General features: G+C 39.6%; 2 protein-coding genes across 2 annotated transcripts in view; both read left to right on the top strand.

The window, feature by feature from the left end:
- LOC138868786 (uncharacterized) overlaps positions 1–195 on the top strand; it is a 2166-nt gene extending 1971 nt beyond the window's left edge. The window contains exon 2 of the mRNA XM_070146357.1: positions 1–195. This exon is cut by the window's left edge and continues 562 nt beyond it. Within this exon, the coding sequence (XP_070002458.1) occupies positions 1–195 (195 nt within the window).
- Positions 196–25265: 25070 nt separating this feature from the next.
- On the top strand, positions 25266–27067 carry LOC104234084 (E3 ubiquitin-protein ligase ATL42). The gene has a single exon (XM_009787581.2). The coding sequence runs from the start codon at positions 25465–25467 to the stop codon at positions 26734–26736; it is 1272 nt and encodes a 423-aa protein (XP_009785883.1). The 5' UTR covers positions 25266–25464; the 3' UTR covers positions 26737–27067.
- Positions 27068–72089: the final 45022 nt, after the last annotated feature.

The following is a 72089-nucleotide window of genomic DNA, read 5'->3' as shown; positions in this document are numbered from 1 at the left end:
ATCCCTCGTTGCCATAATGAACTGGCCTATGCGCTTGCTACTTTGGCCTCGATGCTGCCATACCCAGGCAATGCCCATATTGATCCCTTGGAAATCCAAATCAGGGAAAGGCATGGCTACTGTAATACAGTTGAGGCAGAGCCAAATGTTCAGCCATGGTATCATGACATCAAAAGATTTTTGAAAACCAAATAATACCCCGAGCAAGCCAGTGGGGACCAAAAGAGAGCCATTAGACGACATACAAGTGGTTTCTTTTTGAGTGGTGATGTCTTGTACAAAAGGACCCCGGACCTCAACTTGTTAAGATGTGTTGACGCCGAAGAGGCTGGAAGAATCATGTATGAAGTACACACAGGAGTGTGTGGACCCCACATGAACGGGTATGTTTTGGCAAAGAAAATCCTCCGAGTGGGCTATTATTCGATGACCATGGAAAAAGACTGTTTTAGTTTTGTTCGGAAGTATCATCAGTGTCAGGTGCATGGGGACTTGATTCATGCACCACCCACAAAACTGCATCCCATGTCAGCACCTTGGCCATTCGTTGCCTGGGCATGGACGTCATTGGGCCAATCGAGCCAAAAGCCTCAAATTATTTTTTATGTGAAAAAAAAATTAAAAAAAACTGGGTGCGGCGCCAAAAATTTGTTGCGACCTAAACACTCACGCAAGTGTACGCGATCGACAAGTAATATAGTAATAAGTAAAGTATCGTTCCCACGAGGACTTGTGATTAACTTATCAACTGATGCAAACTCAACAATTATCGATTTAAGCTAATTCATTACAAAATACATAAATATCCAACTTAAAGCTTGGCTGGTAATTTAACAATAATACTACACAGAATTACTATACCACTTATACAATATGTTTATAACAATTTGGATAAATATATTCCCGGGTCATGGACTTGCTAGAAATTATGCTACTATTTTAGCTTAAAATGGATTTATTGAATTATCCGGGTTATTGATTATAGGGTTAATAATATTCATAAGAATCTTTCGAGTTCTTATGCATCTATTCAAGTTAAACTAATACCTATATGTCTATGGTATTAATATTAGCAAGAATGCATTTACAACTCCTATTTTTCAACCAAACAAGGCAATTAAGTATATGTCTATCTTAATTGCGAATTCTTCACCCGATGCCCGAGATTCAAAACTTGTTCTATTTGATTCTATATGCAACCAAGAATTTTCTTTGTCAAGTTTAATTCAAGATTCGTAAATAATATTTCACTGTTAGCTACGCAGTAAAATAATTAGAAGCAGAATCAAATAAACAACCCATAACAATAAATTCAATATCTTCAATCTAAGCTTCAAATAACATAATTATCTAACATCCATGACCCAAGAATACTAGAGTTTTTAGCTACTCATAATCATACAAAAATCAACAATAAAAGTTTTAAACATAATATAAGTAAATACAAGAAGAAAGTTTAGAAAAACTCTTTTAGTTCTTGCTTCAAGATTGTAATCCTCTTTTTTTCTTCACTTCAAGATTGAGTCTTCTCTTCACTTTCTCTCTCTAAAATTATTTCTTCCTCTAAAATATGATCCATCTAATAATGGAGCTTTTGCTTTATGGTAGTTTAGTGGATTACTCCAAAATTGACCAATTTACCCCTCAATAATTGCTTTTCCGGACAGGACTAGCGCGGGAGCGCATGACCAGCGCACATCCCGCGCATATCGGGTTTCTTTCTGTCCAAATCACTGAACTAGCGCGGGAGCGCACGACCAGCGCCTGACCCGCGCTAGTGGGGTTTTCTCTTGTTAAGATGTTGCTGCTCAACTTTTCGTCATTTGACTCCATTTTTCACTTGATTACCATCATAAATCCTCATTTGTTTATTGAACTCCTGTGAGACATTAAAGTCATGATTAGAGCCAATTTTTTGCATTATTTGAACATTTACAATAGTAAACCATCCTTAAGTTGAGCTAAAACATAGGCTATATTAAACAATTTAGCCTATTATCAACACCCCACACTTAGCTTATTGCTAGTCCTCGAGCAATCAACTATATTCTCTAGAGAATCCTTCGCTTAACCATTTCCCTTAACGCATTACACCTAGAACAATGTACATGTATTACGCCTAGCAGTGATCAATCCTAGCCTCAAAGCCAACTCTCAAGTGCCATGCAATATTCGCACTTCCTCAAAGTACTCTACACAGAAATCAAGACTTGCTTCTCCGTCATGATTCATATGCCCTCACAATTACATCAACAAAAACTGAGTTCACTCCACCGCATTCAATTCATATATTCACATATATCAAGGAAATCACTCACTCTCACAAAAGAGGTCACATGCATGCAATTGGTACCATAAGATTGCCCTTAATGTAAATCTCTACTAAGGTAGGCTAGCTCGATCCAAAATCAATTAGGATTTTTTCATGGTTGTAATGTGGGCTAAGGGACGGGTAGGATGTATTTAGGAATAGTGACTCGACCCCTAAGCACTTTAACACATCACACGAGCAATTTTCAGCGTAAATTCTTCAACCCACTTCTCATTCATACACAATATCATCCCACAAATACGCCCTTCTTCTTTAAGCACTCTATTAATTCATTCCCACTAGCTAGAGCAAAACACAATGTAATCATCTCTTTTTTTTCTTTCCTTTTCATATTTCAATTTTTTTTTAATTATATTTTTTTTTCACTCAATTTCTGCTAGTGGTGTATTCGTTTACAACATAAGTGCATCTTTCATCCTTTTATTGGTTCCACTCAAAAGTCACCCCACACTTATTTCCTTCTTACTTCTTTTAGCGCTCTTCTCACAATTAAAGTGCTTTAAGAGGTAAAAGGATCAAAACAATGTCAATTAAGAACAAAAGGGTATAGGCTTGTAATGCGGGTGCCAAACAAAAAGTCTGAAGGCTCAAAAGGGTTAACTAGGGACAAATTTTATTTGTAATAAGCAATTGAGCTCAAAAAGGTCAAAGAAAGCCTAACATCATTTTTCAAACCGAGCATCACCTCAAATTTCGCTTCAACTCACATACCGGGCAAGTTCTAGACACAAGTATAATACATGGACTAAACAAATACTCTCCACACATGGCATATGACTCATTCCAGATCAGCTCATCAAGACACTCCATTACGAGCATTCAATTCAGTACAAACATTCAAATTAAGGCACTTTCAGTGAGATTCAACCATTAGGACTAAGCGTTACACTCTAGGGTCTATTGTGTTCAGGTGTGTCAACGCTATGGGTTCACTTTTCTATAGCTTATAACTCCTTATTTTAGTCTACAAAATAAAAAAATATAAAAACAAAAATTAAAAACTACCTATGCCCGGTTCAAGATAAACCCTTGAAAAAGAACCACGGCTTAAAGAAAAACCAAGGGGAAATTGCTACACTTCCTAAGAAAAAATATAAAATTATTATTTTTTATTTTTTATTTTTTTTATTTTTTTAAAAATAATCTCCTAAAATACTACACAACTACGAAGAAAAGAGATAAGAAGCTAAAATACTAAAAAGCTAATTATCCAAAGGAATTCTCACACCCCACACTTAAAAAAGTGCAATGTCCCCAATGCACAAATAAAGCAAAAATAACAAGGGTGGAGAAGAAACTCCCTGAAAGGCCAAAGATCGAAGCACTGGCAGCTCACGGGGTACTCAGACTTCTCCCAAGGATGGTCCTTTGTGCGGGTACCTCACACTAGTTCCAACCAGCTGGCTCGCATTTGCACACTTTCAGTGGCTTTTCTTCTATGCTCATAATCCTACAGCAAATGCTACAAAGGTAGAAAACTAAAATAAACAAAAATAAGTAAAAATAAAAGAAAGCAGTAAAGCTGGGTTGCCTCCCAACAAACGCCTAATTTAACATCGCGGCACGACGTGAACCACTTTTTGCCTCCACCTTGAACTTATAAATTGAACCCCCAATTTGGCTTCAAGCTTTTTGCTATGCTCTAGGGGTGGTGAGACAAATTTAACATGGTCGAGCAACCAATATCGTGTTCTACACTTTTTGGCTTTCAAATGAGGTATGTAATTATGTCTCTCTGGCATGATAAATTCCAGAATATAAGCACCCAGGTCCTCGTACATTGGTTCCCCCAAAGGCTCAGATGACTCGATTTTCATGTCATCATCCAAACACAATGTCGAAAAATGTATGGAATGAGGAGCAGTACACCCTAACACTAGAATTGTATCACTAGTTACATCCTCATATGTACACACACTAGAGTCTTCAAATATAACATTATCTACTTCTTCACATGGCTCTAGAGTGCTTTCCTCAACATGGACATCATTAATAAAAGTACGCTCGAATGATTGACTCTCCAATTTTAGCTCCTCGAATTGGCGTATAAGCTCCTTTTCAGTTTCACACAACTCAGAACTATTTTGTTGGGCATTAGACGCATCAACCTTTGCAATTAATTGAGCTCCCAAGTCATGAATAACAGTGCCAAATTTTTCGATCTCTTGTCCTATTTTAGCTCTTCCTTCTATTAGGCCTTGTATCCCATCCGTAATTTTCTCACGTTGAGCCTCATATATCTCCAATCTTTCAACTTGTTCCACCAGCCAGGTTTGACTCAAAATCTCCTCTTTTTCAAAATTTTCCTCTTGCTGGTGCTCACTATCTTCATTCAATTCTTCTATATTGACCTTCATTCTTGTGATTGTTGCCCTCATTCTTTTCATATCTTTTTTGAATTCATCCTGTTGCTCTGCTACTTGCTTTAAAATGTCCCCAATATATGCATCAGGTTCCATATCTTGTACTTCATTGCCCCTATCAAACTCACAAATATTATTAGAATGATCATAATAAGGGCTCAGCGAAGGATGAAAAGAATTAGGACAACCATCCCAGTGGCCATCTTGACCACCACACATATTACAAATATTCCACTCAAAGGGTTGAGATTGTGCGCACAACTCATTTCCGGGAACATTCTGACAATTTTTCCACCAGTGCGGTCCTCTACAATATGGACAAGGATCATCAAAATAAGAATAACCATCATTCGAATAACTTTCATTCCAATATTCCATGTTAAAATAAATAAAAAATATTAACTAAACTAAAAAAAAAAGAATAAATAAAAACAATTCAATGTCTAATCTAGAAGAATAGTTAATTTTCAAGTCCCCGGCAACGGCGCCAAAAACTTGTTGCGACCTAAACACTCACGCAAGTGTACGCGATCGACAAGTAATATAGTAATAAGTAAAGTATCGTTCCCACGAGGACTTGTGATTAACATAGCAACTGATGCAAACTCAATAATTATCGATTTAAGCTAATTCATTACAAAATACATAAATATCCAACTTAAAGCTTGACTGGTAATTTAACAATAATACTACACAGAATTACTACACCACTTATACAATATGTTTATAACAATTTGGATAAATATATTTCCGGGTCATGGACTTGCTAGAAATTATGCTACTATTTTAGCTTAAAATGGATTTATTGAATTATCCGAGTTATTGATTATAAGGTTAATAATATTCATAAGAATCTTTCGAGTTCTTATGCATCTATTCAAGTTAAACTAATACCTATATGTCTATGGTATTAATATTAGCAAGAATGCATTTACAACTCCTATTTTTCAACCAAACAAGGCAATTAAGTATATGTCTATCTTAATTGCGAATTCTTCACCCGATGCCCGAGATTCAAAACTTGTTCTATTTGATTCTATATGCAACCAAGAATTTTCTTTGTCAAGTTTAATTCAAGATTCGTAAATAATATTTCACTGTTAGCTACGCAGTAAAATAATTAGAAGAAGAATCAAATAAACAACCCATAACAATAAATTCAATATCTTCAATCTATGCTTCTAATAACATAATTATCTAACATCCATGACCCAAGAATACTAGAGTTTTTAGCTACTCATAATCATACAAAAATCAACAATAAAAGTTTTAAACATAATATAAGTAAATACAAGAAGAAAGTTTAGAAAAACTCTTTTAGTTCTTGCTTCAAGATTGTAATCCTCTTTTTTTCTTCACTTCAAGATTGAGTCTTCTCTTCACTTTCTCTCTCTAAAATTATTTCTTCCTCTAAAATCTGATCCATCTAATAATGGAGCTTTTGCTTTATGGTAGTTTAGTGGATTACTCTAAAATTGACCAATTTACCCCTCAATAATTGCTTTTCCGGACAGGACTAGTGCGGGAGCACATGACCAGCGCACATCCCGCGCATATCGAGTTTCTTTTTGTCCAAATCACTGAACTAGTGCGGGAGCGCACGACCAGCGCCTGACCCGCGCTAGTGGGGTTTTCTCTTGTTAAGATGTTGCTGCTCAACTTTTCGTCATTTGACTCCATTTTTCACTTGATTACCATCATAAATACTCATTTGTTTATTGAACTCCTGTGAGACATTAAAGTCATGATTAGAGCCAATTTTTTGCATTATTTGAACATTTACAATAGTAAACCATTCTTAAGTTGAGCTAAAACATAGGCTATATTAAACAATTTAGCCTATTATCATGGGCATAGATATATATTGGTCGCCATCGACTATTTTACTAAATGGGTTGAAGCAATCACTCTCAAATCTGTCACCAAGAAAGATGTGTAAGACTTCGTACACTCTAACCTCATCTGCCGTTTTGGTATTCCTGCAACTATCATTACGGATAATGCTGCAAATTTGACTAGACATTTGATGAGAGAGATATGCGAACAGTTCAAGATAACACATCAGAACTCTACTCCTTATCGTCCCAAAGCCAACGGTGCCGTTGAAGCAACAAATAAGAACATCAAAAAGATTTTGAGAAAGATGGTTCAAAGTTCCAGACAGTGGCATGAAAAGTTTCCTTTTGCATTGTTGGGGTATTGCACTACTGTGCGCACGTCGGTCAGAGCAACCACGTACCTTTTGGTTTATGGCACTGAAGCCATAATACCCGCGGAAGCTGAAATCCTTCTCTCCGATCATTGTGGAAGCTAAAATTAAAGACAGTGAGTGGGTCAAAGCCCGCCTGGAGCAGTTAACCCTGAGTGATGAGAAGCAAATGGACGCAGTGTGCAACGGGCAGTTGTACCAACAAAGAATGGCCCGTGCTTACAACAAGAAAGTGCGGCCTAGAAATTTTGAAGTAGGGCAACTCGGTCTAAGGCGTATTCTTCCCCATCATCAGGAAGAAAAAGGGTTTGCTCCCAATTGGAAAGGCCCATACATCATCAGAAAGATATTGCCCAGAGGAGCATTGTACTTGGGAGATATCGAAGGAAATGATCCCGAGGCAGCTGTGAACGTAGACGCGGTAAAAAGGTACTATGTCTAGCCCTTCTGCAGCAATAGCACTACCCAGTTGGGATGACGAAGGCTTTCATTCTCACTACCCCAAACACTCCAATCTTTTTGCTAACCCTTTGAGCCGGTTACTTTTCTTTCATTACCCTCTTTGGAACTCGAAAAGAAATAATAATAACAACAACAACAACAACAACAACAACAAAAGCAAAATGTTTTCCTGAACTATGTTCGACTTGATTCCGAAAGGATACGTAGGCAACCTCTCTCTAGGGTTCAGTCACACCAAAACAAAAATCCAATTTTCCCCAAAAGTGAAACAGGGGCAGATGATGTAATGGTGTGGCGATGATCCCGCCCGAACGGTTCCAAAGTTGTAATGCGATCCAATTCTCTTTTACCCGAACCTTGTCCAAGTCCTTCTGATTAATCGGCAAAGGCGTCGGAATTAGAAAACACAGTTGCTTGGATCTATACAATCAAAATGAGAGAAATAAAATGAGAGTTTTATCGGTGAAAACCTACAGTCACCATAAGGCGACGGTGAGGAGAGAAATTGGAAATGAAAGAGCATGGTTAGTGAAAACTCATAAAGAGGACTATCAGGCAACGGTGAAAAGAGAAATGAGAGAGGTCGATTGGCGAAAACCTGCAAAGGGTGCCGTCGATCAAAAAGAAGAAATCCCTTACCACCATTGGCACTGAAAGAGTCCTGGCAAGGTTTCTCAGTTTTAAAACACAGGTCATAATGGGCTTATGAGAATTTGGATAGTTGTGCAGATCGGGCATCCAGTCTAAGAAGCATGTCATGTTTATTGAAGTCTGCATGCACCCCAGATAAGTCCTTCGTTCCTCCCCGAAAGGGACACTTCTCCTCAAATTCATTTTTCTTGTCCTTTGTTTACTTTTCCTTGAATCCCTTTCGGTCTAACTCTGTTTCTGAAACTAATACAAAGAAAATGTGGCAAGATTGGCTTTACAGGGTTCTGCCTAAAGCTAAAGAAAAGTACCCAGCCTCAGCGGGTGCATCGAGTCGATCCCGACTGGCCATGATGGCTGATGTTCTGAAATCAAAGTTATTGAAAAGAAAACAAAACCAAAGGCAAAAGCCTAAAGGCAGAATAAAGTGAAAGGGTCGAAGCCCCCACATGGGTAAGCCTTCATGAAATCTTAAAATTTGAGTCCCTCGGTTTGAAAGATAGATCAATCTTCAAAAACCACCAAGCAGCGGAGGTTCTCAAAAAAGGTTCGGGCCGAGATCGAGTGATCGAGACAATCAAGGCCACAAAACCAACCACCATTTCAAACTAACAATTGTTCTTTGTTTAAAATTGAAATAGGTATGGCCCAAGGCAACCGCGCAAAAGCAGGTGTAGCCAAAAGAAAAGCTATGCAAAAGCTAGAAAAAGCTTCGCAGTAACAATCAACCCGAAAGGGAAGTTTTCCTTCAAAATTATTTCCCGCATTTTATTGGAACAAAATGAAATGAAAAAATAAAGTAAAAAAAATAATAAATAAAAATAATAAGAAAATTAAAAAAAAATGATGGTAGCTTAGCATTCCCAACCTCAATCTTCGACGCTTTTACCAATATTAGGGCTCCAATCCCTGAGTTGATGCTTTTTAGACATAGGGTCTCCATTCCCTAGTCGCCTTTTTACTAACATTCTCCAATCCCTGAGTTGAGCCTTTTAGACATAGGGCATCCATTCCCTAGTCGCCTTTTGCCAACATTAGGGCTCCAATCCCTAAGTTGAGCCTTTTAGACATAGGGCCTCCATTCCCTAGTCGCCTTTTGCCAACATTAGGGCTTCAATCCCTGAGTTGATGCTTTTTAGACATAGGGCCTCCATTCCCTAGTCGCCTTTTGCCAACATTAGGTCTCCAATCCCAGAGTTGAGCCTTTTAGACATATGGCCTCCATTCCCTAGTCGCCTTTTGCCAACATTAGAGCTTCAATCCCTGAGTTGAGCCTTTTAGACATAGGGCCTCCATTCCCTAGTCGCCTTTTGCCAACATTAGGGCTCTAATCCCTGGGTTGATGCTAGACATAGGGCCACCATTCCCTAGTCACCTTTTGCCAACATTAGCGCTCCAATCCCTGAGTTGAACATTTTAGACATAGGGCCTCCATTCCCTTGTCGCCTTTTGCCAACATTAGGGCTCCAATCCCCGAGTTGATGCTTTTTAGACATAGGGCCTCCATTCCCTAGTCGCCTTTTGCCAACATTAGGACTCCAATCCCAGAGTTGAGCCTTTTAGACATAGGGCCTCCATTCTCTAGTCGCCGTTTGCCAACATTAGGGATCCAATCCCTGAGTTGATGCTTTTAGATATAGGGCCTCCATTCCCTAGTTTCCTTTTGCCAACATTAGGGCTTCAATCCCTGAGTTGATGCTTTTTATACATAGGGCCTCTATTCCCTAGTCGGTTATGCCAACATTAGGGCTCCAATCCCTAAGTTGAGATTTTTAGACATAGGGTCTCCATTCCCTAGTCGCCTTTTTACCAATATTAGGGCTTCAATCCCTGAGTTGATGCTTTTTAGATATAGGGCCTCCATTTCCTAATCGCCTTTTACCAACATTAGGGCTCCAATCCCTGAGTTGATGCTTTTTAGATATAGGGCCCCCATTCTCTAGTCGCCTTTTTAACCAACATTAGGGCTCCAATCCCTGAGTTTAGCCTTTTAGACGTAGGGCTTCCATTCCCTAGTCGCCTTTTGCCAACATTAGGGCTCCAATCCCTGAGTTGATACTTTTTAGACATAGGGCCTCCATTCCCTAGTCGCCTTTTGCCAACATTAGGGCTCCAATCCCTGAATTGATGCTTATTAGACATAGGGTCTCCATTCCCTAGTCGCCTTTGCCAACATTAGGGCTCCAATCCCTGAGTTGATGCTTTTAGACATAGGGCCTCCATTCCTTAGTCGCCTTTTGCCGACATTAGGGCTCCAATCCCTGAGTTGATGTTTTTAGACAGAGGGCCTCCATTCTCTAGTCACCTTTTTACCAACATTAGGGCTCCAATCTCTGAGTTGATGCTTTTTAGATATTGGGCCTCCATTTCCTAGTCGTCTTTTGCCAACATTAGGGCTCCAATCCCTGAGTTGATGCTTTGTAAACATAGGGCCCCCATTCCCTAGTCGCCTTTTTTACCAACATTAGGGCTCCAATCCCTGAGTTGAGCCTTTTAGACGTAGGGGCTCCATTCCCTAGTCGCCTTTTGCCAACATTAGGGCTCCAATCCCTGAGTTGATGCTTTTTATACATAGGGCCTCCATTCCCTAGTCGCCTTTTGCCAATATTAGGGCTTCAATCCCTGAGTTGATGGCTCCAATCCCTGAGTTGATGCTTTTTAGACATAGGGCCTCCATTCCCTAGTCGTCTTTTGCCAACATTAGGGCTCCAATCTCTGAGTTGATACTTTTTAGACATAGGGCCTCCATTCCTTAGTCGCCTTTTGCTGACATTAGGGCTCCAATCCCTAAGTTGATGTTTTTAGACATAGGGCCTCCATTACCTAGTTGTTTTTTACCAACATTAGGGCTCCAATCCCTGAGTTGAGCTTTTTAAACATAGGACCTCCATTCCCTAGTCGTTTTTGCCAATATTGGGGCTCCAATCCCTAAGTTGAGATTTTTAGATATAGAGCTCCATTCCCTAATCTTTCCTCCTAATGACACACGATCCTTACTTTATTGTTTTCAATACAGAAATAATGTATGTTTTGTTACAAATAACTCATGAAATTTTCCAAGTGAAAACTAGGGCAGAAAATTTCGTTCGTTTGTCTATTTGGTGTCTGAGCAGGTTTGACCTCGAGGCACAGGATTCGAGATGACCAAAAGAATGAGTCTCAATCCAAAACAAAGAAAGGAAGAAAAAGAACAAAAAATAAAGAAGTGAACTCAAAGGTTGAAACGGAGAAGGAGGCAGACTGCTCAAGATATGATTGAAGTCGCAAGCTTCGCATGTCCTGCCTTGATCTAAAGCTGAAGAATGAACTAGTAGTTACAGCTGACGAGCATCAAGATTCATATCGAAGTCTGCAGCAAGGCCTAACCAAGACTCAAGATCAAGCTTCAAGAGATTTATAGATAGGAATATTGTAACTCGTAGTTGATAGGTTTAGCTAGCTTAACTTTTATTTTTTCATTTTGGTGTAATAAGGAGTTCAGCAAGCAGTAGCAGCAGCAATAGTAAAATGACAACTTCCCGGTAGTCCGAGCTACCAAAACATCCAGAAGTACACTGACCTGATTCCTTTGTAGCCAAGGATATGTAGGCAACCTTTGAAGCAAGGTTTGGTCAGACTCTTTTCAAAAATGCTTCTCATGGAGTGTCAAACGGGCAAAAATCCTCGTGATTGCTCATTTTATCTTTGCTCGAAAACCCTACATTTCTCGAATCAAAGCGGGGCAGTTGTGAGCACGTGATTTTTTCCCTATATGAAATACTCCTATAAAAATCCCAAGAAAATAGATTTTGTTAATTATTTACCATTTTAGGAATTTTGTAGAATTTTATTTAATTGTTTGCAATTTTGTGCATGTTTAAGTTTTATTTAAATCATGAAAAACACCAAAATATCACACATTGCATTTAGGATTTAATTTTACATTTTTATATTAATTGGTAAATTAGTGTTTTACAAAAATGAAAAAATCACGAAAAATAACTAATTTTGCATTTTTAATTTTGAGTTTCGAATTTTTGTAGTTTTCCTTTTAGTTTGGTATTTAATTATTTGTGGTAATTGTTATTTAGAGTTAACTAATTTAATTTAGTAGGATAATTTGTATTAGGAGTTAAATTAGGTTTTATTTTTAATTTTGAAAAAAAAGAGGGAGAAAAAGTGTTTTGAAATAAATAAAAGGAAAAAGAAGTGAAAAGAATTGAATTTTGGGCCAAAATTTTAAATTCCCCAAGCCCAAATTTATTAACCAGTCCAAGTAGCCCCAAAATTCGGCCCAGTTCTGCCTTTACCCGACCCCATCGCCTCACTCAAACCAAATGATGTCGTTTCACGCCTTTAAATCAGGTCCGTCGATCTCACTTGATCGGACGGTCCGAAACTGAGCTCCCTATGATATATAACTGTCCAAACGCTCACCCCCTACCCCCTCGTCTCTCATCTCGCTCACCCCATCCTAACAAAACCCTAAAGCCGCCCTTATCTCCAGCTGCCACCAGTGGCGGCGCTACCGCAAATCACCACCAAAAATACACCCCTGAATCCTCTCCGCCACCCAACCCCGAATCTCCAATCACCTTCCCTCAAAACTCCTTGGAACGTCTCGAATCTTGATTCAAAGGAGAAACCCTAGCGCCGCCCTTATTTTCTCCGGTGGCGGTACCACCTCTGACCGACCCCAAATCAACACTCCAAAGGCCTCACATCCTCCTCTTTCCGAACCCTCACTCCTTTTCCCTAGAATCTTGCCAGAACCTCTCGAATCTTAAATCTAAGTTCAAATCCTAAAAGTTCAAAATCAATTTCCGTTGAACCCGGTGGCATGCATCAACTCAGGCCTTTGTTTTTCACGATTAGAAGGTTGATTCACTACAAAACTGATGCTTTTCGTTTGTTCTTGACAAAGAACAAGCGATTAGCATCAGTTTCGTGTAAGTCAGGATATCAAGTGTGATTTCAAGTTTAGGCGGTGAGTTCTTTCCATCTTTCTGTCCATTTTGCTTTATTTTTACCTCTTATTCCTCTTCTTTTCTTCTCCCTTCCTTCGGTTAAGTTTTCACCTTAATTGAAACTCGACTAAGTTTCTGGGCCAAGATTGATTTGTGTTCGTTTGTTCCACGTGTTCCCTTTTCACATCTTTAAAGCTTTCTTTGATTCCTGGTCTGCTTAGTGTTATTAGTGGCACGTTTAAACCTCTGATTTTCCCCTTTGATTTTAGTCTCATTAGTTTAATTTAATTAGGTTTATTTTAATTTAATAACCTAGTTTATTCTATGCCCATTTGTGTTCATTAATCAGTCAGTTTTCAGATTTTAATTGTTGAAATCATTTCAGTATTTTTGTTTTTCTGTTTCTTACAGAATGTAGTTGGATTAGCTTCTTGTTTGGGCTCTAGGTCGTTTCTGATCCATTTGCAAAAAGAAAGGCAGCCCGTTCATTTTTTGTTTAAGTTGTTGGGTCAATTTGACCCATTTGGGTCCCTGAAGTAAAAAGCAGGGGTTCAAGGGGTAGTCTAGGATTTCTAGGTAAGGGAATCTTTAATAACTGAATGGGAAGCTGCCTAGAAGGTGGGGGTTAGGACTATTTTGAAAACTGATTTTTAAAGCTAAGGGTATTTGAGCAAAAATGGAAATATCAAAAGGTTTAAAGTGCAATAACTGAATTTATTATGCTGCCCAAAAAGCTTGCCTATAAAGGCATCCCTTTCTTCAAGCTCAAGGCAGAAAGAAGAGAGAAGAAAAATCTTGAAAAAAAGCTGAAACAACTAAGTCTTGAGAATTCTGAAATAATACTAACTTTTCCTGCAATTCTTAGTTGAAAATTGCTCAAAATTCTACTTGGTTTTTGGTTTTCTGATCCTCATTGTTTAGTTTAAAACAACTGAAAACATCAAAGTCTTCATCTGAGTAAAATGGCTCGAATTTGGGTTTAAGAGTTTGGGTTTGAATCATTTGGATTCTAGTTTTTGAAGTCTGGATTTTGGTTTGCCGTGTATCACTGTTCCATTGCTTGCTTTGAGCTGGTTTTGTTTTATTTGATTTCCTGTTGCTGGGTTACTGCTGTTTGCTGCTCTCTCACACTCTTAGATTTTCTTTGGCATTTTCCAGGTATATTTTGGAACCATGGACTTCACTTAATTGTAATATGAAGTTGGGACTTGGAAATATGAAAAGCTGATGTTATTTGTTGTTTAACCTTATTTCTTCTCCCTTCAATCTCATGTATAGCTGTAATATTTAGCCCTAGAAATGTTTTGATTAGTACATTGATCATGAAAAGATTTCATAGCATGAGAATGAAGCTTTAAACATTTAGATTCTTCTATTTAAGTTATCAGTTTTGTTTGAAAGTGGCTATAAGTGAAAGAAATGTTCAGGGTTGTATTTGCAGTAACATCTTGGCCATTGTTAAATTATTTGTTGTTGTTTGACTGTTATGTGGTTAGGCTGATGTGTTAAAATTATGGTTATTTAATGTCAATCCTACATGTTCTGTTAATATGAGATTTAGTTGAGGTTTAAATTCCCATGTCATTACCTCAAGTTAGCTTGGGGGCTTTGAAAGCTAAAGTTGCATACAGTATAGTTCTCAAAATTGGACTTTCAATTGTTTTCAAAATCATGTCATTGCTAAAATCTTATATAATTGTCCATTGAGTAGTTAGAGGTTGATTTAAAAGTTGATTGTATATACACTGGTTCCACTGATAACCATTTGGATTTACGTTGATCCCCTGCGACTTCAGTCATTGCTTGTGCGCTATGGGGACTCGATGTTGAGTCCTGCACTCGTTAACTTCAGGGTCCCAAAAATGGGGCTCACTCTTGGACCCAAACCTGAAGGCGCCTGCGAATGGGACTTGGACCCATTTCGCCTTAGTTGAGCCCTGTCTTCCCGCTAATTGTTTGGTTGGCCCAAAACCCCTTGTTTAAATAATTAACCTTTCTTTTATGCAAGCCATTTAGCTAGTTTTGAGTAAAACCCCGAATTTATTTAGCGTTTAATTAATTAGGTCTTCAATTAATTGAGGTAGCCATATTATATAATGCAAATAGTCTATGACCCCTCAAAAACTAAGTTTAGAAATACATTGATAGTATAATTTGAGGTGTGCCGTGCCAAATAAAAGCCTAAAATGCATGACCCTCATTTAATTAATTTTAACCCTTTAGAAATCGAGGTGTGCCATTTAGTCGAATTTTCCGTGGCCCATCACAAATTTGAAAGTGCGTAGTTGCTTTAGGCGCATAATTTAAATTAATTTCCTTAAACTCGGGTGTGCATTTCATGTGACCCAAATCCAAATCTCAACAACGTTCAGTAAAATGTGTCGTGGACCGTAGGTGCATTTCATATGGCATGGTTCAAGACGTGTTTTAAATAACGTTGAATTTTCCTAAAATTAATTAAAAGCGGTTAATAAGTTTAATAATGTACCATAGGCTAAAACATGTATTAAAATCAGATAATAGGACAATTGTAATAGGTTAGGCGACCGTGCTAGAACCACGGAATTCGGGGGTGCCTAACACCTTCCCTCGGGTTTACAGAATTCCTTACTTAGAATATTTGGTTCGCAGACTTCAAAATTGGGATTTAAAATAAATCGGTGTCTTGGGACACCAAAAACAAACCATCCCAAGTGGCGACTCTGAACGAAAAATAAATAAATAATCTCATTTCGAATAATGTCACTTAAATTGGAAAAACTCCCTTATATCCCTCTCGGGGATGTAAAAAGGAGGTGAGACAAACCTAAGCTCATCCCATAATTTCTTAAGTTTATTGAAATAGGAGGCTATGTCTAGAGACCCTCGATGAGTCGAGGCCAACTCAAGTTTAATTTCAAGGACCTTAATTTTGTTAATTGTACCATATCTCTTATTGAGTTCTTAGCTTAGGAATACAGAGATTCTTTAATTAGTCACTCTTGGTAACTATTTTTACTAAATCCGCATTCCCTTAGGAGGCCTGGTCAATCAGATGATTTTTTCTGGTTGAAAGTAGTTAACCAGTTTCTTTACTCAAGCATCACTCAAAGGAAAGAATAAGCAAGAGGAAGGAGGTGTCCATAGGATGGACAACGATGTATATCGATCCTACCCGGCCTCTTCTCTTTTTAGTGGATGATGAGCTCTATAGTCCAGGTGCATTTTTTCGTAGAATTCCAGTATCTCTTGGCGTATCACCAGTATTTTCTTGTGATTCATCAATTGTATCTCTGTGTCCTATCGCCTTCACTCTTTGCTATATCAGGTGATAAAGAGTTGTTCAACCAGTATATGATCATATTGTTACATCGATCCCACTATTTAACTTGGGAGAAACCTCTGCAAGTCTAGGGCAACTCCCATCGATGTAAGATATTTTGTTTCTAGCTGATATTGATACTATAATATGACACCTCCAACCCCCAAACCCAATCCCAGATAAAGGCACAATGACAAGTGACACTCCGAGAATATCAAAAGAAAGAGAGAACAAAGGACTATATGGTTTAGGGGTAACAACAGAAGATCAGGGGAAAATAGAAGTAACCATATCAATCAAGCAAAAATAACCAAGTAGAATAGTATGACAGTATGAATCAAATGACAACTAAGAAGATCCACGCATATAGTAATCAAGAAGAACTTATCAAGTTTCCTCGCAGCTAAATGAAAATAACAGCTTTAGACTCAGGAAATAAGAATTCCATATGAGAAGTTCCCAAATCAAGATGTGTAGAAACCCTCAACCGCAAAAAAAATAAAGAAAAAAGAAAAGAGAATACTCCAAGAAAATAGAAGTAGAGATTAAAGATAACCAACAAGGTGAACAAATGCCAAAAAAATTCTCCAAAGCCCTAAGTATTTGGCCCGAAATTAACAACTCGCTGGAAGCCACGAACTTTCGACAAAATCCAGCAAAATGTCAACTGGAAAAGATGCGGCTAACACCGCACGAAAGGAACTGATGAGAATTAGTGGATCTCCTACTTTGATACCATGTTAAAACTCAAATTGAACCTCAATCTCAGAGAGCATTAACTAGGGTTCTAATGAACAAAGAGAGGGAGAGAGAGTTGAAATGTTGTTTTTATGTTTTGAAAGAAAAATCTCGTTACTTCATATTCTAGAAGTTGTTACAAGTCGTTTAATATAATGGGCCTAATAAATAATCTACTCTATTACATAAGAGGGGTTTTGACATAGTACAAAATATTACAAAGTCGAAATACATAAACAACCCTTTTAAGTTGTCCTTAACGATAAGATATGCACCTCAACTAACCGCTTTACCATTTAGACACTTTAAGTGGCTCTTAAGTATATAAAATAAACACTTGAGTGCAACATACCATATGAGAGAGTTACACTTGACAATGACGTGTCAAATGAATCAATCAAAAAATGACACGTATAATTTATAATAGAAAAAATTTACATCTGTAATTAACAACAAAAAACATTGAAAGAAAAGACTTCTTCCTTAGTTTCAACTAAACCAGTGCTCTGCCCTACCCCCACCACCTTACTCTTCTTTCTTCCTTTCACTTATGTTTTCCCCAAAAACAGAACCCTTAATCCATCTTCTTCAGTCAGTCTTCCCAAATAACAGAACCCTAAACCCTCATTTCACTTATGTCTTCCATCTAATTGTCGTACCTTTCTCTAATCGAAGATCACCAGACCGAACCTCGATTTGAATATTTCAAATCTTCTCGATTGAAAGGTATACCTGGTCACGGGGTAAAGTCCCGAGCTTTGGATAAAACTCGTTAAATTCCTTATATCTAACATAGATTATTTCGCTTGGTCCCACCTTGATATGACAGGCATCCCCCCAGAACTAACCACTCACAAGCTGAGCCTGGACCCGAAGTTTCATCCAGTCAAATAGAAAAGGAGACCTCAGTCCGAAATCAAGCATGCATTTGTCAAAGATGAGGTATCTAAACTCTTTAAAATATGGTCGATTCGGGAAATTAAATATCCAAATTGGTTAGCAAACGTAGTGGTAGTCCCTAATAAAGAGAATAAATTAAGAATGTGTGTAGACTATAAAGAATTTTAATAAGGCATGACCCAAGGAATCTTCCCCTTTGCCCAACATCGATCGAATGATCGATGCGACGATCGGCCACAAGATCATCAGTTTTCTCGATGCTTATTCCGGGTACAACCAAAAACGTCCTTCATCACTAAGTAGGGTACCTACTGCTATAACGTAATGCCATTCAGACTAAAAAATGCCGCTTCACTTACAAGCCCTTAGTAAATCGGACATTCGAAGAATAAATAGGAATATCAATGGAGGTTTACATTGATGACATGTTAGTTAAGTACCTGCGAATAGAAGACCATTTAAAACATTTGCAGGAAACCTTCAACATATTGATGAAGTACAATATGAAGCTGAATCGGAAGAAATGCGCATCCGAAGTCGGGTCCGAGAAATTCCTCGGATTCATGGTGTCCAACTGGGTGATCGAGATTAATCCTGATAAGATTAAGGCCATTGAATATATCACTATTGTGGTCAACGCCAAGGTCATTTAAAGGTTAACTGGATGTATAGCTGCCTTGGGGCAATTCATTTTGAGGTCCTTCGACAAGAGCCACTGTTTCTTCAACAACAATGTTTTATGGACCCCAGAGTGCCAACAAACCTTGGAGAAACTCAAGCGGTGTGTCTCGAGCCCACCTACGCTTCATACTCTAAAGACAAATGAACATTTATACCTGTACTTAGTAGTATGCGAAGTAGCGGTAAGTGGAGTCCTGGTCCGGGAAAAGGAAGGTACACAATTTCCAATCTATTATGTTAGTAGGACTCTAGGAGAGGCCGAAACTAGGTATCCTCACCTAGAAAATTGGCGCTCGCTTTGCTAAGCGCCTCTAGAAAATTGAAACCATACTTTTAATGCCACCCCATATATGTTGTAACTACTTACCCATTGAGGAACATAATGCATAAACCCGAGCTCTCAGGACGACTGGCCAAATGGGCCGTGGAAATCAGCAGGTACGATATCAAATATCGACCCCAGACTGCCATCAAATCTCAAATTTTGGTAGACTTCGTGGCCGATTTCACGCCGACCCTAATCCCCTAGATCAAAAGAGAGTTGTTATTGAACTCGTGGACTTTTTCGGGAATCTGGACCCTCTTTACGGACGGTGCCTCGAAGGCAAAGGGGTCCGGACATGGCATTGTGTTGAAGCCACCAATAGATAATGTCGTTAGATAATCCATTAGGACTATAAAATTGACTAACAACGAGGACGCGTATGATTCCATAATTGTAGGTCTCGAATTGGCCAAAAGCTTAGGGGTAGAGGTGATCGAAGATAAGTGTAACTCCCTCCTTGCGGTGAACCAAGTTAATGGGACATTCGAAGTCAGAGAGGAGCGGATGCAAAGATACATGGACAAAATGTAGGTAACGTTACATCGGTTCAAGTAATGGACTCTACAACATGTACCTCGGGATCAAAATAGTAAGGTCGATGCTCTTGCTAACTTGGGAACGTCGGTCGATGATGATGAGATCAACTCGGGGGGGGGGGGGGGGTCATATAACTCATGAGATCGGTGGTGGAATAAGGTCACACCGAGATAAACTCAACAAGCCTAACTTGGGACTGGAGAAACAAGTATATAGAGTATTTGAAGACCGAAAAACTACCCTCGGATCCTAAGGAATCAAGGGCTCTACGTACGAAGGCGGCCCCTCAGCCTGTCCGAAGATGGAACCTTGTTCAGGACATCATTCGATGGCCCACTTGCAATATGTCTAGGACCAGGAGATACCGAGTATGCTATGAGGGAAGTCCACGATGGTACCTGCGGAAATCATTCAGGAGCCGAATCATTAGTTCAAAAAATAATTAGAGCTGGATACTACTAGATCGACATAGAAAAGGACGCAAAGGAGTTTGTACGGAAAATTCGACGAATGTCGAAGGCATGCTCTGGTGATTCATCTACCCCGAGAGCTGCTGCATTCGGTCTTGTCACCCTGGCCGTTCATGAAATGAGGGATGGATATCGTTGGCCCCCTTCTATGGGCACCCGATATATTTTTATGACTGACTATTTTTCTAAATGGGTGGAAGCCCACACGTTTGAGAAAGTCAGGGAGAAGGAATACATTGATTTCATCTGGGACCACATAACATGTCGGTTCGAAATGCCAGCCGAGATCGTGTGCCACAATAAGAAGTAGTTCGACGGCAGCAAAGTAAGCACATTTTTGGAAGATCATAAGATCAAAAGGATCCTATCGAAACCCTATCACCCTAGTGGAAACAGGCAATCAGAGTTCACGAACAAAATCATACTCCAAAACCTCAAAAGGAGGTTGACCGATGCCAAAGGAAAATGGAAGGAAATCTTGCCCGAAGTCCTATGGGCATATCGTACAACCTCAAAATCTAGTACCGGGGCCACCCTATTCTCGTTGGTTTAAGGCGTTGAAGCTCTAATACCAATCAAAGTAGGAGAACTAAGTCTTAGGTTCCAATATGCGATCGAAGAGTCAAACGACGAGGCCATAAATATGAGCTTGGAACTGTTAGACGAAAGGCACGAGGCCGCTCCAAATCCGGTTGGCCGCCCAAAAGCAACATATCTAAAGGTATTACAATCGGAGAGCCAACCTTTGATACTCCAATATCGGGTACTTGGTACTAAGAAAGGTGACATTGAGTACCCAAAATCCAAACAAAGGAAAGCTGGGACCAAATTGGGAAGGTCCATATCGAATTATCAAGATCACCGGCAAAGGATCATAAAAACTTGAAGCGATGAAAGACGAACAACTACCAAACAACTGGAACGTAACTCACTTAAAACAATACTATTGCTGAGGTATGACCCCATTCATTTCTTTTCTTTACATATTGAACTAACATTTGCAGGTAATATTCAAGAAATGATGCAACTTTTAGGCTTGAAAGCACGCGTTGCACTCCTTTTATCTTGAACTAGTTTTATTCCAAATGGGTTTTCCGGCAAGGTTTTTAAGGAGGCAACATCGGATCGTGCTAACTATGTTTTGAAAAGTAAAAATTTGAGATTTGAGAGTCGAATTAGATCTACATTTAAAAATCAATCACATATTTTGACTCATAGGATTATGGGTAGTCAAGATCTACCCTTCGACAGGCAAGTCCGAGATTAACTTTTGTTGACTTTAGGAAAATGTATGAAAATCTTATTTTTATTAATTGACACAGGTTTCTATGCACTGCGTGTTTTTGCTTGGGTTGTTTACTTGAGTTTATGTTCCATGATAGATATTATGTTTAGGATTGTAATTCCTTAATTGGCCAAATTGGGCATCTTTGAGATTGTTGCTAATGTGAGTTAGTTGAATTCATGCTCATATGTTGAACACCCATCTACATTTCCTTTATTGGTTTGTCCTTATGCACTGCTTTGGCAAATTGTGAGTTTATGTATTGATGACACTTGTTGGTATGTTGTATTGTTATGATTATGGCATATGTGTACTTGTTGGGTGCATTATTCGGGTGTTTGCAGGAGGTTTCATCGTGCTATTATTATTATTATTATTGATATTGCACATGCGGCGAGATAAGACGGGTTATATCGAGTTTTCGCATGTGGCGAGATAAGGTTGGATGATTATTAAAATGTGTGTGGCGAGACAAGGCGGACATTTATTTTACTGTTATGCACGCGGTGAGATAAAGGTGGCTATATGGGGATAATACGTGATGGCCTAGGGGAGTTTACAGATGATGTTTGTGTGGTGGTAAAAAAGGATATTCTTGTGTATGCTTACGACTTCTTTGTGTGTGTCATGCATTTACACATAATTTGCTGTGTGATTTCTAATATGTCAAACTATATCTCTGCCATTACTTGATGTTTCGGTTGTCAAGATGGATTCACCTACGTGGAGTTATCCGTAATTTATTTGATTCTTGAAAGGTTTGCTTGAACGAGTTATTAGAAAATTGATACAGAATCTGATTATATAAGTGTGACTTATATTGTGGCACGATATCTTTGTCCTGCAAGTGTGACTTATATTGTGGCACGAGATCTTTGTCGTGCAAGTGTAACTAATATTGTGGCACGAGGTCTTTACCGTGCGAGGATGATTGGTAATGTGGAAACGAGGTGCCATATGCGTGCGATTTATTTGATGACTCATTGTTGATACTTACTGGGTACCGACTATGGCGTACTTATATTATGTTTCTGCACATTTTTTTGTGCAGATCCAGGTACCTCAGAGCGTGTCGGTCATTAGTGAGCTGATTTTGAGTTGCGGGGGAGACTTCAAGGTATACATGTGTCACCTCCTATTATTTCCTTTCTACAATTTATAGTACTTCAAACAATTCTATATTTTGAGACTCATTATGCACCTCTTATAGAGCTTATGGCTCAGTATTATAGGGTTTGGGATTGTGATTGTTGTATTATCATATTGGCTATGTTTTGGGCCACTTTCTCAGTTTGAAAATTAAGTTGTTATATTCTTTTTGGTATTGTTATGTGATAATCTTACCTAGTCTTAGGGATTAAGTGCCATCACGATCCTTAAGGTGGGATTTTGGGTCGTGACATTGAGCCACATGAGGAATTGGTTAAGTTTGTGTTCCTCATCCTCCTTTTGAAGACCAGCCTTAGCAGCACATGTGCAATGATTGATACACATAAACCTAACCTCATCCTATATTTTTTAAGTTTATTGAAGTATGAGGTTATGTCTAGAGACCCCCGATGAGTCGAAGCCAACTCATGTTTAAGTTCAAAGACCTTAATTTTGCTAATTGTACCATATCTCTTATTGTGTTCTCAACTTAAGGAATATAGAGATTCTTTAATTAGTCAATCTTGGTGCCATTTTTACTGAATCCGAATTCCCTAAGGAGGCCTGGTCAATCAGATGATTTTGTCTGAAAGAAAGTAGTCAACCAGCTTCTTCACTCAAGCATCACTCAAATGAAAGAATAAGCAAGAGGAGGGAGTTGTCCATAGGATGGTCAACGAAGTATATCGATCCTACCCGGCGTCTTCTCTTTTTAGTGGGTAATGAGCTCTATAGTCCAGGTGCACTTCTTCATAGAATTTCCACTATCTCTTGGCGTATCACCAGTATTTCCTTGTGATTCATCAATTGTATCTCTGAGGCCTATCACCTTCACTCTCTGCTATATCAGGTGATAAAGAGTTGTTCAACCAGGATATGATCATATTCTACATCGATCCCATTGTTTAAGCTTGGGAGAGACCTCTACAAGTCTAGGGCAACTCCCATCGATGAAAGATATTTTGTTTCTAGTAGATAATGATACTATCATATTGCAATTCCAACCCCCAAACCTAATCCCAGACAAGTGACACACCGAGAACATCAAAAGAAAGCGAGAACAAAGGACTAAATGGTTTGGGGGGGGGGTAACTATAGAAGATGAGGGGACAACAGAATTACCCATACCGATCAAGCAAAAATAGCCAAATAGAATAATATCATAGTATGAATCATATGACAACTAAGAACATCCACGCATGCAGTAATCGAGAAGAACTTACCAAGTCCCTCGCAGCTGAAGGAAAACAACAGCTTCAGACTCATTAAATCAGAATTCCAAATGAAAAGTTCCCAAATCGAGATGTGTAGAAACCCTCAATCGCAACCAAAAAAAAAGAAGAAGAGAATACTCCAAGAAAATTGAAGCAAAGATTAAAGACAACCAACAAGGTACAAAATTCTCCAAAGCCCTAAGTATTCAGCCCGAAATTGAACAACTCGTTGGAAACCACGAACTTTCGACAAAATCCAGCAAATTGTCAACTGGAAAAGATGCGGCTAGCACCACACAAAAGAAATTGATTAGAATTAGCGGATCTCCCGCTTTGATACCATGTTATAACTCAAATTGAACCTCAATCTCAAAGAGCATTAACTAGGGTTCTAATGAACAAAGAGAAAGCTGAAATGTTGTTTCTGTATTTTGAAAGAAAAAATCTCATTACTTCATATTCTAGAAGTTGTTACAAGTCGTTTAATATAATGGGCCTAATAAATAATCTAATCTATTACATAAGAGGGCTTTTGAAGTCATAACAGTAAAAGAAAAGATTTTTATTTCTTATCGAAGAAGCACAGATACATTCATTATCTGTCATTTCTGTTGACTACCCAACAAGTTTCTTGTGTCCATTACGCTTGAGGCTTTATGCATGTGCTTTTGCCAAAAACCATGCGGATTTCCTGTGTATTTTTGTTTATTCTATACAGCATTTTTTTTGGTTTCCTAAAAGAACGAAGCCGCATATGTCCAACCACATTCTGTTTGTGTATAAATAAAGCTCTTTTTGTTTGTTTTGTTTCTTTTTCTTCGACAGATTTTGAACCATTTATCGACTTTATAACGACTTCTCTTTTCCAATGAGAAAACGTCACTTCTCACTCCTTCAAATACAACTTTGCAAATGATAATGTAAAGCAATATTCAAACATATTATTTCCTTTTTACCCCCCCCCCTCCCCTCCTCTTGGTTACATAATCCTTCTTCAATGCATGCAGGCTCTAACTCATATGACAATTCATGTATACCAGGCTTTAAGACTTATCTTAAAAGTACCACTTCTTGTTACAGTATCTGATTGACATTGTGATATTACTTGTGCATTTCTGCTAAGTTTCTAATTTATAGAGATGGCCGTTGCCGCATGTAATATTATCCAAATTTCTTTCGGAATGAAGAATTTCGTGATAAAGATTGTTTTATCTCCTTAGCGGTTGTTTGGTTGGAAACAAGTTATCACAGGATTAGTTATTCCATCCTCCCATAGAGATTAAAAAACACTACAATCTCGAGATAACTGACTCCATAATTAGTTATACATTAATTTTATGTCAATCAAACATGAAATAAACTCATCCCGAATTTAATCCCGAGATTAATTATCCATTATCCCTTATACCAAATGCGCCCTCAATAGTTTACCTAGCGCAACACCGGATTAGTAGGACCAATAAGTTTCTGATACCAAATACCTTTAAAAAACAATATTGTGAGAAGATATGCTCTGGCTATGACTGAGACGAAATGCTTGCGTCAGAGGCTGTACAACCTTTCAAAATTGAGTAGGTAAAAGATAATGATATTACTCTATTTTACTCATCCCATAAGTCAGAAGATATGTGTTCATGTTTAAGCCATCCCACATCTCCATCACTTAAACATAATTCCCAATTTTAAAACATCCAGTATACCTCACCACATCCCACCTCCACCCACCCCCAACCCCTTTCCCTACAAATAAAGAGATGCACATGAAAAATCCATGAAGATACCAAGAAGACAGATAAACCAAAACAATCCACTTACCAAAAATATAAAAACATTCAGACGCAACCAAACCAATGTCAAACTACCCTTTATAATTACATAGCCTTGTACACACAAAACAAAAGCAGATGCAGATGTATTCTTGGATTCTCATGAAGTTTCAATCAAGTATGCTATTCATAGCAATCCTTTCATTTGGATTATTTAGAGTTAAAGCTCAGGTCCCTCCATCTGAAGATGAAGATGTAGTTAGCAGTTTCCAGCCAAGCCTTGCTGTGGTTATTGGTGTCCTCTCAATCATGTTTTCACTAACTTTTCTTCTTCTCCTCTATGCCAAGTTCTGTCATATGGCATCTTCTTCTGTTCGTAACAGCACCAATATTATGCATATTCAAGATGGACTTGTTCGATCAGTACTGTCATGTTCCTCAGGTATCGATAAAACTGTGGTGGAATCACTTCCTTTTTTCAGATTCTCTTTTATCAGAGGGTCCAAACAAGGGCTTGAATGTGTTGTTTGCTTATCAAAATTTGAAGATATTGAAATCCTTAGATTGCTGCCAAAGTGCAAACATGCTTTTCATATTGACTGTATTGATAAGTGGCTGGAAAAACATTCAACCTGTCCACTTTGCAGGCATAAGGTCAGTGCTCAAGACCTGTCATTACTTACTTATTCGGACAGTTTGAGATTCTTGTGGAACCAACCTGAGCTAAGAGAGGAATCAAATTTGGAACTATATATTCAAAGAGGGGAAAATGGATCCTCAAGATTTAGTATTGGAAGCAGCTTTAAGAAGGAAGAAGAATTGCCAATACAAGAAAACAATATTGATAATCAACAAACAGATTATCAAAATCAGAAAGCACTACACAGGTTCAATCATAGGATTATAGTCTCAGATGTTGTCTTCAAGAATCGATGGAGTACTGTGACTTCTTCCGACCTTATATTCTTGAATTCAGAAATGCTCAATAGCATGGCAAGCAACAGATTCTCATCAATGGACAGAATCAGTGAGCAATCCACGGCGAAAAGAGTGATAGAAGAAGATCAAAGAGTGAATATCAAGGATGAAATGGAAAGGAAAAGATTGTTTGAGAGCAAAATCCAGCAAAATGATTTATCTCAATTTCCAGAAGCCTCAGAATCAAGAACCAATTCATCAAAATCACTAAGTCAAAATGAGAAAAAATGCATGTCAGAAATTATAGTGCATCCAAGATTCATAGATTTCAACAACAAGAACATTGGTAATAGAAAGCTTTTGGTTCCACAAAACAATGTGAATGAGGAAAGGAGGAGGAAGCTTTGGCTTCCAATTGCAAGGAGAACAGTCAAGTGGTTTGCTAATAGGGAAAGAAGGCCCGAAAACAGAAGACAAACACTAAATGTATAGACTTTTCATAAGTAAGACAATCTTTTTTTCTTCTTTTCTTCAAGCCATGGAAACAACCTCTCGAAATAGTCTCTTGCAGAAATGTAGGGTAAGGCTGCGTACGATAGACCCTTGTGGTCCGGCCCTTCCCCGAACCCCGCGCATAGCGGAAGCTTAGTGCACCGAGCTGCCCTTTTTTAAGCAAGATTTTCAGTGATAAGCAAGTTGAGAGATTATATATTGTAAAAATGAAAGGCTGTACTGATTCAATTTCCAAAGAAAAATCAAGCATTTAGTAATTTTAATTGCATAAACGGCTGTTAGGATGATGGGAACGATTGAGAGTCCTCTAGTCCGGTCCATTCCTTGTACCTTAGTATTCAAATATTGTTCTTATCTAGTTAATAAATCTTTTCACGATTCTTGGTCGTTCTTTTTAGTGGGGGAATAGTAGTACATGGGTTTAGAGGGAATCATTCCTCTATTGATGTAAAAAGAAAAGCTAGAATCTTTGGGTTAGCTCTTCAATTTGCTACCCAGACCCAAACTTTACCCCCTTGACTCGTCCCAAACCCGGCCCAGTTCTGCCCTTACCCGACCCAATCCCCTCACTCAACCCAAACGACCACGTTTTAAGTTAAATTAGATCTGAGCCGTCGAGGTTCCATGATCCGACGGTCGCGTAGGGGGGTGGGGTGGGTATATAACCGTCCTAATCTCACTACCCACCCAAACCCTGTCTTTTATCTCTTTCATCTCCCTTTCAGAGAACCCCTACGAAACCCTAACCCGCCGCCCCTTTTCTACACCACTTAGAAGCCTGGCGGCGCAGCCCTAACCATCTCCGTTCACCACCAAAACAACACCCCATGACCCACTCACTACCCTCTTTCTAAATCTCGGACCAGTTTCTCTCGAACATGCCCCGAGCTCGTCGAATCTTAAGTTGAAAGTGAGACCTAACTATGTCAAACTCCAGAATCGGCAGATTTGGTGTTGATTAAGACCAAAACGGACTTTGGTCATGTGTTTTCATCTGAGAACACGTGATTGAAGCCCTTTTCGGTCAAAATCGAGGGTTTGAGGAAGAGCTGTAAGGCTTGACCAGTCCGTTAGGTATCTTTACATTTTTGTTGGCTCTTCTCTTGTATTTTTCTGTTTTAAAGCCATCCTGCTTCATCTCATTTTTGTGTTTGTGTTTTTGCTTCTTCATAGCATGTTTGTTGTTATTCATGCATGACCAATTTGTTAGTCAACATAATTATCTGGTTGTTTGTTTAGAATTAGGTGAATCATTCTCTTTTTCTCTTTTAGGTTTTGGGCTTTGGTATAAAAGTTCTCGTGTTTCTTTCTCTTGGTTAATTTTAGGTCAGATTTTTTTTAGAATGTTGAGTCTTTGACTGATTTCAATTGATACCTAAAAAATTAACTCCAAAAGGAACTGAATTGTGTTTATTTGGACCCATTAACTTGGGTCAATTGGACCCAGGATCTGTTAGGTTAGAAGGGTAATAACAGGGTCATATGGGGGGTAATTTGGGTAGTCTGCTTAGGGAAATCTTTGTCTAACTAACTAGGAAGCTTCCTAGAAGCTGGGGTGGGGACTTAATAGGAAAATTTGATAGTTGAAGAGGGATATCTAAGCTATATTAAAAATTAAAAGAGGGGCAGAATGCAAAAATTAAAGTCGTAGGGGTTGCCCTAATGCCTTGCCTATAAAGGCATCCTTTCTTGGCATTTAGGGTAGAGATTGGAGAGGAAAAATTTCAGAAAATCAAAACGGCTGAAAGAGAAAGTTCAAAAAAATTCATTGTTCCATTGGCTTTCTGATTTGATTCTTGAAGTGGTTTTTCCTTTTTCTGAAGTTATCTCTGGTTTACATGGTATTAAAGATGGTTTAATTTGGGTTTGAAAAGTTGGTTTCAAACTGAGCATGTGTTTGAGACCCTATTTCAATTCAATTTTGATTTTGGGGTCTGCTGTGCATCAACACTGATTTTGCTGAGTTCTTTTGACATTATTCCATTGCTGGAGTTCAAGCTATTTTTGCTACTGACCATTCACTGATCCTCTCTGCTTTCTTTTCATTCCCAGGTACATTTTCCTGAACTCTACCCAATGTAAGGTCAAATTCGAAGACTGAAATGAAAACAAAGTTGAAATAATGATAATAGTCTCGTTTGTAATATTTTTACATAGCTGATTGTCTCAGATACTAGATTTATCATGTATGCTAGTTGGATTCTATCCTGAACAGATGAAATCTTTGAGTAGTACTTAGTTTGGGACTGATGAAATGTCGTGAAAGAGACTTATTTACATTAATATGTCTCAAATGTGTTTTAATTTTGGTCAAAATCAGTAGATGTGCTTGGTAATATATGCATGTTTGAATTGTTGTTAACAAGGGTACAAGGGAGCAAGTTTAATGTTTGATATGTTGTTAGAAGTTTCTGTGGGGTGTGGGAGCATAATGTTTTTGTTGGAAGGAAGGTTGATCAAATCTGCTTGTGGCCTTTGTTGCTTTTGATTCTGCGTATAATGTATTTTGGGAATGACCTTTAGATCTTGCAAGAGTTTATGTTTGGGTCTCTCTTTTGGCAAATGGCAAGTTATTGGTATGCTTATGCAAAACATGCTCTGTTAGCATTTTATTTCAAGTCCTTTGAAGATTTAAAAGTTGGAGTTGCCTTCTATTTAGTTGCTAATACTATTTTTTTGCTTTATTGCTTTCAAAATCAATTCTTTTGTCAAAATTTCGTGTAAATGTCCATAAGATCAGTGATTAAGCCCAAACTCGTTTGTGTGTCATGTTATACCACTACAGGGATTCGATCCTGAGTCCGCGTTTCCCAGTTGCAACACGTTTTTTGAATTGGGCCTTGTATTGAGGCTTGGCTTAAATTGTTTTAAAATCAATGGTTTGCTAGCATGTGACATTTCAGTAAGATATTGGGCTCAGATGTCAAAAGGGAATGTGCATTAGTTCACTTATTCCATTTTCTTAAGTCGAACTTTAACACAAAAACCTCTTTCGAATTCCTTGAGGCTTTTTCTTTAATTAACTTTGACTCTCTTAAAAGTAGATTGGAGGTCTGCCATATTAGACAATAAAAATAGTTTATGGCCCTCCAAAGCTTAGTTTGAATTCCCTTATTTTAAAAATTTGGGGTGTACCGTATTAAGCCAAATGTACAATTTATGGCTCTCAAAGTTTAGTTTCAAATTTCCTTTAAATTGTATTGAGGTGCGCCGTGCCATATAAAACCTCAAAAATGCATGGCCCTCGCTTAATATTTAGCTTGAACCCTTAGAAATCTAGGTGTTCCATTAGTGAATTTTCCATGGCCCTCGTAAAACTTGAAAGTGCATAATTGCTTTAGGCGCGATACTTAAAATTAGCTTCCTAAACTTGGGTGCGCATTTATGTGACCCAAATTCAAATCTCAACAATGATAGATAAAATATGTTGAGGACCGCGGGTGCATTTATGTGACGTGGTTCAAGATGTATTTTAATTGACATTGCAATCTTCCTTAAAAATGATTAAATAAAGCGGTTATAAAGTTAAAATTGAACCATAGGCTAAAACATGTATTAAAATCAAGTATATAGGCCAAATATAACAGTTGAGCGACCGTGCTAGAACCACGAAATTTGGGAATGCCTAACACCTTCTCCCGGGTTAACAGAATTCCTTACCCGGATTTATGTGTTCGCAGACTGTAATACAGAGTCAATCTTTCCTCGATTTGGGATTTGAAACCGGTGATATGGGACACCATAAATCATCCCAAGTGGCGACTCTGAATTTTAAATTAAATAATCCCGTTTCGATTGTCACTTAAAATTGGAAAAAACTCCCTTATACACCCCTCCTCTCGGGGGTGTAGGTGAAAAGGGAGGTGTGACAAGCACGTAGTCATCATATCCCATATCTACCCTTCCCATCCCCTTAGTGGTCATTTAAAGCTAGTGTTTGGTCTGCGTTCTCTATTGCGTGCTATTACCCATCCCTTCTTAATGGTCTTGGAGGGATATAGGACCTCTACCTATAAGTGGTTCTAGACAGACCCTAAGGTTTTAAAGGTGACGATACTAAGGCGACAGACAAGAACAATTAGGAATCTTAGCAAATAAGAACAAAAGAGAGCAATTAGAGGCTCAAAGTTTCCTCCTCAAACAAGGCACATGAACAACACGACTCAAACACAAATAAGTACCTTTTGTTTAAACAGTATCCTAAGGCATGATATCTAAGTGAACATACAGAAACCAGGCAATTTATTTTATAAACTTGGAGGTAATGACCCTATCAGTGGCCTACTGATTTTAAAGCTTGTTTGAACAACATTAAGTCACAGAAACAGTTTCAGAATCACAAGTTTTGAAAACGCCCTATAGGCTTGCCTATACGCGGAACATTGATGACTACATTTTATATAGTGAAACAAGGCAGGTTTTGAATCGGACTCTTTAATCCCTATAGGCATGCTGTCTAATAATAGATTAAGGCAGTTTTAAAGAATTCATTTTAAGGAAATGCATACTTAGAAGTGAACTAAAATGCGGATTGGGTTGATTTATTTAAACTAGTTTAGATCTATAGATAGAATTCTGGTGTTGTCCCTATAGATATGATATCTAATTGTTTAACACTGATTTTAGAAGCTTGCAGGCATGAACACATGTAAACACTTGTTATAACAAAATTTGGATTGCATTATATCCTATAGGCATGGCATCTACTTGTGAAGTTGATTTTAAGACTTGTAAACACGATTTCTATTATGGCATCAATTAAGACCAATAGGCATGATTTCTAACATGACAAGATACAAAAGTCCTATAGGCATGATTTTTACTTATAAAGGCAAACACAACAAAATGTAAAGTCCTATAGGCATGGTTTCTACCAATAAAGGCAAACACATCAAATTGTAAAGTCCTATAGGCATGGTTTCTACCCTTATTACCCCACAAACATGTAGCTACCCACCCTTTTTACTAATTACCACAATATTTGTTTACAAGTTATTACAAACCATATGAATGAATTACATAAGTAAATAAGAAAATAAGAAGTTATTATATAGAGAGCCTACGGATAGGCCCAGATTCCCAAAGCCTCTAGTAGCCTGAAGTGCCTCAATTCCATAGACAATGTCATAGTCTAGGTGCATCAAAGTTCCCTAAGGATCTCCAGGATCCTGGGCAGTGCTTACACCTAGACTTGGTAACTAACACTGAATAAGTGCAGTGTGGAAGGGCCAGTCTCAGTATGACAGAGTTCAGACATTGTCTCAGTGTAAGATATAACCGATCAGACATAGTCACTGTACCAGCAATTCTTAAGGGGGTTCAGTATAGGATCCACATGATTCAATCCCATAACAATACAAGTTAGGAGTGTAGACTACTTAGAGGGGGAGGGGGGTAACATGCTCATACTGATTCTAAGGAAGGGGAGTTCATAACATGCTAATCATGCAAGCATATTAACTGTAGGTTTCACAGCAAAACCATAAGTAAAAGCAAACTAGAAACAGGATGAATTGAAGCAATAAAAGAACAATATTGTTGTTGGAACTTAAATTAAAACTAGATCATACCAGTAGAGAAGACAATAAAAAAAGTGAAGGAGTAGGAGAACACAATAGTTAGCCTTGGCTTACAGCCGGCTAACTCAGAATAGTAGCAAGTAGCACAAAAGAGAGAGAGAGCAAAAAGTTTAAGTGTGTGAGAGAGAGCTTTTGAACCAAAGTGTTCGTGCGTTTGTGCTAATAAGAGAGTGTGTATCTATAGTTTGAAAGCAGGTAGCAAATAAGGTAAAAATCAAAGTTCATCAGTAACTATGGGGACTTAGAATCAATCAGTCACAAAATCAAGGTTAGTACTCCCTTTAATTGAGGAGTCAACTTCAAACGGTAATAAACATGTGGCAAATAAGGAAGGAAATCGTATAAGGCTGAGCATAACAAATAAGGAAATATTTTCTGCATAGTACAAGTACACAACATGTAATAGAGGCTAGGTTCAACATATTTCCATCAAGGAAAAGGCTTAAGAAATCAATTAATAGCATAATTGACTATAGAATAAGGTCAGAAAATATTTTACAAGGTTAAAAATCAGTATAGATATCATGTGAAATCAGTGAAAGATCAATCACAAAGACTCAAGGATTCAAAAGTAGAAAATAGCACTGATTTAGCACAACTTTATAAAGACAAGCACATAGTAAGCAAAAACCAGAACTCTAAGAGGCCGAGTAGGAAAAAATCATATATAAATTAGGGGTTCATGAAGAGCATAATCTGAATTAGTAGAATAAGCATGATACAGGTAGGAGAAGTGAAGAATCAGAAACATTGGTGAAAAATAGGGTAAAATCATACAATAGCCAGGGATGACCATAATTAGGAACCTTAACAAGCATTCATAGGGTAAAATCACAAAATTACAGAAACATATAGATTAACTGAACACGTTATCAAAACAAAACACAGAAACCCAAGATTAGAACTAAGAAATTAGGGTTTTAAACATATGCAAGTTGAAGAGGTAGTAAAATCATAGAATCAGTCGAAATATGCAAGAGATATACGTTTAAACATAAAGAATCAGTTTAAACAAGGTTCTAGAAGAAGTTCTGAAAACCCTAATTTTAGAAGAAGGTGAAAACACTTTGAAATCGATGATTCTTGTAAAGAGTTACAAGGATAGTGTAAAACATCAAAGAAATAGACTCAAATCGTTTAAAAATCATACAGATCTAGGATATGTAAGCAAAAATTAGGGTTTCAGAAGAAACCCAAGTAGAGATGAAAGAACCTGTCTAAAATCTCAAGGATCGTAACAAGTACAACATGATTTCGTTTGAAATCATACTGAATTAGCCAAGAACAGACCAGATGGAAAACCCTAGATGCAAGTCAGCGTGGCCCAGGGCCCTTGAAGGCCTCAGAGAAGGCGAGCATGGCAATAGAGGAGCCATTGGAGGCTTAGGAGTTGAAGGGAGATTATCGGAGAAGACCGGAGAAGGGAGTCGGCGGTTGAAGGAGATAGGGTTAGTTTGAGGGGTTGAGAGAGGAGAGGAGATGAGAGAATACAGAGGCGGCGGATTTGGGAAATGAGATAGGGTTAGGGGGTCGTTGGAATTAAAAATGGTAAGAACGGATGAGGAAAAGATCAATGGCCAGGATTTGACGGGTCTTGGGTTGGGTAGGCGGGTTTAGGGTTTGGATTGGGTGGGGTGTTTTTAATCTAAAATTGGGCTGGGGTTGGGTTTAAATTGGGCTACAATTGAAATGTAAATCTGGCTATATTTTAAATAGCCAATTTTCCCTATATAATTTATAATAAATGATAAATAATTTCTAAAAACAATCTCACATGCTAAAATGATTTAAAATAGATTTTCAACATTTTAAAAATATAGAAGGTCAATTTATGCAAGTAAATATAATTATATATTAATGGGGCTAATATTGCAATTATATGCAATTTAGCTTTAAAATACAAAAATGCAATTATAAAAATACATAAAAAATATTTTAACCATATTTTGGCATAAATATAGAAATCAAATGACTAAATCACCACAACAATAATTTGGGGGAAAATTATTGGGGATTTTAGGAATACAAGGGAAGGAAATAAATCAATTTAAATCCTTAAAATTATGGGAAAATTATAAAATCCTTGTGCATGCTTATATATGCATGTATATGCTATTTTGAAGGTATCTATGCATATAAAAAATATAGATGTTGTTACAGGTATCAACATTGTCTGTGTTTTCTTATGATGTATATGCGTTGATTGATCCGGGATCTACATTATCATATGTTACACCCTTTGTGGCTAATAAGTTTGGCATTGAACCTGAATTGATAAGTAAACCCCTCGCGGTATCTACTCCGATAGGAGATTCTGTGATTGCTAGAAGGGTATATAGAGGTTGCACTGTGATGATTTGTAGTCGTCAAACCTCGGCAAATTTATTTGAGTTAGAAATGGTTGATTTTGATGTGATAATGGGAATGGACTGGTTGGCCTCATGCTATGCAAATGTTGACTGTCGTACGAAGATGGTTAGGTTCCAATTTCCGGGTGAACCCGTCATTGAATGGAAAGGGAACATTGCTACACCGAAAGGTAGGTTTATTTCCTATCTTAAGGCAAGGAAAATGATCTCAAAAGGTTACATTTATCATCTCGTTCGCGTTAGGGATGCGGAGGCGAAACCGCCTACTTTACAATCAATCCCTGTGGTCAACGAATTCCCAGATGTTTTCCCAGATGAACTCCCAGGCCTTCCTCCTGAAAGGGAGATTGAGTTTAGCATTGATGTGTTGCCTGACACTCAACCGATCTCTATTCCTCCATACAGAATGGCCCCGGCAGAGTTGCGAGAGTTGAAGGTGCAGTTGAAGGACTTGCTGGATAAGGGCTTTATTAGGCCTAGCACTTCACCTTGGGGTGCACCAGTCCTATTCGTGCGGAAGAAAGACGGGTCGTTACGGATGTGTATCGACTATCGACAGTTGAATAAGTCTACTATAAAGAACAAGTATCCACTTCCAAGAATTGATGACCTGTTTGACCAACTCCAGGGTGCCAAGTATTTCTCCAAGATTGATTTACGTCATGGTATCATCAGGTGAGGGTTAAGGAGAAGGATATCCCAAAGACGGCCTTCTGGACAAGATATGGGCACTTTGAGTTCTTGGTGATGTCGTTCGGGCTAACAAATTCCCCAACAACTTTTATGGATCTCATGAATACTGTATTTAGGTCCTATCTTGATGTGTTCGTAATTATATTCATTGATGACATTCTGGTGTATTCTCGTTCGGAGGCGGAATATGTGGGCCACTTGCGGATAGTATTACAGATGCTTCATGATCGTAAGTTATATGCTAAGCTCTCCAAATGTGAATTCTGGCTGAACTCAATAGCATTCCTTGGCCATGTGATATCTGACGAGGTATTAGTATCGACACTCAGAAGATCTATGTAGTAAAGAATTGGCCGAGACCTACAACATCATCAGAAGTCTGTAGCTTCCTAGGGCTAGCAGGATATTATAGGCGGTTTGTAAGGTTTTTCCTCTATATCACCGCCTTTGACTAAGTAACACAGAAAGATACCAAGTTCCAGTGGTCTGACGCTTGTGAACGTAGTTTTCAGGAGCTGAAGAATCGATTGACATCTGCACCAGTGCTCACTCTCCCTGAAGGAACAAAAAGTTATGTGGTATATTGTGATGCCTCAGGTATAGGTTTGGGGGTGTGTATTGATGCAGCGTGGGAAGGTGATTGCTTATGCATCAAGACAATTGAAGAAACATGAAAAGAATTATCCAACCCATGATTTGGAATTGGCTGCAGTAATATATGCTTTGAAGATATGGCAGCACTACTTATACGGCGTCCATGTTGACATCTACACAGATCACAAGAGTTTACAATACATCTTCAAGCAGAAGGAGTTGAATTTGAGGCAGCGTAGGTGGCTTAAATTACTAAAAGACTACGACGTCGAGATATTGTATCATCCCGGTAAAGCTAATGTTGTGGCAGACGCTCTCAGCCATAAGTCAATGGAAAGCTTAGTACATATTGAGGCAGGTAGATGAGGGTTGACTTAAGAGCTTCATCAGCTAGCCAATATGAGAATCAGATTGTTAGACTCGGATGACGGAGGTGTTACTGTACAGAATACATCAGAATCATCTTTGGTAGCTGAGGTAAAAGCACGGAAATATGAAGATCCTACCTTAGTACGATTGAGAGAGAGCATTCAGCAGTGTAAAATTACGGCTTTTAAGATAGGAGGAGATGGGACACGGAGATACCAGGGCCGATTATATGTGCCTAATGTGGTAGGGTTGCGAGAGAAAATTATGAATAGATTCATCAATCCCGATATTGCATCCATCCCGGCTCGACAAAGATGTATCATGATGTCAAGGAGCAGTATTGGTGGGATAACATGAAGAATTCTATTGCATAATTTGTAGCCCTGTGTTCCAATTGTCAATAAGTAAAGATAGAACATCAGAAATCCGGTGGATTGCTTCAGAATATAGAGATTCTGACCTGTAAATGGGAGGTGATTAATATGGACTTCATTATTGGATTACCTCGCTCTTATCATAAGTTTGACTCCATCTGGGTGATAGTTGATCGACTTACAAAATGTGCCCATTTTTTGCCAGTTAAGACAACTTACACATATATCAAGGAGATTGTTAGGCTTCATGGTGTGCCAGTATCTATTATATCAGATCGAGGAGCTCAATTTATGGCTAACTTTTGGAGGTCTTTTCAGAAGGGTTTAGTCATACAAGTGAATCTCAGCACTGCATTTCATCCGCAGATTGATGGACAGGCTAAACGTACCATTCAGACACTTGAAGATATGCTACGAGCATGTGCTCAAGATTTCAAGGGGAATTGGGATGACCATCTTCCACTCATAGAATTCGCCTACAATAATAACTACCATTCCAGTATTAAAATTTCCCCATATGAGGCACTATATAGGAGGTGATGCAGATCACCAGTTGGATGGTTCGAAGTTGGTGAAACAGAATTATATGGGCCAGATTTGATTCACCAAGCCATTGAGAAGGTGAAAGTGATACAGGAGCGATTGAGGACGGTACAAAGCAGGCAAAAGTCTTATTCTGACGTCGTGATCTGGAGTTTGAGGTTGGTGATTGGATTTTCTTGAGGATCTCACCAATGAAGGGTTTTATGCATTTCAGGAAGAAAGGTAAGCAAAGTCAAATGTGTATCGGGCCGTATAAAATTCTTGGACGAATTGGACAGGTTGCTTATGAGTTAGAATTGCCATCCGAATTGGAATTTGTCCACCCGATATTCCATGTATCTATGTTGAGGAAATGTATTGGAGAGCCTTCTCGAGTCGTCCCTATCAAAGATGTACAAGTTACAGAGGATCTATCAAATGAAGAAGTTCCAGTGGCTATATTAGATCGACAAGTCCGCAAGCTGAGAACAAAAGATGTAGCTTCCGTCAAAGTATTGTGGAGGAACAAGAATATAGAAGAAATGACATGGGAAGCAGAAGAGGAGATGCAGTCTAAATACCCTTACCTATTCCAGAATGAAGATAACAAGGATGCTGGTGGAACGCAGGATACACTAAAAGGTGAAACGACTCTATGAGGTAAGAAATAACTTGAGAATACTCTTCCTTAATACAAAATGGTGATATGCAGATAATGTACATATCCATAATGCTTTGTGTAGCCTCGTGACGCCATACGTTGGGCTTAACTGCTTGCAAGCTTTGCTAGTGACCATTTTATAGGGAAAATTGACTGGGAATTTCCGTTGGAATCCACGATGATTTGGACTCCCCATAAACCCTTACATTCGAGGACGAATGTTCATAAGGGAGGAGGGTGTTACAACCCATATTCACATACATTAGTTCACCATAAGGTAGTCGACATAAATCCATGAATATATTATCTTTAAGATGATAAGAAGTTAATCCTATTGGTCTTAAATTATACAAAGGTGTATAAGAGTGGTTAACAAGTATTAAAAGTTAAACGAATCAAGGATGTTGTCAGCGTATTTTCGGGTAAACCTAGAGGTGCTTAATACACTCAAGAGGTCATGTTTTAAGGTATTTAAATCATATAATGTCCGTATCATAAGTCTTGAAGTCAAACGAGTTATGAAACAAAAGTCGACAAAAGTTGTTGCAACTTAAGTTCATAATTTTACTTAAACATTAGGTCAAATGTTACTAAGCTTTTCTCCCAATTTACATGGAATTACGGGGTGATATACCCACAAAATTGAAGAACTATGAGTCTAATTTCCAACTCATTAAACTATTTTTCAATACAATATGGGAATATAGAGATATTTGTATTTTTGCGAGCCTGCGCATACTGGTAGGTGACAAGTAGGTGCATCACCTACTTGCCAAAATGAGAGGACAAAATTAAAAGCCCCAAAGTCGGCCAAGAGGGGACATTTAAGGGATTATCAACTCAGTTATTTCACCCATATTTCAGACCTTGAAAACCAAATTAAACCATTGCAACTCCTGCCCAAAAATCCCACACAAACTCTAGGTTATTCCGGATGTTACGATGTGATTCTAATGCCGAAAACCCCGGACAACTTGCTAGTTTCTCTTTCTCCTTCATGTTGCTGCATTGGGGGACTGATTTTTGAAGGAGAAGGACTAGATTTCATTATTCTACTCAGTCCAAGATAAGTTTGTGCTTCTCCTTCCATTATCTATGCTTGTACGAATTGTAACTCGACCGTAAAGACTAGACCTAGCGAGTTTCGAATGAGTGGTATGTTGTTTGTTGTTGCATCACTGTTGGCTGGTTATGAACTTATTTTTAAGTTGAATTTATGACTGGTTTATAGGATAAGAAGCTTAATTATGTACTGTTGGTTTTGTTGCTCAATTTGAAAGAAAAAACAAGTCGAAACATGTTTAATTAAACTAAAAAATGAATTTTGAGTTGCTGAACTTGTGGGGCTATTTTGTGGGCTGTTTCGTGTTGCTATTGGATTGTATCTTTTGCTACTATTTTTATGGAGTTGAGAAGAGAAAGGGTGTGGAGAAACACCACATAATGGAAGGGTGGTTTGTTGGTCGTTCGTTGTAGCATTTCCGGGTCGTTTGACCCTACTACGGTGGTTGTCTTATGTATGAAGTGATTAGGTTATGTGGACTATTTTGGAAGGCTCAATATGATTATTATTGATGTTCTTTAGGAGATTTGGTAATTTTTTTGACTTGTGTGAAGTCATATAAATAGGGGAGGTTCTGTCCGTTTCATCGTAAAATAGGTTGTGCTCGGTACATAATAGTTACGACGCTTAAACGTTAACGATAGTGTCATTTATCCTATTGTAGACTAAGGAGTCGTGACATTTGCATAGCTTAAGGTTGGGAATTATATACAATGTATGTGAGGCTATTCCTTTCCTTCTTTTGCACGACTCCGATTGTACATAATGTAATGAATGAGCTTCCAAAGATACTCTATTCTTAGAAGCTAGCAGTACTTACATTGTTTTCCCTCTTATGGAACGATTGATGTTGATGTTTCTTCTCTTATTCTTATGTTATCAATGTTATTGGTACGTCCTGATTCTTATAAGGTTCATGGTGAAGAGTTAGTCCTAATAACGTGTACATAGGATACCGGCCTTACGTCACTCCAAAAGATTTAGAACGTCGTTCAATGAGTCGAGCATGCATTATATATATGTATCTAATTTACTCTACCGAGCCGTAATATAGTCAGCCGGGTACGACACCTATTGTGCAACCACTGATCAGTTGGGTTTTACCGAGTTTCACGTGGTCGGGTATGATTCTACCTAGCCTTATGATGGCCGGGTATGTTTTTACCGAGTCTATTTTGAGGCCGGGTACATTATGATGATGATGATGCCCACAGAGGCATGTGTTGTAAAAGTTTATGCATATATATGTCTATATCATGCATTTTGTATCAGTAGCCCACAGAGGTACCCAGATGTTACAAATTGTATATCCTCTATCCTTATTCACATTACTGTTCATAGTTATGTTTTCCTTCCTTGCATACTCAGTACTTTATTCGTACTAACGTCCTTTTTATTTGTGAACATTGCATGTCGTGCTACAGGTCCTGATAGACGGGTAGATGCAGTTCCCCCACCACAATAGGCTGCCCAATTCAGTGGTTATTAGCGAGATCCTTTCTTCGGACTTGCCGTTGTCTTGGTATGCATTTTTTATAGACATTATGGGTATGTCAGGGATCTATTCCGGCTATGTTGCAGCACTTTTTTTCCTTTAGAGGCTCATAGACAGGTGTCAACTCATGTATAGTTTGGTATGCCTTGTCGGCTGATTTTTATTGTGTAGTATTTCATGGCAGCGTGGTAGCCCGTACCTTATATATAGTTTCTTGGTTGTCTGGTCATCCCATGTTATGTATGTTCGTTCCATCATCTTTCATTATTGGTTGTCCATGATCCATGTCTACCAATTATATTGATCTCGTCGGCGCTAAAAGATAATAAAGAAGGTTAGATAAAATGTACATTGGTGCTCGGCAAGTATGGCCGGGTGCTAGTCATGGCCCTCCAATTTGGATCGCGACAAAATCCACTCAATAATTTTCCGCCTAGATGCTTCATCAGACATTCCAATGTGGGTAGTCAATGAAAATAGAACTTTTAAAACTAAGTCCTACTATAGTTTGATAGATAAGGAGCATTCATCCAATAAAGAATTTACGTGGATTTGGAAGCTCCACTGTCCTAAATAAAATAAAAAATTTCGTTTGTTTATGCCACCACAACAGGTTACTATGTAGGCACTATCTCCATCATATTGGCATTAGCATTGATGAATTATGCACGATTTGTAGAAAGGAGCCTGCAAAAATAACCCATATTTTCTCTAGCTGCCCTATAGCTTAGGAGCTATGGGGTAAACTGGGGATCGATATTAATAATATTCCAACAAATGATGAAAGTTAGCTAGAAAACATTATTAACTTAAACCCAGTCATTCCTACTAACCTTATAGATTGGCCTACACTATTTCCCTATCTGATGTGGAACCTTTGGATCAATAGGAACAATAACAACATTAATAACACCTCATTACAAGTTGCTTTGAGTTTTGTTTTAAAACAAGTGACGGAATATAAATTGCTTATAGATCGTGAAAGCAATACAAATATCTCCATCCCAATTTATTGGACTAAGCCTAAAAAAGGTTGGTACAAACTTACCATTGACGGTGCTTTCAAAAAAGGTGAGAATCACATTGTTATTGGGGGTATTATGAGGAACAGCAACGGAGATTGAGTTATGGGTTTTTAAATGAAAGTCAATGCAAAATCACCCATACATACTGAATTACAGGATTTTTATTATGCCATCCAGCTCACATGGGAGCAACAACTCTATCCACTAAAGGTGGAAACTGATGCAATGCAGGTAATCAACTTCATTAACTATGGTTGTGTAACTTACAAATATCTTATAAATAATTGCAGATGGTTGATGTCCAAAATGGATACGCTGGTGATCAGGCATAGCTTTGATCAAGGAAATGAAATAGCATATCTTTTGGCAAATGAGGCAACAAGGAAACTAGAAGTAAACAAACTTAGTCGTCTAGCTATTCCACCACTTTGTGTCTTGACCAGGATGCTGGCAGACAAATCTGGTAATGCTTTTGTTAAGACTATATTTACTAATAGTTGTAGGCTTCTAGCCAAATTAGGAAATATTATCGCCATGCATGCATGGCCTCTGAAGCTTATGTACTGATCCTATGGATATAGGATCATTGAATTGTTGCTACTTAGTTTCTATTAATAATATTTTCAGTTTATCAAAAAAACAAAAAAACAAAAAGATAACAGAGAGCTTAGACAACTACTCCTTTGAGTAATTCTACTAAATATTTTTTAAAGATGTGTGCAAAAACCTTAAAAGTTACTATGGACCGGAGATAGTATTAGTTACCTTTCTTTCACTACAAACTCAGGGTAATTTCAGAAAAGGTTAATTTTCACTTTAAGCAAAATCACTAAATTAGTTTTTTTTAAACAAAAAATCACTCAAAGAATCATGAACGTCATTAAATAATTTTTTATAACCTAAAGATCGCCCAACTTACCAAAATATCTTAGAAAATGCCTCATTTATTTTCTCCTAGTGACTCTGGGTGATAAGCAGACAAAGTCGAGTGAGTTTCTGATTAAAAAAATAGTTTATTTACTTTGGTGATACTTTTAGAGATTTTTTTTTGTTATGAAAAATACCTTAATAAATCTTGATGCAATAAAATAAAAATTGAGCAATCATCTAGGAAATTAATCCTGACAAACTCTAGCTCCTTGCAGAATAATTATTTTCAACTATGCTTCTCCTCTTTTAGTTTTCTTCTTTGGTTCATCAGATTTTTCTTGTTTTGTGCAAAGCCAGATCAATAAGAGCCAAAAATAATAAACCAACAAAATATAACTCAAAGGTGACAGTACTTTTTTATAACTGGCTTGTGGAAACCTTTTCTAGTTTAATATTTACCTTGTGCTTTTTATGATTTGCTATACCAAAATTTTTTGTTCTTAACCTTTTCTAAAAGCTTTTGGTCTAACAAATGTTACGATTAACTGAAGGCAAAATACATAGGCAGCCCTCTAAACTTCACCATTTTTTTACTTGGACACTTAACCAATAGTAGTATCTATTGGGCACTTTAAGTGAAGATTAATTGTGTCAATTTGACACATATTTTGCAGCTCCAAGTAAACTAAAGAGTGTGTATTTCACTTGCTGCCAATGTGGCAAGCAGGACCAATAAGAAACAAAAACGCCTCACTTAAGAAAAGGCCAAAACTGAACTCGCCACTTTTTCTACCCACCATTTCGCCTCCAATGAACCCCGCCATAACTATTGGATTGCGGTCGAGACTTGAAAGCTCATAACTCAACAACTCTTGCTGATTATCACAACTATCTTTTCAGCTACCATCCATTGCTAATTTCAGCAAGCACCAACAGATTTGCTATCTCCTCTATATCATCAACAAGTTGCTGCTACTACTGTTTTTTTTTCTTTTTTTAAATCTTAAAATAATGATGTGTGAAAAGGCTTTCCCCAAATATATTACCACCCCTACTAGCAGCACCCAAACCTACCATCGTCGCAGTAGTCCCTCACCAAAAAGATGCTCTAGTAGCCTTGTCCTCTTCATCTTCAAAAACCACAAAGCGACCTCCATCACCGCTTACAATTGTCTTCCGTCAGCGACTATTGAAGCTCATTAGGTCCTCAGGTGGGTTTTTGTCTGGGCTTTCCCTTCGCAGTGGTGGGATGGCGACGATGCGGCAGTCAACCCTTCTTTCATTCCTAGTTGACAATTTTACAATTGAATGTGATGTGTATTCTTATAAAAAGATATCTGGTGTTGACCGTAATGTTTGGTCACTGAAACTGAATTTGAAAGGTAGAGAGTGATTGGCATGGTGGTGGAGGAAGTGTGGTAGTGGTGAAGCACCTGTTACAGTGGTATGAAGATGTGTCACGACCCCAAACTACCCCGGTCGTGATGGCGCTTATCACAGTATTAGGCAAGCGAACCCAAGATTTAACCACAGCGAATTCTTCTTATAAAACCATTTTCTAAAACCGATTAAGTCTCAATTTCTCATATGAAATATATAAATCAACGAAAATGCAGAAATTAGTACAAAATATACCAACACAGCCCAATAATCCGGTGTCACTAGTCAAGAGCCTCTAAATACAACTCAAACTGACTGAATAATACATCATAAGTCTAAAATAATAGAAAACTAAGATAGGAAGGAGGAAAGAAGGGCTGCGAACGCCTTGCAGTCTCCGATAAAGCTCAGAGAGTGTTGAAAGCTCTCACTCTGATGTCCGGACACCTGGATCTACACACAAGGTGCAGGGAGTAATGTGAGTACGCCAACTCTGTAAGTAACTAAAGTAAATAAGGTCTGAGTGCAGTGACGAGCAATTTAAAACCATATAAGAGTTTTAAACAGAAATATCAAGTCAAAACCAACAATGCCATAGTCAGTTATCTCGTAAAAACTTCGGTTTCAATTAAAATACTTTGAAATCATTTATTCAATATTTTTCAACAGAGGATCAGTATAAAAAGAAGAGTGAAAGCAGCAAAAGTGTCATAACGGGCCCCTCGGGCAAGGTATCACTCATAAGTATAGCCTCACGGGCAAACCTCTCAATCACTTGGGACTCAGCTCTCATCAACAGTACTCACACTCAGCACTCCGGCTCAATAATATCTCGTAATAGTAATAATCATAATAACCGTTGCAACGTGCAACCCGATCCATAGTTTATAGTCGACTACGCTCACTGGGGGTGTATAGACTCCGGAGGGGCTCCTACAGCCCAAGCGTCATATCACTGCGGCGCGCAGTCCGATCTAATATATTTATATCGCTGCGGCGTGCAACCCGATCCATAATATATACATATAATATTATTGTGGCGTGCAGCCCGATCCATATTATATATATAATCCTCACCATTAGGTTCTCAAACTCTCTCAGTCATTAACCTCACGACCACTCGGGCATATCAATGGAGATTAGGGAGCTCAGCCCAAATAGTTTTTCATATATTAAGAAGTAGAGTGATAAAACCGGTTTTTAAAAATAAACAGGTAAAGTATAACTGAGGATATCCTTTCAAAACAAATAGAGTGAGGAAAGTAGTAAAAATACCCCTAAGGGTCTAAACAGGTCGGCACAAGGCCCCAAACATAGCGTACAACCCAAAATATAGTATCAATCCCTAAAATACGGAATATCATAAGATTTCAAATCAAATACATGACTTAATAGCCACTACGGGACGGATTAAATCACAAATCCCTACTGGTGCACGCCCACATTCTCTTCACCTAGCATATGCGCCACCTCATTTATCAAAACAATACGAAATACCGGGGTTTCATACCCCCAGGTCCAGAATTACAATGATTACATACCTCAAACCGGATGAAATACTACTCCGCGATGAACTTGCCTCTCGCCTCGGCCTCAACTCGCATTGAATCTATCCAAAATCAGAATTACAACATCAATATATGCTAAGGGAACGAAGCCCATGCAAAAATAATCAAATTATACCAAAAATCCCGAAAGTGGTCCAACCCGACCCCCGGGCCCATGTCTCGAAATTCGATAAAAGTTATAACGACGAAATATTTATCCTCCCACGAGTTCATACACAACAAGAATACCAAAATCCGACCACAAATGACCCCTCAAATTCCTAGATTAAGGTCTCCAATTTCCAAGCCCTAACTCCCCAATTTCGGGCTTCAAATCCCCCAAATTTCATGTTTAATTAGGTAGAAATCACAATAGGATCGAGTATTAAGTCTATAAATCTTACCTCCAAGAGGTTCTCTTTGATTCCCTCTTCAATCTCCCCCAAGAAGCTCCAAAACTGACTCAAAAATGGTGAACTTTGGCCAAAAATCGCGAAAATGGTCTTTTAAACATTCTGCCCAGCGATTAAAAATTCCTTCATTGCAAACACGGTTAATGCCTTGCTTTTGCAAAGAACAAAAATCCGTTGACCACTAAATCCTTCATCGCGAATGTGACCTCCTGAATACGAACACGAATTCAGGAAACTCATTGTGTTTGCGATGAACACTGGACCTAACCTTTCGCAAACACGGGACACCCATTGCGAACGTGAAGGTCAAATTTCCTGCCTCACACCCTAACCCTTTCGCGAACGCGAGAACGCACTCACGAACGCGAAGGCCAAATTTCTGCAACACTAACAGTAGATTTTCTGCAACTTTTCCAACATGAATTTGTTTACCGTGAAAATGGTAATAACAATTAAATTTGATTATGTAACTCTAAAAATACATGATCTATTTTTATGCTAGTTGTTAAGCAGATGATGCTATGCGTAAGACGTAGAAATGAGATAAGAGTTAAGAATGAGGTGATAACCAAACCGATAGGTTAACAATCGGGGCCTCAAGCTTGTCGATTCGCTGGCCTCAAGGTCGATTCTGGAGCACGTCTTGGAGTTATCAAAGGTGGTCGAAGTATGGCTAACAATTATAGTAAAATCAACGAAGGCTCTTTATGGCCAATGACAATAAATAAATGATGAACAATAATGAAGATAATAAATGGAAGCAATAATATCAAGAGAATATGTTAGAGAGCAGAGAGAATGTTCTTGTATATTTTGTGTGGAGCAACTGAAGCAACAAGGGTTTACAAAATGATAAGGATCCCCCTTATATAGGAGGGGAATCCCAACATAGTACAAAATACATTAATGACAAAGAAGCGGAGATGGGACAACTAGATGACACCCTGATTTGGGTTTAGAGTAGCCCACTAGGTTCTGTCAGTCCTAGCCGTGTGCCTTGGGAACTCCCCATTTCTACCATAACCGTGGTCAACATTGTCCCAATGTCGGGCATCGACGAACCTCGAGGGAGGAAACTCGACCATAGCCTTATAGTCTCGAGGCGTCGAGATGATCTTCTGAGGTGCCTCGATGATAAGGAATTGGACCCTCTGATTTCACTGTATACAAATAGTCCCCACGTTTCTTAGAGAGGAGCGACAAAAAACGATTTTGATATCCAACTCTTCGGACTTCCCGCGATGATGTCACGTTGATGATATCATACTTATGACGTAAGCCTTTACGATAACCGGGACATCCCATGGACTTGTCTTTTCAGTGTCATTCAATGCGCCTTTGATACCCATTCTTCAAAGCAACAGTATCACCGTCGATCCAGTTTCCAAGGATGCATTGATTGCGCCTGCCGATCTGTCTTTCAAAGGCATTGATGACGTTGTTGGCCATACTATCGCCCCCTATAAATGAGGGCCTTCTGGTGCAATCTTCTTATCCAAGTGCCTTTCAACTCCTTTCTATCCCTTTCTTCTCACTATCCTCCTCCATTGCTACCCCCCAATGTTTGGGGTCTATGGCCTTAAGGGCTTAGGCGACATTCTCATCAGCAACGCCATGTCCTTTTACCTGGTCTTTCCTTTGCCGAGCAAGATCATACTGTCTTGTCACTATTGTTGTTGTTGTTATGGTTGTTACTGCTGTCATCATTGGTTCGAGGTGATGAGATATGGGAGCCGACTTCTTTCGACTTAGGAGAACATTTGGACTCTACACCGCTGCTCGGGAGAGCATTCGGACTATACACCGCTCCTCACTCTCCTACCCTGGCTTGGTGTGGCACTTCATCCCCTTGAGTTTCCAAGGGATAAAATGGCACAACCGGCCATTAGACTTGCATGGCACAATGTCCTAGAAGGTGGACCCGGAGTAGCTGTGCAAGTAGGGTTGATGCCCGCCAAACCTTCAACCTCTGGCTTCGGCAGGCTATTTCCCTTTTTTCTGCTTCTTCTGCGTTACTTTCCTCTTCTTCATCTTCCCCCTCGGAGATATTATTCTGGAGGACCGAGACGAAACTATAGAGGAGGTGGCAGTCGAAGATATTGTCACCGGGGATGCATGCCCGAAGAGATGGTGCTCGAAGATGTTGCTGCCAAGGATGCACCTTTGAGAGTAGGCTAGGCCCTAGGCTTTTTACTATATGTGTACCCTTTTGCTTCTTTGTTTCTGTGTAACGACCCTTCGTGGGCTTTTGTAATAATATGTTAGGACCCCTCATGGGATTTTGTAATCAAATTTTTATGAATGTAAAGACGTTTTCCCAAGTTTATCTTCGATGCTTGCTATATTTCCTTTCATTTGCACTTATGGAGACTCTAAATGCGTGAATCTATCGGCTACTGCCAATATTGAAACCAGATGCAAGTGTTTTTTCTGATCTTTGACTGATTAATACGGCTTCCTATAGAACTCTTTACGGTCTCTTGGATCGAGCCTTGATTGGGCCGATAAACTAGGGTAGTCGGGACCCTTACTTCTAGTTGAAGGAGAGTAATGTTTTTAGCCTTGAGATCGTGATTTATCATTTGGACCTCGCGGTAATCTTCGAGGAAATTTGCTCAGAGGTCCGAGGATAGGGACTGCCTTTAATCTTTCGAGAGCAGACCCCGAGTGGGGGTTTGTTCAAACCCGAGCCTCCTGGAAACCTGCTTTGAACTTGGCGTAGATAGACCTAAGGTGTTGTAGGTAGATCCCGAATGAGGGTCTACCCGAATTCAGATGGCACCTTGGGACCAAGCCCATGTGGGTGGAGCTTGAATGCTTATTTCAATGGAGCCTAACTCTTTTTTGACAATAGTCCCCGAGGTCGGGTACTACCTCGAGACTTGTAATGATATCATTGGCTTCGTGGAGCCTAAACTTTTTCCGATGGAGGTCCTCGAGGTCGGGTACCACCTCAGGACTTGTGATGATGCTGTTGGCTTTTAGGGCCTAACTTCTTTTTTGATGGAGGTCCTCGAGGTCGGGTACCACCTCGGGACTGGTGATGATGCCGTTGGCATTTTAGGGCCTAACTTCTTTTTTTATGGAGGTTCTCGAGGTCGAGTACCACCTCAGGACTAGCAGTTATAGCGTTGGCTTTTTAGGGCCTAACTTCTTTTTTGGTGGAGTTCCTCGAGGTTGGGTACCAACTCGGGACTGGCGATGATGCCGTTGGCCTTTTAGGCAGGCGGATCGTTGCCACTTTTTCCATATATAGGGTCGTTTCTGCTCCTTTGGAGATTCAACCATTCTAAGTATTTGCCCTTCTTTTTCTGCGTTAAGTCTTTCATTACATTAGTATTAACGTACTTGCACAGATTCCTGCTTTAGTTCTCTAATTTTGCCATAGCCAAGACTACTACATCGGGGTCTATTTGGCAGAGGGGGAGAGTTTCGCCTTCGGCATTAAGGACCAGCGAGAGTATACCTTGAAGATTACTTCTTTGATAGGAGAATAGCACCTTGAGTTAGTGAGAAAAGACTGCGGATGGGGGAGAAAGTAGTGTTATAGACATTTCCCCTGGATGAGGGCATCACAGATCGTGCCTATGGATTTTTGAATGTGTTCACGTATCCTTTCACAATGGGCTCCCTTGATAGGGTTGCGATCGACTTCTGTTTAAAGTATTGGGTTACCTTTGTGCAGATCCACCCATCATTTTGGCGAATAGTGTTGATGATGACATTTTTAGCAGAGAAGGCAGGGCTTGAACTTATGCTAAGTCATCTCATTAGGCTGTACCAGCCCTTTCACCATCGGGGTCTGCTAACCTTGAGATGCTGATCGACCACACCCTTTGTTGTTGATGATGAGGAAGATGGAGACTGGGAGTGGATGAGTCGCTTCGTCCGAGTGCGGACTATTGAAATTATTCCCGTGGAGCTTATGTCATTCCTTGAGGAATGGAACTATGCACGTAAGTGGTGCATTCTGTGCCTTCTCTTCTTTTTCTATAGCGGCTTCATGGGCACTGGGAGACATTCCTGATTTGCCGAATTGGGTATGGAAGATGGCGACCCACTCGACCTGTGATGAGTGCAAGTAGCGAGCTTTGTCCCGGGGTAGATGGGAAGCAAAACATCATGGTGCGTGTTGTGCTATTTTTTTTCCTTTCCCTTCCTTCATTTGGAGAGGCATTTTCCCTTTATACGTATTAATCTTGCTGTTGTAGACATCAGAGAGCCTTCCAAGGTGAGGCCGCACTCCTTTGGAAAGGGGGAAGGGTTGCCAGCTTTCGGGCTAAAGAACTACAACAATAAGCGAGAGATGCTTTTACAGGGCGATGACGCTCAAAGCAAGGTAAAACGAGACCAGGGCTTCGGAGCGGAAGCATCGTGCGAGCCTGCTACGTTCGTGGTTCCTGGTTCAGGAAAGATGGTTTCTCTGTTGCCGTCGCCTTTTTTTTTCTGTTGACATTACTTCGAGGGATACTAGAAATCCGGGGTCGCATACACCGAGCGACTGTGCCTCGACCGGAGTCGACCCTTTTGGAGCTAAGGGAACTAGGTTGGCAGATGTGCGTTCGGCCTTCGAGGAAGCCCAACGGCTTCACTTCGTGGTGAGTTTCGGCACAGGCCTTTCGAGCTTCACGCCTTCCCTTCCTTATTGGGTTTTCTTTTACAAGCCTTCGACAAGCTTAAGTAGGGGCGGCTTCATCGTGAAGCCAGGCTGCGGAAAGCTCTGGATAAGAAGAGATCTCTTAGGCTCCTTTGCGATGAAAAGGAAGTCGAGTTGGTACACTTGCGATATGAGGTGAGCCGGAGCTTGAATTATGAGAGCTATTTAAAGGAGTATGTAATTTTCTGTCCCGGATGAGCGTGCATTCTGCCTTCTAGCTTCTGAGGTTAACGTTTCATTTATTTTAGTTGAAAAAAAAAAGATGGAGGCCCTAGAGCGCCTCTGGGATGAAGCTGGCCGAGCCAGGCGTGAGCATGATGAGCTAAAAGCTCGGGCGGAGGCTCAGGCTTCAGAGGGGAAGGGTGCTTTGGATAAAGTTCCCACTTTTCGGGCTCAACTTCGCTTAGCTCGTGATAATGTTTTGATTTAAGTAGATGTGATTGCGAAGCTCGAGTCGAAGATTTCAAAGGTCAGGGTTGAGATCATTGATGCCCGGGCTGAAGCCGTAATGAGCCGAGCTAAGGCTGACCAGGAGATGGAGATCTATTTAAAGGACGCTATCGATGCTCAATCTGAGCTGAAAAGGATCCTCGACCACGAAGAGAGGATTGAAGAATATGCTCATTGCAAGTCTCGAAGAAAAACCCTCGAGGAGATCCGTGCTAGGGGTTTGCCCTTTTGGAAGAGTTGGAGCGAGTGAGGGAGGACGAGCATGATGCTCGGTTACTTTTTTCCGATGTTGAAGAAAGCAAAGACGAGGCCGGAAGGACATGGCTCCCAGGGGCATGGATTTTGTCGTCTGTATATAGCATTTTCAAAGTATGTTTTTAGATGGAGATTGCGTTTTTTCGTATATGTGTATAAAAGAAAACCTTGCGGCTTTATTTCTTCTATATCTCTTTCTGTCTCAAATTTGGCCAGGAGAACTGGTCTTTGAGTTGGTAGGAATCCTTAGATTCGTGATATGGCCCTGGGTCTCATTAGGCTGGCCCGTAGGCTCTTACGCGCTTGGTCGATGCGACCTTTTATGTAGGTTGGCGACAACAGCTCTTATGCCTTGATCTTAGGCATATTTAGTTAACTATTTTGGGTTCACTCTCCGAATCGGGTTTTGACTCGAGCTCATTCGACCCTCAAGTTTTGTATTTGTGCGGGCTGGCGACAATGGCTCTTACGCCTTGGGTCGAAGCGACCTTTTAGTGTGGGCTGGCGACAATGGCTCTTATGCCTTGGGTCAAAGTGACCTTTTATTGGCTTTATTTTTCCCTCGTTAAGGACTTTTTTAAATAATTTTTGCCTAACTCTTCGACAGTTTGATAAAAACTTCAATTACGAGTCGTTATGTGGTGATAATCGAGCACCTCAGAAGGTTTGGCTCGGAGGCTAAGTATCTCAAAGCCTGTGATTTGGAGCTGACATGGTCGAAGCTCTTTTGCCTATGTTAAGGGTAGCCTGTTTAACTGGTTCTTTTCGAAGTAGATTCGAAGTAATTGAAGGCCTGTGATTTGTAGCGATGGTCGGGCGTCCCCGAGTCGCGTTAGTTTGGCTGGTACAACCTTATGACCGTAGCCATTTATGCTTGGCAGGAGCTATTTTTGATCCCGAGTGAGGTAGGTTAGGCGTCTATATCGAGGGTATGCCTTTTAGGGGTCTTACAAGTTCGATATATAGACTTAACTTTGAGATCGGGTTTATGCCTTTAGTAAGGTCTTACAAAATGTTCATGCGCTTGAGGTCTTACAGTTTTTAGATACTTGGTACAAATATGGTTCATGCCTTGCTTGAGGTCATACAAATACTGTTGCTGCCTTATGTAGTCTTACAAGACCGAGTCTTCCCGCTTGCGTTCTTATGGCCTCGGGTTTTTTAATGAATGTGATTGGCGACAGTCCCCAAGTCATCGAGGGCATTCTGGCTCGGGAACCATTACATCGAAAACTTGGTATTGCCTTATTGAGGGCTTACAATTTCGAAGATTCCGTCCCTGAGGTCGTGTAATTTTTGAGATTTTGACGCCAGTCTCCGAGTGTTCGGGACACTTTCGGCCTTGGAGACATTTCGTTATTTTCATGTTCCCTCGCTGAAGGCTTATGAGTTTGGAGTCCCAACCTGGAGGTTTCTCAGGTGTTGAATTGTAGATGCCAATCCCCGGCTACACGAACACGATTCGTTCGACCATTTGGCCCGGTATATCATTTTCCTATTGGGACCTCATTCGGCGTTTCTTGGTTTTTCTGAGTTGATGGCCTTCTGGGGGGATGCACCCTAGTGTTTGAGGTTGATTGCAAAAGAAACCTTGAATACTTGTCGAGTCATCCTTAGGTAGCATGTGAATGTTGCCTCATTAAAAATCTTTTGTCGGTAAAACCCTTTTCGGGATAAAAACTCGGCCGAAGAAAAGAGTGCAACAGACGCTTTAAAACCTTAAGGTCTTCAGGTTGGGTTAGCGCTTTGACTGCTTCAGTCGGGTGCCTGTATAAGGGTTAGTGTGAAATATAAAATGAAAAGGTAGATGGTTATACCACGGTGGCGATGGCGCTTTTGATCCTTGGTATTCGCTCGAAGGACGCGGTATGGTCCATTGTTCGGCTAGTTGCAGCTATCTTAAAAGATCGTGTGGATGACATGTTGTGGTCGCTGAGGAATTCTCGAAGGTGACCATTGTCGAGTAACCGGGCAAATTCCTCCTGGAGTTGCCGGCAATCCTCGGTCTTGTGTCCGTGTGTGTTGTGAAATTCGCACAATAAGTTATGGTTCCTTTGTGAAGGATCCGATTGTACAGGCTTGGGCCATTTGACGTCTCTGATTTTACTGATGGAGAACACGAAGTCCGATGTATCAACATTGAAGTTGTATTCTAATAAGCGAGATACCTCTATTGGTCCGGCATTCCTATCGAACCCGGCTTTGTTGATGAGTCCCTGAGGATTCTGTCCTCGGTCTATCCTTCGATCGTTACGAGGTGGGTTGGGCCTCGGGGCGTTCCTTCTATCTTCGATGTATGGATGATATCTTTTTTTGTTTGGCTTTGGCTCCTTCTCCAAGAGCCTGCTTGGGTATACTGAGCTCGAGGGAGCTCCCAGCTGGTCATCTTTGACCCTGATTTTTGACTGGTATCGGTTATGGATGTCTGACCAGGTCACAGTAGGATACCTGACCAAATTCTATTTCAACTTCTTTGAAGCCACCGAGCTTCGTTCGTTTAGACCTTGAGTGAAGGCCTGCACTGCCTAGTCGTCGGAGACCGGTGGTAGTTCCATTCATTCCATTTGAAAGCGAGATATAAATTCTCGCAGCATGTCGTTCTCCCTTTGCTTAATTTTGAAGACGTCGAATTTCCTCGTGACCACCTTAGAATTTCATACGTTAGAATTTCATTTTCAGACTCGGGGATGAGATCATCTTGACGTTAACGTATTTACGCTATTTATAACAAGAGATAAATAAGTGTTATGAAGGATAAAGGGGTACACTGATTAAAGAAGACAACTTTCGTTGAAAGTGGCCAATTTGGAAAAATACGAGTCGAGCGATAATACCCGATAATTATGAACTAGTACCATCCAAGGTACCATATGACCACCGTAGTATAATATATAAAATATATATGAAGTATTTTAAAAATAAATAGAATTTTAAGTAATTTGTGGTAATTTTTAAATTATGCGGGTAATTGATTAATTACCGGGTAATAGGACATTACCCAATTAACTAATAAGTGGATAAAAATTTAATAAATTAACCACCCCCACGTGGCACAAAGCCACCATGATAAGAAAATGACTCTTATCTTAGTCATTATGCCATGTGGCCACTAAAGACCTAACTAAGTAAGACTTGATTTTAAGTCTTACCTAGTTAAGATAAGAACTTGGAAACCAAGTCTTAAAAACGTTGGAATCAAGAATTTGAAACCAAAATCATCTCATGTCCTTGGCTGGAAACCAAGAACTTTGAAACAGAAGCTTGAAGCAAAATGTTGGAACAAGTTTTAGCTTAAAACCATTCTTTGGTTCACAAAGCTTTAGAAGCAGAAGGCAAGTTCGTTTCAGTTTCAAGGAAATCCAAGTGTAGTTTCGTTCATATTTTGCAGAAGCAGATTCATTCAAATAATTCGAGAAATAGTTATGTTAAGGCCCTCCCTTATTTCTTTTGGCATGGTCCAATTATACTGAAGAAACAAGCAAATGCACAGTTTCCATAGATTACTCTATTCATAAAAATAGTAGGGGTGTCTATATTCTTAATTCCCCATGAAAAATATAATTAAAGTGTCTACATTTTTAATTCCCCATGAAAAATAATTAACTTCTGTTCATGGGTCTCAAAATAATACACAGTTTAAAAAGTTTATCCCGAAGGAATATTGAGATTATTACGTATTTTTCATGCATTTCACTCATTTATACATGTGCATTGACCCATGACAGATGTTATATGTAAATATATGTATATGGGATATGAAAAAAGGTTACGGCGTTATATACGCACCAATTTATCCCACCATCATGATTAACTAATTTATAACTTCCAACATCACATATATGACCATCCATCCATACCCAACCAACAAAAGTCCATCAAATAATCATCTTTCAATCTCTACAATAGTTATGTAATTAAGTTGGGAACTTATGGCTTCCAATCGCCATACCAAGAGTTCCAATACTTATTCAAACTCATATTCCCTTAATAAATCCATACATGTAAGTCTAAGGGTGTAGGATTACCTTTTTGGAAGAAATATTGCAAAACCCTCCTTTGAGTTCTTGAAGAAATCACTTGAAGATCTAAGTATTTTATGTGTAGATTTCATCAATACTAGTATAGAAATGATGGAATTAACACTAAGATAATGATGATTGATTACCTTTAATATGGGAGGAGTTGGAGGTCTTGAGAGAGTGTAGGAAAAACCTAAAATTCATCAAAAAGAAATAGGGGAATTGAACCTCCGAATTTGCTTCAAAGGGCCTTAGATGGTCCGCGCCCGGTCTGGCGAAGCGAGTCTCGCTTCGCTGTCCGCCAAAATAACTGGGTGGTATGATTTTGGTAATTTGATCATAAATTCTTATAGGAATGTCCAAAAGACGAACGGTTTGAAGCGTTAGAAAGTAGACTCGAAGATATTTTATTTGATAAGTTATGCATCAAATTACACCTTATATATCTGTAGGTATGCTCGTCCAAAGTGTGGTCTTCTGTGTACTCATTTGGAATTTTTGTCTATTATGTACTTTTCCAACTTAGGTTAGACTTAAGTCTCTCCTTGGACCCCAAATCATTATGATATGCCTCGTAAACTTATTATCATATCCAATTGATAATCATCACATTAATACTCATTTAGTGCCTCCACAACTGATTCAAATTTATGGGGTGTTACACTATATTCTTTGACCCCAACTTCCGAACCCCCCGATCCATAATAGCCACTGACTCCACATCATAAGTCAAATCCTCATCTAAGAGAATCGTGATGAAGTCCAAAATGTGTGACGAGTTAGGAATGACTGTGGCGAGCTAAGAGCTCAGGTTCATGGTCAAGTTTCAGAGGAGAAGGGTGCCTTGGCTAAAGTTCCTACCTTCGAAGTTCAACTCCGCTTGGCTCGTGACAAAGCTTCAGTTCATGTGGATATGATCACGAAGCTCGAGTCCGAACTTTCAAAGGTCAGGGCTGAGATCATTGATGCTCAGGTTGAAGCAACATTGAGCCGGACTAAGGCTGATCAGGAGATGGCGATTCAGTTGAAGGATGTTACTGATGTCCAGGCCGAGTTGAAGAGCGCCCTCGATCGTGAAGAGAGGATCAAAGAATACGTTCCTTGCAAATACCGAAGAGAGGTACTTGAATAGATCGGCGCCAGGGATTTTGTCCTCCCAGAATAGATGGCTCGAGTGAGGGCAGACGAGCGTGATGCCCTATCACTTCTCACCGATGCCACGAAGAGTGAAGATGAGGGTGGTAGGTCGTAGCCTTATGGAGAGGGGGGTAGACTTTGTCATTTTGTATGTGATATTTGTAGAGCGCGTTTGTAATGGAGAATGCACTTTTTGGTATATGTAATAAAAAAACTGAAGCTTTATTTCCTGTGTATCTCTTTCTACTTTGCTTCTATCCAGGTGGGCTGGTTTCGAGTTGGCGAGAATCCTTATATTCGTAATATGGCTCCGGGGCTCATCAAGCAAGCCCAGATGCTTTTATACGCTTGGTTGATGCGGCCTTTAGTACAAGCTAGCGTTAGAGCTCTTATGCTTTGTTAAACTGTTTTGGGTTTAGTCTCCGAGTCAGATTTCGACTCGAGCCTATTCGACCCTCAAGCATTCACATCTGTATTGGCGGGCGACAATGGCTCTTACGCCTTGCCCTTGGCCATTTATATTTTAACTATTTTGGGTTCAGTCTCTGAGTCAGGTTGCAACTCGAGCTTAATTGACCCTCAAGTTTTTTTTTGTGCTGGCGACTATGCTTCATATGCCTTGGGTCAAAGCGAACTTTTAGGTATGTGGCCCTGAATCTCATGAAGCTGGCGACGATGGCTCTTACGTTGTGCCCTTAGGCATGAATAGTTAACTATTTTGGATCCAGTCTCCGAATCGGGTTACGACTCGAGCTTATTTTAATCCTTAAGTTTTCTATTTTTATGCTTTTGGTCGTTGTGCCCTTTGAGTGTGTGGCCCTGAGGCTCATTTGGCTGGCGATAAGGGCTCTTACGCTTTTGCCCGTGGGCATACGTAGGCTTTTTTTTTCTCTTGTTAAGGACTTTTTGAAATGATTTTTCCTGACCCGTCGTCGATTCGGGAAGAACCACGATTTCAAGTCATTAGCAGCAATGTTCGAGCACCTCGGAAGGTTTAGCTCGTAGGCTGAGTAGCTCGAAGCCTTTGTGATTCGGAGCTGACATGGTCGAAGCTCGTTTGCTTGTTAAGGGTAGCCTGTTTTAACTGGTTCTTTTTGAAGTAGATTCGAAGTAATGGTTTGTGATTTTGTTAGCAACGATCGGGCGTCCTTGAGTCGCATTAATGGCTGGTGCAGCCGTTTTGACCATAGTCATATGTATTTGGCCGGAGCCATTTTTGATCCCGAGTGTGATAGTTTAGGTGTCTACATTGAGGGTATGCCCTTTCGGGAGTCTTACAAATATGACACATAGCTTTAACTTCGGGATTGTGTTTTATGCCTGTAGTAAGGTCTTACAAAATTTTCATTCCTGTTGATGTCTTACAGTTTTTTCATGCCTGTTGAGGTCTTACAATTTTTTCATGTATGTTGAGGTCTTACAGTTTTTTGATGTTATGTAAAATAGATTTGGCTAGACCGGGTCTGCCCGCTCGGGGTCTTACGACCTTGGGTTTTTCAGTGAATGGAGATTGATGATAGTATCCTAGTCATCGAGTTTGCTTAGGCTTGAAAGCCGTTACTCGTGAGCTCGAAATTGCCTCGTTGGGGCCTTATGAGCATAGAGTTCCGACCCTGAAGTCATGTGGGTGACAAATTATTGATGCTAAGTCTCCGAGTATTTTGAGACGTACTCGATGGAGGGATCCTTGCCATGAGTATGCCAAATTTTTCTTTTTTGTTTGGAGTACGAGATGCTTTTGGCAAAAGATATTCTTTGATTGCTTGGCATAAATACATGTTGTTTCCTTGCCGTGAGCTCGGCCTGCGCGGGCACGACTCTTTTGACTGTTTGGCCCGGTACATGATCTCCTATCGGAACTTAGTCTTTCATTCCCCGACCCTTCTGAACGGACGACGTCTTTAAGAGGGGTACCTCCCAACGTTCGGGGTTGATTGCAAAAGAAGCTCTACAAGGTTGTCGGATCCTCCTTAGGAGGCATGTCGCTCCGCTAAGAACCTTGCTTGCGAGACCCTCTTCAGGGCGAATGTTCGGCTGAAGGGAAAGAGTGCGACGGGTGTCGTTAAGGCCTTAGGATCTTCGGGTAGGGTTAACACTTCCGAATGCCCTGGCTGGGTGTCTGCATATAGGTTAGTATAAAATAACGAAGGAGGGAGGTAGTTTTACCTTACCGTGGGGTGTGCAGGCGATATTCCAAGGTCTCATACGTCCTTGCTATTTTGGAGCGATGACTTTGTACATCCCTACGCTATGTTTTAATCGGGCTTGGCTGAAGACATGGTTTGATTACCCTTCGACTCTTTCGAGAGTGGAGATACTGGTGTCGGCAATACGTTACGTGACGAGAACATTCCCCTTGCCGCGTGTTGCTCCCTACCGATGGTTTTACTTCCATCCTGTGCGGGGGGTTTCATCCTTTGGCGAAGAGGGGACGGCACTGCCTTCACGCAATGCGTCCATGGCCGTCTGAATAAGGCGTTCATGCCTTGCGCCTCCTTTGATGATACGGAACTTGGCATTCCAGTCTGCGCCAGCCATGCTGACTGAGAGAATGGTCGTTCTTCTCGTCGTCGCGATTGCCGTGTGGAATCCGCCAAAGATTCGAGAGGCGGACGTGATTTGACCCGGCGGTCTGAGCCGCCCTATCATCCTCGGCCCGATAATCTTGATCAAGTACCCTGAATTTATGAGCACATGTTGTTTACCGTGAAAATGGTAACAAAAATTAAATTTGTAAATGGGATTCTAAAAATACATGATCTATTCCCAAGTTAGTTTTTGGAGAAATTGATGCTAAGAATGTTAAGTTTAACGATGGAGCTCGAGTTAAAAAGAGGCAGTAACAAAACCGAAGGGGGGCTATTGCCCGAGTGCATAGATGGTCGATGGGACCTCGGGGTTGGCATTAGTATCGGTCTCGAACTATCAGGGGCAGTCGGGAATGGGATAACATGCAGGGATAAGATCGAGCAAGGCTCTATGTTACCAATATTGAGCAAAGTAGTGAAGAACAAATAAGAGAATGATAAATGCCAAAGCGGCCTCGCGCCAGTGAGAGCGCACATCTTAGAAGAAAAGGGAGAGAGAGATATTATTGCACTTATGGAGAGAATGGAGCAACATCAGCCCTTTACAAGGTAGGGCGAGTCCCCTTTATATAGGAGGGGAGACTCGGCTACAAGCAAGTGGAGATTAATTACAAAGTACGGCGATGGGATGGCTTGACGTGATGCCTCAGCATAGGCTCCGGATAGGCCGGCCCTGTCAGATGTAGCCATGTGCCTAGGGGGCTTCCCTCTCTATCCTGACTTCGTTCTTTGATTCCTTCGAGTCGGGCTTCGACGAGCCCCGAGGCCGAGAACTCGGTCACGGCCTCCCACCCTCGGGGTCCTGGGGCATGCTTCTGAAATGTCTTGATAGCGAGAAATTAAGTCTTCTGATTTCGCTGCGTATAGATAGTTTCCGCGTTTCCCACAATGAAGTGATGGGAAATGATTTTGACACTTGACTCCTCAAGCTTCTTTAGGCGACGCCATATCGATGATGTGACCCCTGGCGTAAGCTTCGCGGTGATTGGACATCCACGGGCTCGTGATTTTCGACCTCATTCATTGCACTCCGTGATTCTTGCTTCCCAAGGTGCAGGTAACGCTGTCAGTTCGGTTTTCCATGGACGCATTAACTGCGCCCGTCAGTCAGTCTTCCAAAGCCAAGATTATCGTCGTAATCCCTTATAAATGGGGGTGCCTTGGCTTTGTTTTTCCTATCTCAGTGACTTCGTTGGCTTGCTTGTCTTTTCCTTCTTATCATATTCTCTGGCGGGGATCCCTTGGGGGATTGAGCTGGGAACCTATGAGAGGTGAAGGTCGAAGGAATCATCCTCAAGGATATGTGCTCGAGGGTGCGGCACTCGAGGAAGCTAATACCGGAGATGAACTCTCGAGGGAGGACCGAGCGTCCGGGTTTCATTACATGTACATCCTTCCGTTCCTCCGTTTTACGTGTAGACTCATGTAGGCTTTTGTAATTGTATGTAACGACCCCTTGAGGGCTGCTTGTACGCAAATTTTTATGAATAAGAATATACTTTGCTGACTTCTGCTTTCCTTACTTTACTTTGTTTCTGTATGCTCTCATGCCCTTCGAGGCTCTTTGAATGCCTTCCTTTACTTGTTGACTGCTGATATCTGACATGAGCGCAAGCGTTCACTTTGGTTTTCTGCTGATCGACAAGGCTCTCCTCCGAATCCATCGTCGTGCTTCGGACCAATCTTGGATTGATCTGATAGGTTCGGGCTATCAAGGCCTTCCGAGTTGTTCGGAGACTGTGCATCGAATTCCGAGTCCTTCGGGAACGTTATCTTGGATGAAGGTTGTCTTCGGGTACTCGGGGGTCCCTATTGATCTTAATGTAGATAACCCTTTTAGAATGTATAAGATTGACTTCTGCTGAGGAGTTTCCTTATATTTGGGCGCTTCCTCGGACCTTCGTAGAGCTTTCGCGATCTGAACTTGTTGTGTTTATTCCTCTTTTCAGAAAGAGGGGATCACGAGACCAGGTGCTTGCCTTGCGTCGAGTGTCGGCATTTAAAGCCTACCGAGGTCCGACTTCTTTGGGTCAGGGGTTCTTGATGTAGAGTGCTTCCATGAGCTTAGAGATAATAAGAATGGCTCCTCGAGTCTTGACTTCTCGTAGAAGGGTGCTTTCTGGATCGGGTACCGATCCGTTGATCTATTTCGAGGCTGTTTGTTTCCCAGGGCTTGCCTCGGGCAAGCAAATTGTCGTTGCTTCTCGCATATATGTGGGGTGGCTTCAGCTCCTTCGCAAGACTTCACTATTTTTAGATAGCCGCCTTTCTGCTTTGGCACGGGGTACATCATCTCTTTATGCGCAAAAAGTGTTGGTGTACGCCCTTGCCTTGACCTGTTAGTTTTACCATAGTCATGGAAACCACTTCGGGGACCATCCGGCAGGGGATGGGGGGCGCTGCTCCTGATGCTCAGGAACCGAAGGATTTTGCTCTGGAGACGGCGTCCATGATAAGAGAGGAACACCTGGATATGGCGAGGAGGTACTGCAGGTGGAGCGGGGGGATAACACTGTAGGTGCTTTCCCCAGATGAGGGCATCGCGGACTCCACTGATGGATTTTTGAGTGCATACTTATACCCTTTCGCATTTGGCCCCCCTGATAGGGTTGTGCTTGATTTTTGCTCGAAGAATAAGGTTACCCTGGCACAGATTCATCCGTCGTTTTGGCGAACGGGGTTGATGATGAGATTCTTCGCGGAGAAAGCCGAGCTTGAATTCACACTTGACCATTTTGTCAGGCTATATCAGCCCTTTCATCATCGAGGCCTGCTAGCTCTGAGGTGTCGTTCGTCCATGCCCTTTGTTGTTGATGACGAGGAAGGCATGGATCGAGAGTGCGCCAATTGGCAGTATATGAAAGTGTTGGAATAAGACTTTAGTGGATAAGAGGTTTTCTACCGGTATTCAGTTATTGTGTGCAGTTGCTGTGAATGGAAGTTATCACTACATGTGCTTGAGTTATGTGGTATATCATATAATTGCACCTGAGGTTACAAGCACGAGTTATTATAGCAGGTTCGGGCCTATTCATAGTATAGATGTGGGGTTGTGATCGTATTTATGGCTTCAGAAGTGGTAATATGGTTCTATGGTTTATCGGCTAGATTGGGATTGTGTAATTTCAGTTACAAGGTGTTATCGGACCTATGTGAGATAGGGTGACGTGGGATTACCCCCGGGTATGTGCATGGTAAGGTTATTTAGCGATTGGTTGGCTTTTGGAACAACCCTGGGCACGTTCGAGGACGAACATATGTTTAAGTGGGGGATGATGTAATGACCCGACCGGTCATTTTGAGCTTTTGCACTTTGATCGCTAGCTCTCGGGCATGACTTGACCCGTGTGATGTATTATGACTTATGTAAATCGTTGGTTTTGGTTTTTAGGGTAATCGGAATGAATTTGGGAGAACAGTTCTCAGTTTAAAGCTCTAAATTTGAAAGGTTTGACCAAGATTTGACTAGTTTGTATATGATCTCGGATCAGGATTTTTATGAGTTAGTTAGCTCCGTTAGGTGATTTGGGACTTAGGAGTGTGATCGGAATGTATTTTGGAAGTCCGTGGAAGGTTTAGGCTTGAATTGGCGAAATTGAGATTTCGGCGTTTTCCGGTCAATAGGTGAGATTTTTATATAGAGGTCAAAATGAAATTCCGACAGTTTCAGTAGCTTCGTTGTGTCATTTGGGAGGTGTGTGTAAAATTTCAGGTCATTCGGACGTGGTTTGGTTGAGTTTTTGATCAAAATCGTATTTCGGAAGATTTTAGGAATTTAGGTTTGAATCCGATGTGTTTTGAGCGATTTGATGTTGTTTAAGGTGTCTTGATGATTGGAACAAGTTTGAATAAGGTTTTAGGATGTGTTGGTGCCTTTGGTTGAGGTCCCGGGGGCCTCGGGTGAGTTTCGGGTGGTCAATCCGACCATTTTGGAGTTTGGAAAATTGCAGATTTTTGTTCCAGCAGTTGCAGGTATTTTGGCCTTCGCATTCGCGAAGGGGAGCTCGCATTTGCTAAAAGCCGGGTTTTATAAGCTTCGTATTTACGAGGGTCCAGGCCGCGTTTGCGAAGGCTTATGAGGGGATTGCATCGCGTTCGCGAGTGAGAATACGCGATCGCGAAGGAGGTTTTGTGTCTGATGGGTCTGATGTCAGTTATTCATCGCGTTCGCGAAGGTCAAGGCGGAGGAAGCACCGCGTTTGCATAAGGTAAAAGTTGGTCAATGTAAATTTGTGTTACGCGAATGCGAGAGGTTGACCGCGTTCGCGGAGAAGGAAAGTCAGGCCTGGGCAGAATGTTTTAAGTTGTCTTGTCAGCGATTTTGGGTCTATTTTCACCCATATCTGCTCGTTTTTGAAGATTTTTGAAGGAGATTAACGAGGGATTCAAGGGAAATCGATTGGAAGTAAGAATTTTGAACCTAAAACTCGATTATATTGTGAAACCCACCTAGAAAATCATGGAATTTAAGCTAAAAATGGAAGAACTAGGGCTTGGAATTTTGGAATTCTAATTGGAAATTTGGAAGGCCATTTGGGGTCGGATTTGAGAACTTTTGGTATGTATGAACTCGTTGGGAGATAAGGAACCCGTTGATATAAAATTTTCTGAGTTTCGAGAAGTGGGCCCAGGGCTGGGGTTTTGCTAATTTTGGGATTTTCGATGTTTTTTCGATTGTTTTCGCTTGTGTTTTTATCCCTCAGCATATTGTGATGTATTCGTTCTGATTTTGGATAGATTCGACGTGCGTGGAGGCCAATTTGAGGGGCAAAGGTGTCGCGAGCTAGAGATTTCACCGATTCGAGGTGAGTAATGATTGTAAATGATGCTCTGAGGGTTTGAAACCCCGTATTGCACATCGTAGTGCTATATCGAGGTGAGACACGCGCTTGATGATGAGCGTGGGGTCATTTACTATTGAGGATTGTGACTTGGTCTGTCCCGATTGATGACTTTACCGCATATTTGATTGAAACTTGTTTGTTATCATCATGATTTAGGCTAATTGCCATATTTGGGCTTCGTGCCAACTATTTGAACCCACCGGGAATTTTTACCACTATTTCCTCACTGTATTGATTTATCACTTGAACTCAGTCTTGTTGATATTTACTGTTGTACAAACTCAACGACTTTTACTCATATTTGAAACTTAAATGATATTATAAAAGATATTTTGGGCTGAGAACTACTGATTTACTAATGCCCGAGGGGCTTGTGATGATTTTCGGACTGATTGAGGCCGAGGGCCATATGTGAGGATATGCTGACCTATATGAGGCCGAGGGCCTGAAATACTTTTATACGCCACGAGGTGGCTTGAGTGATGTGAAGTCGAGTGCCGAGAGATGATGCCACGAGGTGGCTTGATATAGCGCTTGGGCCGTAAGGGGCCCCTCCGGAGTCTGCACACCCACAGTGAGTGCGAGTACCCATTGTGATCTGAGAGTGAGCCCGAGGGACTGATATTGTTCTGAGAGTGAGCCCGAGGGGATGATATTATTCTAAGAGTGAGCCCGAGGGGCTGATACTATTCTGAGTGTGAGCCCGAGGGGTTGGTAATGTTCTGAGAGATTGCCAGAGGGGCAAACCTTTATGTGTTCATCTTTCACATTTACTTGTCATTTTACCTGTTATACCGTGGTATTTGTCCCCGAGGGGCGGATGTTCTGTGCTTATTGGCACTAACTGTTTTGCATTCATTTGCGTAACTGTTGAAAAAGTTATTTTCAAAATAAGTTTTAAACTGAGCTAAGATGTTTCTAAAGATTTCACAGCTTCATTGCTTTTCTCAAAGGTTTTACATTGCTTCTATACAACATGTTGATTTGCATTACGTGATTTCTTACTGCTCAGTTGTTATTTACCTTTATTACTCACTGAGTTGGAGTACTCACTTTACTCCCTGCATCTTGTGTGCAGATGCAGGTATTTATACACCTGGTAGCGGGTTTTGGCTAATCGATGACAGAGTTATCGGAGTTTAGCAATGTGGCTGCCAGCGTTCGCAGCACCGCTTTTCTCCCTTTTGCTCATCAGTCCTGTTTTGTATATTTTAGACCTTGTAGTTGTATTTATACTCTAATAGATGCTCGTGACTTGTGACACCCCGGTTTGGGCTGTGTCGGGATGGTTTTTACTGTTGTTATCGTAAATTTTACAAATTATGGTTATTATATCATGTTTTAGAACTATTTATGGTATTGAACTGTTTAAAAGAAGTGTTCTGTTTTGGTCTAGCTGGACTTGTCTTCACGAGAGATGCCATCACGACCGGGTTCGGGGTTAGGGTCGTGACACAACTTTTCTTGGATGAAATCAAACATTTTTAAAATAGGCATTTTTCTCCCTTTTAATAAAACGAAATTCATTGATTCTACCATGTTTGTTGTTAGCATATCATAACGTCACCGTGGGAACCACGATCAAGCCCATCTCTCTGGAGGCTCTTCCATTATGTAATTGTATGTTTTCTTGTCAACACTTTTGAGTTGGGACATGTCACGACCCCAGTTCGCCTTCCGTGAACTGTCATGACAGCACCTAGTCTCTACGACTAGGTAAGCCTAACACATGCGTAAAATAAACGAAACTTGCAGAAGAAATAATCAAAAGTCAAAATTAACCAAATAAAACAATATATAAAAGGCCGCTCGGCATAAACAACACAATTTCTCAGAATCTAATACACTATCCCATAAATTGGAAACTCACGGAACCACAAGCCTTTGGATATCTAACAATGTCTAACTCCAGAATATCTAACAAAAAAGTTAATACAGAAGGAAAAATGTTTAAAAGCTGGAATAGAAAGGGACTCCTTGGTCTTTGGACGCGGTAGATGTACCTCAAAGTCTCTAAAGCAGTCGCCTCGCCTCACGGGTGGTAGGACTGGGTCGACGTACCTGGATCTGCACATGAAAAACATGCACAGTAGGGGCATGAGTACACCACAACGGTACTCAGTAAGTGTCAAGCCTAGCCTCAGTTAGGTAGTGACGAGGAAGGTTAGGGCCCTACTGAGGTTAAATAAAATATAAAGTTTGACAGTGTAAAATAGGACAGTATAAATAAATATAGCGGTAAAAGTAACACATGATATAAAAAGGGCAACAACAACTATTACAGGAACAAGGCAAAACACGGAAAAGAAATGCGACTTAGCACCAAAATAACAACTGGGTATCTCCCAGGATACCATCCTGTAGTCCCATATGAACATATCCAATGGATCACCCGGGATCCTGTCCCGTAGTCCAACTCAAAGTGCACGGGGATCTACCGGAATCCCGTTCCGTAGTCCCAAATGTAAATACCCAGTACTGGGGGAATCTACCGGGTGCATTCCCGTAGTTCCATATAACTGTGCAGGGGGATCTACCGGAATCCCACATCCGTAGTAAAAAAATAAATAGGCAAGGGGGAGCTACCGGAATCCCGCATCCGTAGTCCCAAAATAAATACACAACAGCAAGAGAAAAATATATAGAAATGGCAAAATTTCATATTAAGGCAACAAGTGATTCTAGCCTAACATGCTGCACAGAATTCAGGTAAGGCAGACTGAGCAAATAAAGCAATTAAGTTACCTAGACATGCTTTCCTAAGCTAACAACAAGCTTAACAGTGCAAGTAATAAAAACAAGAAAGGAAACATACTAGTGATTACTTAATGAAAACCGGATTTCCAATAATTAGCACAAGTACATACTCGTCACCTCACGTGCAAGGCATTTCAATTACTAAATATACAAATCCTAAGGGGGAGGTCCCCTACATAAGGTTAGACAAGCCACTTACCTCGAACCGGCTCAATAATCAACCCGAGACCACGTTCTTGCCCAAACCTATTCAATTTAATTGTATAATATAAATAATACTTTAAGTAACTGATTCTACAAGAAAATTCTAAGCTAATACACGAAATTAGATAAAATGACCAAACGCCCCTCGGGCCCACGTCACTGAATCAGGTAAAATTTATATTTTCAGAATCCTCATATTCTCACGAGTTCATGCATACAAAAATTATCGAATTCTAAGGTCAAATTCCCAATCAAAAGTTGAATTTTAGGTCTAAGAACTTTCTTCAAACTTTTCCCCAATTTTCATATCCAATCAAAAATTAAATGATGAAACCAACTATAAATTGATGGAATATAACTAGAAAGGGTTAAAGAATCGTTACCCAATGATCTCCACTTCAATTTCCTCACAAAATCGCCCTCTCCCGAGCTCCAAATCGATTTTCTAACTTTTAAAACTAAACCCTCGAAATTTCATATTTCTGTCCAGCTGTTTCCGCATCTGCGGCCCCGCTTCTGCGGAACAAAGGTCGCATCTATGACTTCTCACTTAAGGGGCAGCTTCCGCATCTGCGACTCCCAATCCACAGATGCAGTACTGCTCATGCGGAATTACCACCACTTCTGCGATTCCTGAAGAAACTCCCCAATTCCGCTTTTGTGGCCACTGAGCCGCTTCTGCGGCACCACACCTGCGGAACCCAAACCGCAGGTGCGGTTATGACAGAACCAGCAGCTGAAGCTGCAACTCTAACTCCAAAAATCTCTCAGTCAACCATCCGAATTCATCCCGAGGCCCCTGAGACTCCAACCAAAGGCACTAGCAAGTCAAAAACCACTACCCAAACTTGTACCAATCCTTAAAACACCTAAAACAACATCAAAACCTCGAATTAATCATGGATTTAAGCCTAAGAGCTCCAAAATTCTCAAAATACGCTTTCGATAAAAAAGTCTACCAAACCTTGTCCGAATGACCTGAAATTTTGCTCGCACGTCACATTCAACACTATAAAGTTACTCAACTTCCGGAATTCTATTCCGTCCCTCGGATCAAAATCTCACTATCGAACTGGAAACTTCAAAAATTCATCTTTTTGGCATTTCAAGCCTAAATAGCTACGGACCTCCAAAAGACAATCCAAACACGCCCCTAAGCCCAAAATCACCCAACGGAGCTAACGGAACCATCTGATTTCCATTCTAAGGTCGTCTTCACACTGTTCCAACTACAGTCAATTTCCAACACTTAAGCTCTCATTTAGGGACTAAGTGTCCCAAAACTCTCCGAAACTCAAAACCCAACATCCCGGCAAATCAAAATGTCAGAAATAAACTCGGGGAAAGCAGTTAATAGGGGATCGGGGCGTAAATTCTTAAGATGACTGGCCAGGTCGTCACAGGACATTAACTGATTAAAATCTTCACGTTTGTATGACCTTGCAGCACTTTAAAAAAGAATTATTACCGTGGCTTTTGCATGTCTTTGCTTTAAATTTTTCTCAAAGTGATAGAGGCAGATACCATGGTGAGCTTCAGGAAAAACTTTTCTAATCCCATTTGCGATCGATTGGTTTCTATATGACAAGAAAACCAATTCACGACGGACTTGAATTGCTTTTCTCATTTCCCCGAAGAACCAAATGTATGCCTCATTGTTTTCTGAATCTGCTACACCAAAATATAGAGGAAAGATTTGATTGTTTTAATCCTTTGATACAGCAGCAAATAGAACACCACGATATTTTGACTTTAAAAACATTGCATCTACTGCAATAACGGGTCTACAGTAGGACAAACCAGCTACTGATACCGCAGGAGCAAAGAACATGTAAGCAAATCTGTACAGTGAAACACAAAAAAATAAATCATAAGGTGTGAAGTTTTTCAAATAGGAACATTTGAAACTTCAGGCTGATGGTTAGTATTATTTTGCTTACCTATTCTGCCCATCTCTTTTTATGCTTGTGTACGTTCCTGGATTTTTGCACACCATCATATGTAGGTATGAAGGAAGAATCTGGTAGTTCTCTTCAGGTGTTCCCCTTATGCAATCAATAGCTTTTTGAATAGTGCACCATGCCTTGTGATAACCAATGTCAATCCCAAATTTCTTTATCATTTCGTTTTTTACAAAGGCTGGTGTAACCTCTATATTTTTGTCTCAAATATGTTCTATAATTTGTTCACTTATAAATTTTGATGTAGCATGCTTCTGATCTGATTTTCTTACATCAACCGATCATTCATGGTTGTTATCATATTTTATCACCCTGAATACTGTGGAATTTTTTATTCTGGTAGCATATACATTCCAACCACATTTGTCCACGATGCATTTCAGCTCGTATCTCTTTGAACATGATCTAACAGCAGTGAATTCAACTTTCTGGTTTATCTCCAAGCTGCAGAAAATTTAGTCATATTTTGTTTGTTCTCAAAAATTGATCCGACTCTTACTTCCTCAGGCAACGCATCGTGCCTAAATATTTTACATGGTGGAGATTCTTTCAGCTTTCTCCTCACACTTTTTCTTGATTTCTGAGAAGCACTAGAAGTTTCAGCAATTTCTTCAATTTTATATGATGTTATCGGTATAAGCTCCATATTTACTTCATCTTCGTTGTTGCATATCGTTGAAGAAGGTAACAAAATACTTTCTTGGATTGTGTGTTGGTTGTTAATTTTCATTATTAGTTGTCCTTCTTCTTCTTGGTCATTGACAAACTGGTATGAATTTATTGGAGGAGCGAGTAATTATTGCAGCATTATATATTCTGAAGCAGCTGTAATGTTAGAAGGTTGTTGCTCGTTGTCTACTTCCATTATTGGATGTCCTACTTCATGTTGATAATCAGCAAAAGGTTCTGAATCTATTGCATATGCAATAAATTTTTTGAATGCTGCAGATTCGGAAGGTTGTATTTTTTCGATTACGAAATGACAATTCTTGTAGGCTGAATCAGTTGTAAGCAAATGTATACAGGTACTGAGTCCTTCATCTGATGTTACAAGCATTCCTTTGCTTGTATTTAGTTTGATATCAAACCATACTTTTAGTGAATAAATGGTTGAATCAATATTTGCAACTTCACTAATTTTCTTCAGGAAAGTATTGAATGATATGTGCTTATTAAGTAGAACAAGTTTTGTATCATGATCCAAGTATTTGAAATCAGGAGTCCACCTCCTATTGAAAGTTATAACAACCTATTGAAATCAAGATTTTTTCGCCTATATAAGCATGCTATACCTTGTGAGTTTATTCACTCAAACACAAATATTTTAGCAGACATAAAATACAAAACAGAGAAAAATGGATGTTGTCATCATGCAAATAGTTGACAAAATCAAGCAAGACATTTTAGAGGCTTTTGAGCTGAAGCTGGATGAGCTCATAGACAAGTACGATAGGGAGCTGGAAGAAATCAACAACGAGCTTGATACGCTTACGATGTTTGCAAGATTTGATAATCTTGTTGATGAAGATGCTCGTCCATCTAGTAGTGACAACGATGATGATGATATGGATGATTAGTTTTTGTTTTTTTCTATAATCCTTTTAGTTAAAGGATTATAATGTTATTTTGTTATTTATGTAATTTAATTTATCTTTTTTAATGTTTAATGAAATATTCAGATTTTGTTTTAAGTTATTTGTGCATTTTTTTAATATTAATTCTATTCAAACTCGAAAAATAACAGAAGAAATGAACTAAATAACTTCAGCAGGAATTAACAAAAACAAATCCGAAAATTAAGCATTTTGGTATGAAGTTTTTCCAAAAAATCATAATAAAATACACAGTGTTGGATGAAAACTTCAGCTCCCTTTGCTAAGTTTTCAAGCATGAACTAAAAATTCTTTTTAAACTTAGAAAATAACAGAGCAATTAACAAAAACTTATCTGAAAATTACATATTGCAGGCCAAAATATTAGGTTTTTTTAGCAGATGAACTAAAAAAACTTCAGCATACAAAAAATTATATAAAAAATATTTTACATATTCCTGAAAACATAAGTATTTTTTGGTATGAAGTTTTTCCGAAAAATGATAATAAAATACATAGTGCAGGAGGAAAACTTCAGCTCCATTTGCTGAAGTTTTTACAGATTAACTAAAAAACATCAGCACATGTGCTCAAGTTTTTGTGCAATATTAAATTTTAATTTATGTTTTATTTTTTACCCACTATAGGAGGAAAACTTCAGCTCTTTTTGCTGAAATTTTTAATGATTAACTAAAAAACTTCAGCACCTATGCTGAAGTTTTTTGTGCAATATGTAATTTTAATTTATGTTTTATTTTTTACCAAGTGTAGGAGGAAAACTTCAGCTCTTCTTGCTGAAGTTTTTAAAGATTCACTAAAAACTTCAGCACCTATGCTGAAGTTTTTTGTGCAATATGTAATTTTAATTTATGTTTTATTTTTTTCCCCCAGTGTAGGAGGAAAACTTCAGCTCGTATTGCTGAAGTTTCTAAAGAATAACTAAAACATTTCAGCACCTAATGCTGAAGTTTTTGTGCAATATTAAATTTTAATTTATGTTTTATTTTTTTACCCAGTGTAGGAGGAAAGCTTCAGCTCGTCTTGCTGAAGTTTTTAATGATTAACTAAAAAACATCAGCACCTCTGCTGAAGTTTTTTGTGCAATATGTAATTTTAATTTATGTTTTATTTTTTTTACCCAGTGTAGGAGGAAAACATCAGCTCGTATTGCTGAAGTTTTTAAAGATTAACTAAAAAACTTCATCGCCTAATGCTTATGTTTTTGTGCAATATTAAATCTTAATTTATATTTTATTTTTTATCTAGTGTTGGAGGAAAACTTCAGCTCGTTTTGCTGGATTTTTTAAATATGAACTAAATAACTTCAATTTGTTTAGTAAATAAACTATGATAACACTCATATAATCTTTCTCATGATTCATTCTCACAATATTATCTTTTCAAATATAATTTTTTCTTTGTTGTGTTATTTGCCAGCTCGTTTTGCTGAATTTTTTAAATATAAACTAAATAACTACGACTTGTTTAGCAAATAAACAAGACATATACTTCAGCATATGTAAAAAGTCAGCTTGTTTAGCAAATAAACCAAAAATTTCAGCATATTATGCAGTGGAAAACTTCAGCATATTTAAATTTGTTAGATTAGAATGTAGAATTCAACATCAAACAGATTTAGAATGCAAATTCAGCATATCAGTGAAGTTCATCAAACAACTTCAATCAATCAATCAGAAAACATATAATTCAAAAACTATTTTGAATTCTGAAGATGAATTTGAATACTTACAATGTATTTTGTAATTTTGAATTTGGAATTTGAATCTGGTTCAAATCTGGTTTGCGAGAGGCAATCTAAGGAGAGACGGAGTGATGGAGGAGATACGGAGTGATGGAGGAGATACAGAGGCAATCTGGAATTTTAATCTGGTATGCTTGATGCATCTTTTATAT

The sequence above is a fragment of the Nicotiana sylvestris genome, chromosome 5, assembly GCF_000393655.2.
Source record: "Nicotiana sylvestris chromosome 5, ASM39365v2, whole genome shotgun sequence".
Lineage (NCBI taxonomy): Eukaryota > Viridiplantae > Streptophyta > Magnoliopsida > Solanales > Solanaceae > Nicotiana > Nicotiana sylvestris.
The sequence above is the reverse complement of the archived record's forward strand: the minus strand, read 5'-3'. Positions and strand labels throughout refer to the sequence as shown.

Coding starts and splice junctions, on each gene's coding strand:
- LOC104234084 (XM_009787581.2), top strand. CDS start 25,465: ATGCAGATGTATTCTTGGATTCTCATGAAGTTTCAATCAAGTATGCTA.